The sequence below is a fragment of the Gymnodraco acuticeps genome, unplaced genomic scaffold (assembly GCF_902827175.1).
Source record: "Gymnodraco acuticeps unplaced genomic scaffold, fGymAcu1.1, whole genome shotgun sequence".
NCBI lineage: Eukaryota > Metazoa > Chordata > Actinopteri > Perciformes > Bathydraconidae > Gymnodraco > Gymnodraco acuticeps.
This window is the reverse complement of record NW_022990277.1, coordinates 141,491-194,185: the sequence shown is the minus strand read 5'-3', so window position 1 is coordinate 194,185 and position 52,695 is coordinate 141,491. Positions and strand designations below refer to the sequence as shown.

Genomic DNA, 52,695 nt, shown 5'->3' with positions numbered 1-52,695 from the left:
GGATTTGGATGATCATTGCCCTGCGTAAGATCCGCTAACTTGTGCCTCAGCGGCTGTATTATTTTAAGTTAATTATCTGTTTTATTTCTATATGATTTTGGCCGCTACAGGGAGACTGCAAGGTTTCTTATATTAAACTTTGCCAATAAAAATCTAATAAATCTTCAAACTAAATGTTTATTTTATGTGTGATAATGTCAACCTGATCTCACCAGAATGCGTGACTCCACCACGACTCCTTAACACCGCATTCTGTTGGGTCATTCGTCTGTATCCCATTTGAGAGTGAAATCATAGACCATGCAGTCCAGATACTAATCAGAGTTCTCTTCAGTTTGCAGAGAAGATTTGACTGGGGGAGGCAATTGAGTTTGAAACCTCCCAGAAGGCAGTGCACGAGCTGAGGCTGGACATTGCTACTTCTCTCCTCAGAGAATCTGGTTTGTTACCTTTTCTCAACATTGTCAATGACTTCATGTAGATACTTTTATGAATTGTATCTCATAAGTATGCATCAATAACCTAGTATATGAATAATGTGCCATGCAAATTGTTGTATTGTATCACTGCTTGGACCATTGGTACTGTTGGGTTAATGTTGACCAGGGACATTATCAGGGTTTTAAAAGCAACACAGTGGCTTAAGATTAGGGTAAATAGTCACTACATACAGTATATTGTGTATCTCAATTCCAAACAGATAACATATGAAGCATCACAGGCAGGCATCTTGAACTGCAATTTCATATAGGCTACACACGTCACACTCTAACACACCCTTTCAATTCTGCGGTTTATTTAAGATGTGAGATTTCCCCATCTTCCTCCTTTCAATGTGCTCATTGGTGTGTATTACTTTCAACTGATATCCTCAGTTAATTTGTACCTTGAACTTATTATAATCAAAGCTGTAAAGCTAATGTGATGAACAACAAAAGAACCATGAGAACCAAACTTAAATTGATGCGTACAGTGCAAAATAAGTTTTTGGATGTTTTGTAATGACATTGTGCAGGTTTCCATTCTACAGCGGGTAAGGAGAGAGTGAAAGAAGGAGCAGATGGCTCATCTGTGCTCAGATTTAATCATTTAGAAAATCTATGTGTGTGTTTTGCCTTTTCTTCAGACAAAATAATAAAAGACCACAACAAATGTGTCCTTATATAATTGACCTTTTAGTCAAAAATTGGAATGGGTCACCTTGACCCCAAATCTGCAATGTGGTTTATCTGAAGATATTGATTACTTTTTGTCAACAGATGATCTAAGCAGGCTTTGCTGTTACTGCAGGATGGAGTAAAAGATGTTTCTATGAATCCCACCGTCAAGCATTGTTCAGGGTATGGTTCTAGCAGACCCGGCGCCAGAACAAATCTAAAGGGAGGGCATATGATTTTCATGGGAGGGCACACAAAACCGTCACGTGCTGCGGGCCTGCGGCATAATATATATATCAAACAGCAAGGCCAACGGCATTGCGCAAAGACGCACACTTATCGCAAATACATACACAAATAAAGGGCAACATAGAAAGCACTTTGAAACATTGTGCGCGTGGCAGCACAGACACTGGTAAATCACGAGCAAGGCACACTAGTTAAGGATGGCAGCTTCCTCATCGTTGCACTCGGAGAGAAATAGACGGAGACGATGAACTGCTGTTAGGTCTATTGTGGCATGTTGCATGTCGTGAGAGGTGTATGTTGCTGTCTGGGGAATGCTGTACATTATTTTGGCCAACTCTGCATCTTTCGGAGGAGGAGGAGGAACTATTTCGTTTTAATAAATCCTTAGACCTTTTAAGCCAATTTCTGATGTCCATTTTGTAATTCAAACAGAAATGGGAGTCTACAGAATGCACAATAAACAATAAACAAATCAAGAATCCAGAGTGTGACGCTGTGATTGGTCTAAATGGGGACGAATCACAAATCACAGACACATGAATTTATTTGACGTAGCCTGGATTTTTTTTTTTAGTTACTATCTGACATCACATACATCGTAGCATAACAGTTCAGAGTTTATTTATTATTAAAAAAATGTAAACATTTTTTTTAATAAATAATAAAAATCGTGTTTATTGGGGGAGGGCAGGAATGTCAAATGGGAGGGCCTGGCCCTCCCACGGCGCCGGGCATGGGTTCTAGGACTGGTACCAATAAATGGAGCAAGTTTCATGAATGTGACACTTTTATTTTGTACGCATAGCGTATATATAATAATATGCTGACAAAGACTATGTAACATTTGTAAACATATATTTTGATTATTAGATGACAACTATGTAAAATTAAACAATACATTTTAAAGCACGTTTATACAGACAGGACGTAACAATAATGATTAAAAAAAACTGAAAAGGAAGTGACGAATGAATTTCGACACCTCAAATACGGAGCGAAAAGTGAAACCAGAATAATCAAGACTATGAGCTACCACTAAACAACTCACAGTCTGAAAATTACCATTAATAAAAACCCTGAACGTTTACTTTTCGTTTTAAACATCGTTTTAAGGTGTAAACGTGTCATTTAGAAATGCGCGTTCCCGTGACAAGGGGGGCATTTCATGACGGGGGGGCATAATGTGACACAACACCGGTAGCGCATCCGCCGCCGCAAACACCCGCCGTTGTGAGTCTCCGGCTTTAACAGTCCACTACCGCCCGCGATGACCATAGACTGTATATATAAATGGACGTAGGGTCCGTGACGTCACCCATAGGATTCTGCAGAGTTGCCGAGAAGCCCTTAGTAGGCGGAGTCGGCCACTAACGGCTCGACAGTGACGTCAGAGTTCAACTCCCGCCTGCTCCAAATAAGGGCAAAGAGGCGGAGCCGAGGCGGGACCTGCTGCCACCGAGCTGGAAGTTACAGAGCTAGCTGAAGCTACCAAGCTAAGCTAACATGCTCCCCATCTGCACGCTGCCGTCGCATTTTACGTTTCTAAGGTAAGCGGACATGAAACTATTCAGCAAAACTATAAATAATAATCTAAGTTATTGAGTTTTTAGCATAATACTTCAGAATCTTAAAATCCCTTAACGTTTGTATGCAATTGTGCTAAATTCAACACTGGAATCAAGCAAATATTAATAGGTTTGCATGACATTAGTTATTTATATTTTTGATATCACTTAATTATACGTTTAATACATTTAAGTCAAGCTAAAGTACATGTGATGGTAGCTAGTTAGTGCTCTTACCTGTGAGGCCTCCTCCAAACAGCATAATAACCAGACTGTATCATTCAAACTAAGTACCAGTTCTAGATCCTTGACTTTAGACAAACAATTCAAAAGACAAAATGTATTTAAAGACCAATCTTTATTTGAATGTGCCTCTTAACCTGAGATATTAGTTATACAGTAATAGTATTGACAATCTAAAAAAACTGAGCAACTCAACAGTCAACTTTATATTTCTTATTGTCTGAAGAATTTATTATTTTAATTTCCCCCTCTCATATTCAGTGTGGACGGATTGAGACAGCGTGGTGTCCAGAGAGCTGCAGAGACTTCAGGGAGAAACCTCCGTGTGATGGACGTCCTGTCTGTTGGTTTGGAGAGGACTGAGGGTCTTTCCTCTGCGAGGAGGACCAGGGCTGATGGAGGAGCCCATGCTGGGCAAAGCTGATACCAACTGCACAGGCCTAGTCGGTCACTTTATTTGACTAAATGTGTTTAATACATTTAATAGGTTTACACCTTCTGTCCATATGTGCTTTTTATTTACAACATTTGATAAAGTTTTGATTCACATTTCAATAAATTGTATTTGTATTTGCACTCCTTTTGTCCATTATTCTTACTGAAAATGTTAGATTACACATTCACATCTGACTGAAGATTGGCCCCATTTATTTGTGACGTTGCAAACTCTGCGGTACAAGGCACAAGTGATGTGAAGCTCATAAAGTGAGGCACATAGAAATAATCAGCTGATGGAGTATAGATGTGGAAATAGCTGCATTCGATCAGCTGACTGTGTTTTCACAATAAAAGTAGTTTCTTAGTGTACTGGTCTTAAAATCTCATAACATCAGCTTTTAATGTTCCTCTTGGATGTTCTTCTTGACCCTCAGAGAAGGAGAATATGTTGTGTCTTTCAGGCATGTCCTTTCCTAACAAAAATGACAGGAAACATAAAACATATTATTGCAGAACAAGTGTGTTATTTATGAAAGCGGTGTGTTTGTGTGTTTAGGGGCTGTAGATATCATTATTTTGTAATTGTAATGTTTTTTTTTTATTTCAACAGAGCTACAAAGACAATCAGATTATGAATGAACAGTATGAAGTTCATCAACATTGAAATATATGTTATTATCAAAATAATATTGAACTGTTACAAAACGTAGTGCAACTGTAGAAGCTTGCTCTGTTGTCTCACTGAAATAATCACTTTTACCACGTTTTTTACAGACAATATTGAGAGATAAATAGTAGCAGTTCTCACTATGTGTTAAATATCTTTGCCTTCAATACATTACATTAGAAAGCTGACAAAGTCATATTGCTAAATATCTAAAATGTAACTTTTTGCATGGAAAAAACCCTCAACTTAACTGATGTGTAGGTGATCTAGTATTTAGTATTGTTTAATGGAATGTATATCAGTGTATTAAAGTCAATACTTCATTCATTTAAACCAATATCTTTCTTGATTATTTGTACAGTATGAAAAAAAGAGTCTTTGTACCTGAGCTGAAGTTCACTGCTGTGAGGAGTCCAGTTCTGTCTCTCACTCTCTGGTCCAGCCTGTCTGCATCACCTGGACACCTTAAACAAACAGATATATGTAAAGTACCATGTGTTCAAACAATATAACTGATTATCTTCTGTTGAACATGTTGGATTGTGTATTGTCCGAGTCAGGGTCCTTTTTATTTTACTGTAACTTTGGAAGTTGTGTTACCAATGCTTACTGTTGATTTGATACCCATTTGGTAATGCAATTAATAAAAACAACAAGGTTTGGGTTCGTTCTTCAGATGACTGTGACGTTAACGTGTAAGCTCAATAATGAACTCCAGCTCAACCAACCATATTGTAATATCTAAGTAATCATCTTGAAATATGACATTAATAATTGTAATATACACACATCTTATTGTGAGGTTGATTTCACGTACACTACTTCGACATTAGCTTGTCTACATACTTGAGCATAGCCAATTTAAATTAACCTTAGATGCATACAGTTCTACCTACATAATAAAATATCTCTACGTTATAAGGATGACCTTATTTTATAACCTCAAACAGAAGCCGTTTGTTCAACAGTATTATCCCACTTAACGCTTAACACTTGTCTATTTCGTTTTAACCTTTATATATACAGTCTATGATTTTAACTTGGAGGCTACGATTAGCATCGTTAGCACCGATGTAGCTACCACTCGCTTACACACTAAACCAAGCCTTAACATTCATTACGTAGCCGATTAAAATCATTAATCATAAATAAGTACTCGATTTTCACTTACCGCAAAACCGCATGCATGCACCGTCTGTTTTAACCGCAGAGCGAGTCACAATAGTCCGATATATAAGCATGAAGAACAAACAACCACGGCCGGCTTCAAGTTGTGTTTGCTGGATGAGCTGAGCAGGCAGAGTCCCTGTAGCTTCACGGAGCAGCTAGCAGAGAGACGAGAAGCTAGCAGCAGCAGTCACTTGACAGAGCCGTCACTCAATGTGACCACGCCCTAATTTATGCAAAAACTTGAAGACCTAATATAAATAAAAGGGTCGTGTTAGAAAACAATTCACTCACAGATCCATAATCATGAAGGTGGAACCTAACTATATTCATAATAATATTTATTGCAGCCAGGGGTAGAAACATGTTTTTTTCTGCTGTAAAGTTTGGCATTTTAACATGGGGGTCTATGGAAATTGCTCCTTTCTGCAGCCAGTCCCTATCGGCCAATATATGAACTGCAGTGTGTGGCACTTCCGTATTGGCATCCCGGCTCTTCCCCAGAGTTTGCCGCTTGGCGATGACACAGGTTTGATTCCGGCCTGAGGTCCAAAAAATGTAATAAAAAATAATAATATTCTCCCGTTCATCGCGTCCATTCGCGACCCACCTATCACATCTCTGCGCCCCACACTTTGAGAAACGCTGGCCTAAACTAACCTGTAGCTGCTCCGTCCAAAACTCATACAGAAATAAAGCTAACAGCTGATGTTTTGGTTTTCTGGTTCTACGTCAGTGACGGCAGGCTGAGATCCTCACCACTGATTGGCTACCACGAGATCGCGTCACACAAATGTAATGCTCGATTTGAAAGAATTGAAGTGTGTCGGAGTGAATTGGTGAAGATTTTTTTTATTGAAGTTAAATGCATCAATCTGGTGCACTTTGAGCACAAAATGAATTTATGGTTACAGCTCTCAACACTCAGATGAAAGGGAGCTGTATTACATTACATTACATTACATTGCATTTAGCTGACGCTTTTATCCAAAGCGACTTACAATAAGTACATTCGACCAGGAAGACACAACCTTGAAGAAAACAGAATCATATAAGTACATCAGGTATGTATACTTTTCAATAATCCAAACATCTTTAGAATATGATCACAACCAATAGCAAATAATTTAAACTTGTTTATTCTTATATTAAGATTGTTCCGCTTGTATTTATTAGCATCCAAAGTTCGTATAGATTGGACGAGCTGTAAAAAAAAAGAAGCTAAACCTGCACCAACAAATAAGGTTTTGGATTGAGTGTTGATAGGCTGAAAGAGGTACATGGGTTCAAGTTTTATAACTGGGGTTACATACTGTAACCCAGTTTCTATGAGATAGGCGCAGCCCTCTAAGGCTATCGCTATTGGGTAATCCCACTGCACGTGTGCAGCACTTACAGACTTAATCCACGCCCACCTATGACGTGGGTAGTAGGCCCGACAATCCACTCCCACACAAACAGCTTTTCTTCAGCTATTCGCGGAGCCAGTGTGGCCGAACCTTCGAGGGCTGCGCCTATACTCATAGAAGCTGGGTTACGTAACCCCAGTTCTATATCGTATAAGGCTTCGCCCTCTAAGGCTATCGCTATTGGGTTAAGGGTGAAGCAGGATGTAGTCTACGCCCCACTGGTCCGTCCGTTATTAGAAGTACAAAAACACACCTACTCAGTTAATAACCCATGTCCATTGCGCCATGCGTAATGGAGCATCACAGTCCCTGGAAATGTAGCATTTAAAAATGAATATTCTCCATGAGGGAATGAAGGTGAATACCTGTCGTTTATAAAAAGTAGAGACCAAAGTCTCACTTGTTAAAACGATCAAAGGGGGAAAAGGGCAGCTCTCTGAGTGCCGACAGGCAGGAGAGAGGGAACGCAGTTGAGTCCCCGACATTACTCACTCTGACAGGACACTCAGTACTGAGTGTGTCAGACAGGAATGGGAGACATCCCTCAAATAAAAATGAATAAAAGAACAGGGGGAAGACCAAGATACAGCCGTGCAAATGTCTTCCACTGTCTTCCAATTGTGCAAATAAACTTTTCTGAAGCGTTTTTGTGAGTTTAACTTTGATTGGTTCAAGCTAATTTTTCTTTGTACAAATGATATGCTTTGAAAACATGATCCAGACAGAATCAGATGTTTCCATCAAGCCCCTTTTAGTGACATCTCTAACTCGTTATCTGTTCATTGACTGGTTGTGATGACTTGTTTGGCTTCTGTTGATGTTGTGAGACTCCAGGGGCCTGTACTACGAAGCTGGTTCTGTTACGGTTATCTGAGAGAACCCAAACGCAGGACACGGCAGTGTGTTACAAAGGTTTTATTTGGAGGAGATAATCCGGCTGGAGAGTATCCACTGGAGCGTAATCCATTGAAGAGTATCCTCCGGAGTTTTAATCCACTGGAACGTAATCCACTGAAGCGTAATCCTGGAGCACAAGAAGAACAGGTAAGAATATATTCAGGTGTAGCGAAAATAGTCACTATACTTTAAGAAGGCTGAGAAGGCTAAGAGTTTTACCACTGGGGTTTAACAACGATCTGGCACTGACAGGTTGTGGAGCCTCCGCTGATATACCATCCGTAATGGCTGATGGGAATCAGGTGTGTCACAGAGGAGAGTGCTCAACTGTTTGCAGCTGGTGGAGATTTGAGCCGGGAGCCAGGAGTGACAGGCACCACGCCCACACAGACAGGGAAAGGGAAAACACACACACAAGGAAGGTGGCTGGAGAATGCAACCACTAGTGATGGCAGTTTGACACTGAAGCTTCGAACGGAGCTTCAACCCTGGACTTCCTATTCCATAGAAGTAGTGCTTCGAAGCTTGCTTCAAATCACGTGACATGTGACGTCCGAAGCAGCAACTGCTTCAAATCACGTGACATGTGACGTCCGAAGCAGCAACTGCTTCATTTCCTGAATGAATCACTTGACTGGTTCACGGTCCATTCACGCGATTCAATGCACTGCCTCGTCTCGATTCTGACAGGTGACAGGTTGAAACAGTTTCAAACTTGAGTGCTTCAACACTTTATGACCGCTCTAAACAATGCACAATGTGTGGGTTGTTGTCGTAGTTTGCGTTGTTGCTGTTGAGTTGTTGTTGTTATTGCATTTGATATCATTATAGAGCAAGCCAGGAAGAAAGATAGGTCGTTCTGGCTCGGGAAACACTTCGAAATGTGGAGAAGTTGTGAACAAAAAGACAATTATCAGTAATATAAAAAGAGTTAATTATTTTAAGGAATAGATAGCCCAGTGGGTACAGCTGGCGGCCCGAATGCGGCGATGTCCTCCGCGCAGCTGGTTCAAATCCCGGAATGGACGTATTTTAATCATTGATTTTCAACTTTAATAACTGATAAAAGGCCCTCTCCGCCCAAAAACATGTCTAGCACTCTCTAGTTTCTTCTCAATAACCCAATACACACAATTATCAATCTTTAATTGCAAATAGAACATGATATTCAGTCTTAGTGTGTGTGTGCATCGAATATTTTTCAAGGCAAAGATACGTTAAATCCACTGCAGCCTTGCACTTCGCCAGGAGAGGTCGCTGTAACTGAAGCTTCGAGAAATTAACCTATTTCCGACACAATTGTCCAAGTGGTTCGACGCTTCATTCAAAGCTTAATTTTGCCATCACTAGCAACCACCACAGGTTCAACCTAACCTGGATATGTTTGAGTTAGCCGGTTGGCCTAATCCAAAACATACGCGCTCTCGCTAAACGGTACTACGACGCGGGTTATCAAGTGGATCGCTCAAGCCAGCCGTGTCCTATCTAGTTAGGTGCGCGTTCACATGAAAGGGGTGGTAATTGGAGCATTCGACCAATCACAAACATAGAGAAGCGCACTGACAGCGCAGCGTCATACTTCCTGAATGAAAAGTAAACTATAATATTAGACATATGAAGAAGTTAAACTTTAAACATCCATGACTTAAACACTTGATCCAGGATCAAAGCCACAGAGCTGCACCTGCAAGGTGAATACAGCTGGTAACAGAAAAAGTGTTTGAATGCGTACATTAACAGGTTTTTGATATCACTGCCCGTCTAAGACACGATCTGACTTTCATTACATTTGACTCGAGTGTTTCGTCAACTTAATGTGTTGCTTAAAATAATACTTCTGCATATGTGACACTGTGAGTGTTGCACGGCCAGATACGGCTCAGCTGATTCAGATAAGGAAAGATATATATAAGATACATTATGAAGTGATATGCCGCGGACTGTACTTAATGTTACTCTGATCCGGTTACTTATGTTGTGGCAGATATTTAAGTAAGCTTTCTTAACGCTAATGTTATAATAGTCAGATTGCTCTGAAGATGGAGGTGATATTCTATTCATGTTCACGTTCACACAGTCAGGGATTTTTGCCGGCCGTCTTTCCTGCGACGGCAGTTTTTCTGTATTTCCTTTCTCCTGTAATATGACTTGATCGCTTTAAACTCTGCACACTGAGCTCTGATTGGTCAGCAGGCAGTGCTTTCACTGAGTTGAGCTCTTAGCCTGCAACCTAACCTGGGTTGCGTTCCAATAGTCCATTTAGCTTAGGAACCTTCCTAACGGAGTGAAATGACCCGGAAGTCCCTCAGTGGCAGCCATGATAAGTGCCGTTGTCACTGGCTGCTTCTCAGGTCGATTAAATGAAATCCTTGCTTCCCTCACTTGCGTCGTTTCCCTGCGTTTAGTCCCTCCCACCAGGGAAGCATGGAGGGACGCAAGGAAACCACGAGAAGCAGAGAAATGAGTTTTAAGAGCAATGGGACGTCCTTTCCTCCGGAGCGTCACGTGAAGCGACGTCCGTTTGTGATGACGCTGCACAGCTGTTCGTCTGGCATTAGCTCTGTCCCCGTTATTTCCACAAACACCCCCGCCTCTTGTTAGTGCACATTTACTGACATAAACATTAGTATCATCTGTTGTAGATCCAAATACATGAAATAAAATAAGAAGTCATTCTCAAACAAGATAAACGCCATTCTTAAAATGTATTTAAACGAACAATAGTTTGATTAATATTGATTAGAGTGCACAATAGGAATACAATTATTTAGAGAACAAAAAAAGATATGTTATCTATCAAAACCCAGTTAGATTAACATTCATTGGACTGCACACTTTGTTTGTTTGTGTGGAGCAAATTAACATTTTAAATAGGACTTAATGACTGCGGTTTGGCAGCTGAATTAAAAGCTAAGCAGGTCAGTGAAAAACTACAAGCTGAAACCCATTAGGGTAATTTAGGAAGAAGGTTCCAATATACATGTTGGATAGAAAGAGGTTTAACCTTTCCAAACACAACATGTCTGATGCCATGGCGTGCATTGCAGTAGGCCTTGATGTATATAATGCGCAGTCCAGGCGCCGTCGGGCACGATTACAACAGGCTATTGGTTTCATGGAGGTAAGCATCACTAGTCTGTTGCAGTATGAATGGTTTCACCAACAACAGCAATTTCATGTAAGATCAATTAATTGTCAGTTTAATAAAAGCTAGGTGCTGAAGGTAACATGTATCTTTATTTTGCAGACGGATGTCGATCCCATAGCCATTTTAAACCCTCATGTGCCAGTCCTTGCGGCGTTCTTTGATGGCCAGAAGGACATCATGCAGGACTACAGACTGGGGCGCCAGTCTCTGGAGGCCCTGCTGAGGATCCTGCCATCAAAGAACACACAAGACTGGTTACATGAGGTCAATATTTTAATTACCCTTTATTGGTTGGCACACGGCTTGTCATACAGTGTGGTGTCCCGAGCCTTTGATGTCCCCAAGTCGACCGTCTGCAGACTGGTGCACACTGGAGTACAAAAAATTGCAGCCCTTCGCCAGGAGGTCATCAAACTGCCCCCCCCTGGAGAACTGGAGGAGGTTGGCCAAGACTTTGCAAGGCTGGCCAACAGCCCAGTATTCTCCAGGTGTGTGGGGGCCATTGATGGCTGCCATGTCCGCATAAAGACCCCACCAGGACCTCTGGGCCAGGATTACCTCAACAGAAAGCTCTTCCCATCCATACAATTGCAGGCAGTGTGTGATGGGAAGGGCATCTTTCTCAACACCTTTGTTGGGTATCCTGGCTCAGTCCATGACACCAGAGTCCTGAAGAACAGCGCAATTTACAAACAGGCTCTGTATTCTCCCTCAGGTGACACCAAATATTCTTGTTAATACATCAAAATCCATCAATGACTTTTAGTATACTAAATATGTTCTCTCTCTTTTTAGGATTCTTCCTTTTGGGTGATGGTGGCTACCCCTGCATAGAAGGACCTGTGGCCCTCATCACCCCATATAGAGAACCACTGCAAGGGAGGGTGCAGAGCCGCTTCAACCAGCATCATGCCAGGGCTCGCTCCATCATAGAGCGGGCCTTTGGCAGGATGAAAAGCAGGTGGAGATCGCTGTTCTTCAAGGCTCTGGAGGTCCACCACACCTTTGTCCCCTCAGTCATCACCGCCTGTGCAGTGCTCCATAACATCTGCCTCACAGCGGGGGACATCCTGGAGCCTGAAGAGGATGTTGGGGACATTGGTGTGGTTCCACCACGTCTGGTGAGGGGGGATCGAGGCGGACATGGCCAGCGAGACCGACTGGCAGGGCTGCTCTCTGCTCCATGTGTGCAACCAGTTGAACTACAAGAACATGATTATTTGTAGGACTTGGGGACACGAAGGCCTTGGACACCACACTGTGTGAAAAGCTGTGTGCCTTCATTTGCGGTTTATTGCGTTGTGATGTTTATAATTTAACAAATAAAGGAACAATGTTTTGACAAACAAAGTGTATCTCAATGGAACAATAACAACGTTGCAAAAACATAGAAACAAAATCATTTATTTACCAATTTCTCAAATAAATCCAAAAATCTTTTTGTGTTAGCCTGATTGGCCTCAAAGCGTTCCTGCTCTCGTTGGGCCTCCTCTTTCAGAAACTCTAATAGGGCCCCCCTACTTGCCCTTTTCTTCTTGGCAGGCGGGGGACTGAGAGAGGTGGATGGCTCTTCCTCCAGTGTAGTGGTGCTGCTACTTGTGCCAGGCTGCCCAGGATCCTCCTCTTCCTCCATTGCCTGGCCACAAGGAGCAGCCCCAGCTCCACTGGATGAAGAGCCAATCCCACTGGGGCCACGTCAGCCGAGTCCATCAGGACTGGAGGCTCCATGGAGGGCCGACTCCCAATGGCTTCATGCATCAGGGAAAACCACGACCATGTGGCTGCCGTGGCCTCCCCCGCATCTGTCCCCGTCCCTGTAGGGGGGGTTTTCAGCTCCTGAGGGAGAACAAGGAATGTATGAGTCAGATGAAGACACAATAGAAATAGCTGCATTGTATGCATCTAGAAATACAATATCTCACCTTATATTTTCTTTTCAGGTTGTCCCACTGTTTTGCCAGTTGGGTGGGAGTGAGCAACTCCTCCAACTCCATCTTCTGCAGAACCTCTCTGTGGAGTAAACCATTTCTTAAATTATAGCATCCAGGCATGCAAAGTCTGATTACTTCTGACAATATGCTTCATGCATAATAATTCCATGACACACTCAGGTTCACTGTGGTTCATTCACAGTAGTGGTTACATTGATTATCATACCATGCACCAAAACAACATTGTCAAACAACTCATGTAGAACTGTAGCTCACCCCCAGGCCTTCTTGGCTGTGAAGCTCTTTCCTGTAAACAGGTGCTCATTGTCAGTCCTCTGTAGAATGAGGGCTCTGGTTTGGGCCTCCGTCCCTGTTTAAGGAGAATTATGTTATACATACATCAGCAAAAGGAAACCTTAAGCCATTAACATTTCACTCACATAATGCTGCATATAAATGACAGCTTAATTATTGAATTGAGCCGATTTGAATGTATTGAATTATTTATTACAAATACATTGTGACTGCCAGCCAAATGAATGATGGTACCTTAGTTACGTCTGTATGTGGCAGGTAGTTAAATGAAGAAACAAGTGGTTTCCAACCGAAATATGTCCGATAAATAACGAATGCTGCGTGTGTATACGCACGTTATGTAGCCTATTGCAAATCTTGCCTTTAGTTGGGCATTTCACATGAACATTGTTGAGAAAATATAAAGCGTTCAATAACAGAAATATATGAGTTGTGGGTTAAATACATGTGAACAGATGTTGCATTATCGTAACGGTATCGTTGTAGGCATACAAATAACATGAAGTAATAGGTACTTACACTTGTGTAGTTTTTCTGCCGCCATGTCTTTCAAATGTGCCAGCTGCATGCTGGAGGCAGGGCTTTTAAACCGAGTGAAATCAAGGATTCATGCCTCAGCTGTGATTGAATGGAAATGACAATAAATGAAACTGTAAAACGAAATAAGCGATCATGAAAATGTTTCCAATAATGATTTTTGACCACTTTTGTTCAGATCACATATTTGTAACTAAATGATACATGAATTGAAACAAAACACAGTATAAACTGAGGAGTGAGTCCCGTGAGGTTCATGTGTTTTCTTCACTCCGCTGGGGTATTGTTCTCATGTCAAGAAGCATCAGATCAGTGCATGCACTGCCTCGTCCAATCAGTGAGCGATACACAGTAAGGGGGCGGGGTGAGTATCTGAGTATTTCATCGGAGGATGGTCTGGTGGTTCCTCGGTTATCGCTCCTCCATGATCGCTCCTCGCTCCTCGAGTCCCCTCCGGCCAGAAATAAGAGCCGACTTTCAACGCTTCGTCCATTCATTTGAATGGGGTGACGTAGGATATTTTCAAACTTCGCCGAACTGCATTGTGGGTAGCATGGCAAGGCGTTGCAAGCATCGCGAACGTCTATCGGCGTCAAAAGTTGAACAATGTTCAACTTTAGAGGCTCGATGCTTGCTCGAAGCTGGCGTCAGCCAATCAAATCCCGTTTTTGCAATTCCCGCCAGTACAAGCGCTAGCCAATCAAACCGCGTGCAAGCTGGGAGAGCCAGACCGCAGTTCATTTCCTCATATTCCAAACGAGAAATTACGGTAGCAAATCACCCGGTTCTTTCCGACCAGAACTATTTACCGGGATACAAACCGGAGGAACCAGGCATGGAGGGAGGTGGCAGAGGCAAAGTTGAACATTGTTCAACTTTTGACGCCGATAGACGTTCGCGATGCTTGCAACGCCTTGCATGCTACCCACAATGCAGTTCGGCGAAGTTTGAAAATATCCTACGTCACCCCATTCAAATGAATGGGCGAAGCGTTGAAAGCATTTTTTGACGCCTGTAGTGTAGACAGGCTTCTCAATACTCAAATGTCCCCTCCTCGACTCCCCTCCTCGGTTCCCCTCCTCGAGACTTAGACCCGCCCACAGGAGATGCGAGCGGAGGACCGAGGAGAGAGGAGGGGAAGCAGCAGACGTTTAAAGAAATGAGAACTCCTCTCCTCTGAGCGGTCATTTTAAAGAGACGTCCGTTCATTATTACGTGGCAACAGCTGCATCAGCTGTCGAGTGTTTTGTCATAGCGCTGTATCTCTGTTAGATCAGCTGAACATTATTCCCCCACATATTTACTTTGAATTCATTGAGAGTGCGGTATAATGAGACAATAACAGGCTACAGATGCGGACACACACACACAAATATATTTATATAAATATATACAATTTAAAGTATGAGAGCACTCTCATAATAACGTAACACAATCAGAGACTGAATATATCCCCCCCTCTCTCTGGTCGCTGAAATGGGGAATTGAAATTACGGGCCAAAAGTTGTATTTACAAGTAGGCCTATTAAAAGTAAGCAGAGGACACCAAACCAACTGAGACCCGTCTGTCCGCCGCATTTACGCACTGTACAACACACAGGGCCGCCCCTGGCCAACTTGGGGCCCCAAGCGACATTGTGAGATGAGGCCCCCCCCAACCGACAGGAGTGAAAAAAATTGTTTGGAAACAAAGTAGGCTACTTTGCAAATATAATTCCTGTTTATTATTATTATCAACGGTTACTTTTTTATACAGTGAGGTAAATGGTAAATGTTCGTTCAGTATGGGTTTACAGGTGAATTTTGCATTTCCTGCCAAATACTAGCCTCAAAAAGATAAAAACATAATTAATGCAAATAAACTACTTCTACTAATAATCATAATCATAATCAATTCAATAATAAAAATACTATATTGTTTTATTATAATATAGTTGTATAGTCAAGACAAAACATGCTTATGACATGCTCAAAAACTGATATTTCTTCAATCTGTATTCTAGTTCCCTCTGTCAGCAATGTATCAACAACTACACACACATTTCTATCAGTATTTCTCTGTGTTGTGGTTGACATGATGATGACTGTTAGGAGTTAAGGGGAGAGGCTGAGCATCACCATGAAATGTGCAAATTGACATAAAAATGAATAAAAGGGGAAAAAATGCTCCATGTTTTTTAGGCTGTAAACTTGAACTGTTATGTAAGCCAACTAGACAGACAGTGTATCACTCTTCCTCCTGTACATTAGCAGATAAAAGGCATAACATAATGAATGAATGGTAAATAAAGATTGCTGGAAATAACTGCATCTCCATTAGCCTACAGCAGAGGTGCCCAGTACGTCGACCGCGGGCGACCGGTCGCCCGCGGGGGCAATGCTGGTAGATCACGAGTCATTCTTAAAAAAAAAATCCAGCTCCGTTAAAATAGACAAAACAGGTTTTGATCCCTCCTCCCTTGGCCTCCCTGCCACTTAATTCAGGAGTTTACTTGATTGACAGAAAAAGCGACCTATCGCTTTCCAGTCTGTTAACCCAGAATGCAAAGCGATACAAAATCAGTCAAGTGCCGGGAAAACTCAAATTAAGTTAAAGATACTAACAAGAGACAAACAACCAAATGAGTGCGGGACCGAGCAAGAAGCTAAAGACAAACCACTTCCACACAGAATGGGAGGAAGAGTATTTGTTTGTGATGTCACATTCAAAGGTTATTTGCCTTATTTGTAAAGCAAGCGTCGCTCTGCCAAAGAAAGGTAACGTGGAGAGGCATTATCGGAGTGTTCACAAGGCATATGACAGCGACTTCCCTCCGAGTAGCGAGTTGAGAAAGAGAAAGGTCATGTATTATTGCTACACAAATATTATCTCGCAGTCTTAGTGTCGCCAACTCGTTTCTAACATGCAAAAAGACAAACAAATGCGTCTATGGTCGGTGTATTTTCGACCTTTCCGATCCAGACGAGATCTCTCTCCCCCGTCTGTGCGCGAGGGGGCGGGGCAGTTTACACACTCGGCTGCTAGATGCAGAAACACACGGAGGGGATGGCGGAAAGAAGCGCTCCAAGGTGTGGTTAAATGTTACCCGTCTTGAAGTGGACAATGCTCGTTGCCAAGAGAGTTTAGCATGTGAGGGCGGGAACACGAGCAATGTGTCTAAACATTTATCAAAAGTGCACCACATTCAGACGGAGAAATGCACCGGGTTCGACTGTCTTTCTAGCAGCTCTGTAGCCCCCCCATCCACGAAACGTTTCCACGTCAGGTGTTATGCTAGCAGCACCACACGGAGTTAACACCATGATACAAACACGGGTAATGATTAGAGGTAACTGAGTTACTCTTTATTTTGTTAAAGTTTCAGCTATTCTGTTCACAGTGTCATCAGATTATTTAATAGGATTTGTTAAAACATTGTTGTTTCTTTTGATGCGAAATATTATTTATTTTATTTAAATAAAAAGCAATGTTAATTTTGTAAACAATTTGTTAATTTAATAATATATGTATTTTTGAATCAAGTATTCATCTTTATTGTCTTCATTGTTAGTTTCCACATGCCTAAAACAACCTCAAGCTAAATCTAAAAGTTGATGGCTAAATAAGAGCGTTTGAGAAATTGTGCAAGGCATACAGTAATAGTCTGAATAGTCGATTAGTCGTTTCATTAATCGATAGATTAATCGATTATCAAATTAGTCGTTGCAGCCCTATTATCCCATGTATAAATAAAACGTGTTATTCAGCAACCCTTGCAATTTGGGATTTTATTTTTGGTTGGTAGACCTCGGTGAGCTGGTCATTTCAAAAGTAGCTCACCAGCCCAAAAAGTGTGGGCACCCCTGGCCTACAGTATATGCTCTGCAGAGACTGCCTTCTTCATGTCGTGAATAGCAGCTGATGTTTTAAGATGGCAATTGGCAATTTGACTTATACAACATTCGCAAGTTGTACATTTGACTCATACAATAACCCACCTTCGAGTGATGCGCTAGTTTCTTCATGTTTTGTTTTTTGCGCCGGACTGAAACTGTCTTTTCACCGACATCTCTTCACCTGCACTAGTGGCCGTATCAAAGCCGTGATTGGTCAGATGTCGATTCATTGCAACGGTGTCGGGTTACAAACGTGCTCCTCTTGTCACCTCTCACGGCCCGTCCACACAGCGGCGTGCGCCGCACTCTCACTCTCGCGGGGGAACTGAGCGGAGAACTGCGCACAGCAGCTGAGGCCCTCTGGGCGGGGCCCCCTGCGCAAGGCGGGGCCCCATGCAGCCTGCGTGATTGGCCTGTAGGGAGGGGCGGCCCTGACAACACACACACTGTACCACACACACTACACACTGTACCACACACACCTACAGCTCCTAAAGCATAAGCCGTTGTGTATTTTATTATGTGAAGCAATGGTCTTAGAAAAATATCGACTCTTTGTTTGTAGATATCGACTAAACTAAAGCAAATAAAGAGAGTAGGCCTGTTATACTGAGTGATATATATTATACACTGCTCTGCTTTCTACATGGACCTTACAGCTGTTCTCTCTGGAAAGATCGCGACGCGATGAAAGCAGTTTCTAAAATAATATCCAGGGGATGCATGCAGAGCTGTGATTGGCTGAGATAAGTCCGGCCGTGCGTCACGCCTCCACCGTTCCCGGAAATGCATCCGTGGAGGAGCCGTGGAGGAACCATCAGTGTATCCTCGGTTAGAGCTCCTCCAGAGAGCCTCCTCGACGCTCGATCCTCGGTCCTCGGTGTGCATTTAGAGAAATTAGATGTCCTTCAAAATGGCGCGCTGAAATTCATTTCCGGGTCACTACCGGAGGACCGAGGAGGGGACATTTGAGTATTGAGAAGCCTCTAGGGAGAATGAAAAAACATGGATAAAAATCAAAGAAAACGAAAATAAAAAGGTGGGGCCGAGAAGGCAAGAAAAAAAAGGTGAAGTCACTCGCAGGTGAAGCATATAAATGTCGCAAATTGACAGACCTTGTTGGCAGTAGCGCTGCTACAAGCACTATCAGCAGCAGCTTAGAACAAGTGCAAGATGATGAAGAGAATGAGGCGCGGTTGAGGGGGGATGGCATCCCCCCTGAAATAAAAACGGTCAAAATCATCCCCCTTCTAAAACTGCCATTCCCCCTTTCCATCCCTTATGTAATTTTATCAATGAACATGGCACTGGTATTACTGCTATTTCAACATTCATTTGGCGCATTTTGAGTAAAATACTGTGAGCGAGGGAGCACGCACACACGAAATGACATGTTTACCAAGTCGCTGACGCTAACTATGCGAGTGCCCTAGAGGGCGCCAGAGCGCCGTGATGCGCCTGTTTGATCGATGCCAGAAGCGCAGGTAACGGTCATCACAATGGCCAAGCGACCAGGAGGACAACACGATCTGAGAGACTTCATATTTAAAAATACTAAAAAAAACATTTCAGGTAAGTCAAGAGTCAGTCATCTAGTCACTTTTGTTCCCACTTTCCCTGGTGGTAGAAACTCAAGCCAGACATCCCTGGAATCGTCTCAGAGAGTAGATGATCAGTGGGGCCTTGTTTTTACTGAATGATGTGTGTTTTTTTATGGGGAATTCAAATATGAGCTTATTTTTAGGATTTTCGGAGACTTTGCACACGTTTTCACAAACATTTTCACTCTAGGAGTATGGGAGTACTTCCATTCGCTTCGTCTTGATCTGTAGATGTGATTTTGATGTGTCGTGTGTCTCCCAACTCCTCTCCCAAAGTTCAGATACTATATCAAAAATATTAAAAGGTAAATAAAACATTAAACATAATGACAAAATAACAACCTGAAAGATATGTAGGCCTATTCTATCTACACATTTCGTAATTATCTAATCTAGTGGCCTTATAAAAGTGTTGGCTAAAGTAACGCAGAATATATATATTTTTTTAATTGTAAATAATTAGAAACATTATTTATGTGCACAAGTACATGGGACCCCACCATAGCACCCCACACATAACAAGCTGTCCCGAGTTCCTCCGGCTGCAGTTCCGCAGACGGCCGGTGTGTGGCAGCAGAGGGAGGTGAGTATATGACGGATATGACGGATGACGGATGCGACGGAAATACACCCGAACACATCTGGTACTGACACCGTTCCAATTCTCTAAATGAAAGGAAAGGAGGTTTCAAACTTCCTTTATAACCTCCTTTAGCTTAGGAACCACTGGACCTAATGCCCCTACACACGGCGGCGTGCGTTACCGCTTGGCGGTGGGCGTGTCTGAAGCTTGGGGATTTTTTACGAACGCGACCAACAACCAATCACATGAATGTCCCGCACCGGACAAACAAAGCAAAGCATTCATGCTACATCCATGCTGGCTAAATATACTGTCTATGCTTGCTAGCTGTCCATTCAAACGAAGTACACTGGATATAAACTCCCCAAACAGGCGAAAACCTACCAGTTTCACCCACTGTCTCTGCCACCTCCCCCCATGCCTGGCTCCTCCGGTTTGTATCCCTGTATGTAAAGAGGGACTGGTCATATAGTACCGCCACGATCATTTTCTCCTCCATTTTTTGACATGGGAAATAACTGCGGTCTGGCTCTCCCAACATACACGCGGTTTGATTGGCTAGCGCTTGTAATGTCAGATTTGCATACGCGGGATTTGATTGGCTGACGCCTCCGTCGAGGTGGCAAAAGTAGAACATTGCTCTACTTTTGCAGCGAGCACCGCGAGAGAAGCTACGCTTTGCTCCCACAATGCAGTTCGGCGAATTGTGACGTCACCCCATTCAAAGTGAATGGGCAGAAGCGTTGAAGCGGCAACGCACGCCGCCGGGTGTATGCTCCGTACCGAAAGGAGAGGAGAAAATGCTGCCCCACAATGCATTGCAGCCGCAGCATTTGCCGTCACTCAACAGTCTGCCGTTCACGGAAACAAACGATTATGACGGAGAAATTATATCATGAAAGTTACGGTGCTTATTAAGCATTTTAAAACGTATGTGGTAAGTTGCCAAAGTGCTTTGTTTTGAACGTTCATCAGTATTATAATCAAAGAGAGAAATATGAACGTTAGTTTTTACTGAAATGATCAAATAAAGTCAACATCTCACAGTCTTTACTGAGCTGTGGGGTTTGTTCAACTTTTAAAAGATGTCTGAATGGTGATATACACAGAGATAGATGTTAAGGACTAACGTTTATAATAAATACATCTGTATTGATTTATCTTTTCATCAATCATACGTATTGGGATCATTTGTATTAATGTGGACCGGAGGGAGAGGGGGACGAGCAGAAGTTTCACTTTCCTTTTTATTTCAATTCCAGCTTTGGTCCTGAAGAATCTGTTTCTCTGTTGTCCCCGTTCATAAAGCATAAAGCAGCAGCATCAGAGCACAGAGTCTCTAGATGAGTTCACAGGAGTCCCTCGTTCTTATTGAACATCCATGTTGTAGTCCGCTGTATAGAGAACTGTAGTCTCCATAGTTTCCCCACAGCAGCAGACGCTCATTCAGGACGTCCGCTGGAGCATCAGAAACACGTCGGATAGTGAAAGTGCAGTCGATTCTCTAAAGTACCGCGGTCTCTTCTCCTAAGTCCTTTTGAATTCTCCTATCCACTATCCCTTAACCCCGTGACGTTTCACTCAGAGGTCAAGGAATAGGAGATAGGGTTAGAATTTAGGAGCTGATTTTTGGATTATCAGAACGCAACCCTGGTCCCGACCAGGTTAGCCGCACAGCATAAGTTACCATGGAGATCTAGCCTGCTAAAAAGAGAACCAGCTTCGTAGGACCGGAAACCCCGAGTTTCCCCTGAAGTTAGCCGGCTAAGCGAAAATCCTGCTTCGTAGTATACCCCCCTGTTTAACCAATATAACATGAAAAGCTTTCTACATATTGTGATGGAAATTCTTGAAATAAACTAGTCAAAGAGTTGTCCTTCTGAGTCTTTAATCATGTTTTGCAAAAGAGGCGCACAGCATACTGAGAGCAATGTCTCCACAGCAGAGTGCAACTACTCAGACTGAAGAGGGCTTTCATACAGTTACAATGAATACGCTTATTCATGAGATAACTGACCCCTGACCCTATCAAAGTGCAATAGAGCCATGATCACTGGTCACCCCCTGTGTGATCACATGACTGATCATTTACCTGGGTGATGAGACACACAATGTTATTATTTATATGTTATGTAACGATCACAAAGGGAGTCGGAAACAGGCTGCTAGTTATTAGGCTTTAATAACTCTTCTTCTTTACAGATGATCACAAGTTCAGGAACAGCTTGTGGGTTCAACCTCCACTCCACTCACACTAACACTAACTTCTACACATACCCATATATATAACAGTGTCTACGTCACAACTTCCCGCCCTCCCCCGTCTGCTCCCCCAACCACAGGCCCGCACCTCAACCAGCATCACTGTGCAGCTCTATGATTGGCAGAGAGACGGGGGATGCCTGAGTGACACCCTCAGCATCCTATACAGGGTCGCTACACTACCCCCCCACTACAAAGTTCCTCGCCCACGAGGAACAAATAAAACTCAGCACAAACACTACCCCCACCCTCTCCAGTACTCTGCAGGGACCAACCCACTGACTGTCCAGTTTTGGGCACCGGCCTTTCTTCCGTTGTGGGCTGTAGACCCAGACCAGCTCCACGGCCCGAAAATGCTGCCCTCTTGTCCTGGTGTCATAGTTCCGCTTCTGTCCACCTCGTCCAGTCTCAGCTCCATCTCCTTCAGTTCGCCTCCGAGTCTGAACCTCACAGAGTCCAGGGTCTGCTCCACCTCTGCCTTCATCGAGGCCTCTCTGTGTTGGGCGTTCTGCTCCATGGTACTCCTCTCCGCTATAGCTACGCTTGCCTGCTTCTGGGACTCATCCAGCTGAGATTTACAGGTATCCAACTCTGCTTCTGTCCTTTTCAGGACTTCTAGAGTTTTCAAAGTCTCCAGTTGGGATTGTCCTAGCTTATTCTGGAGCTCGTTGTAACCTTGCTGCAGCGCCTTAGCGTCTCTACCCATCTCGCTGATCCTCTCCTGGTACTTGATGCAGTCCCTCTGCAGCTGCCGGACCTCCAGCTGCTTCTCCCTCAGCAGCTCCTCCTGCTTACCAGACTCTGCTTCTGCTTCTGCTCTCTCTCTCTGTGCTTGCCTCATGTCCTCCTCCAGCCTGGCGGCCCGGTCGTTCTCACTCTGCGCCTCAGCCTCCAACTCGGCCCGCTCCCTCGCCAACCGCTCCACCTCCCGCTGCAGCTCGGCCAAGTGCTCCCGGTTGTCCGCCGCCTCCTGCTGGTAGTCTGCGATGCTCAGTGGTGTAGTGGGGATTTTTTTACTGGGGGGACGCTATTTTAATTAGGTCATCCCAAACAATGCCACACAAGTGCGCAGTGCATTCACAAAACGGGCAGACAGGTCCACAGAAACTACCGGTATGCTTAGTCCTACTTTAGTTACTGTACTGCAAAAAGCAGACGTCGCTGCGCTCAACACACACACAGACTCAACACCATGGACACACTGGCACATAAACAATGTATAGGCCTAAATTGCATAAGCTACAGTATTGCAGCAGACAGCGCTGCTTCTCTCTCTCCCTCTATCTCCACTTTCAAAATCTATTTAAACTCATAACAAACAAACAAAATTCCCAAAGTTGTCCTGAAATTAACTTATTAAATAAACAAAACCAAAAATATAGCCTACTTATGCAAACAACATTGAATCTGGACTTGACATTATTCTGATTAGGCCCAGCTTACATTGCAAATAAGCGGACAGCGCTGCTTCACACACACACCTTGCGTTTTGAAGACTGATACATCCGAAATGGATGAACACACTTTGCAGCCCAGTTTCCCAGCTTTGCAGTGTATCCACGGGTGTTCCTCTTGTTTCCTCCGCCACATCTCCTCTGTCCATACCTCTGGGAAAGGTGAGCTTGAGATAGCCAGGGCAACGTTGCTAGCATAGCTAACATTAACGTTAGTGCTAGCATTATCCACGTCTTTAGGCGGCTCTTCTGGTGATGTAGGAGGCAACTAGTAGCAGCTTCACTTGTAGCTTCGGTGCTGCTAGCCTCTTTCTTTTTGTGAATGATATTCTTTTTAGAAAATAAGTCAAGTATAGAATGTTTGCCTGCCATTCTCGTTAGCGTTCCTGAGGGAAAGAGCTGCCGCCAAATCACTGACACACCCCCAGCTCGCCGCGGGGTCACGAGCGTGATGACGAATCATCATTTTTTAAGGAAATCGTTTTTATTTTTTATTATAATTACTGTGAAATGTATTATGTTTTTGTCATTATTACAACAAATGCACACTTACAACTGATAACACTGGCAATGATTTTATATTTATTAGACTATTAAAAAAAATATCATGCTCCAAATAAGTGGGGGTACGGCGTACCCCCGCGTCCAACGCCCACTACACCACTGGCGATGCTGCCATTGAGCTGGGACAGCTGGTTCGTCAGACGCTCCTCCAGGTTGTCCTTCTCGGCTTCCAGGCTCCTGAGCAGCTCTTTGAACTGCACCTCCCTCTTGGCACCCTCCTCCACCAGGCTCCTTTCTCTCTCTTTGCCCTCTTGGAGGCACTTCTCCAGAGAGTCCACAAGGCTCTCCTTCTCTTTACTCTCCTGGAGATCTCGCTCAAGAGAGGCCAGCTCCGCTTTGAGTCTAGCCTCCTGTGCTGCCGCAGTTCCCTCTCTGCATTGACAGCTGCTTCCATCTCCCTCATTTTCTCCTCTAATAAAACTTGGACACTTTCAGTCATTTCGGTAACCCATACAGGCTTCTCCTCCACTCTGCAGTTCCTCACAGCCGGTGGTACCGGCCTTCCGTTGCTCCTCGCCGCTACACTCCACACAATCTCTCTCTCCACAGCCATCTCTAAGGCCGCCTGCAAGGACTGTGGATGCTGCAGCTGTACCCCAACCCTCAAGTCCGCAGGGAGGAGAGCCCTGATGAATTGATCACGTGCCAGCTCACTCTGCACTCCGGGTGGCATGTGTGCATATGCCCGCCGCGTCAGGCTCTCCACGTCGTTAGCCAACGCACGCAGCGTCTCTCTAGACTTCCTACAGCGGTTACTCAATTCGTTCCGAAGCAGCTCTGGTGGGAAACACTGTCCAAACCGCCTCTTCAAAGCCCCCGCTAACGCTTCATAGCTGTGTCGGTCCTCAAGGCTAAGTAGTAGCAGACATGAAAGAGCCTCGTCTGTGAGGCACAAAGCTAGCTGTAGTGCTTTAGTCTCTATCGACCACCCCCCCGGCATGTGCAAGTAGTTCAAATTGGGCATGGAAAGCCTCCCAGTCTGCCTTACCCGAGTATTTGGGTGTTTTCACGGACGCGGCGGCGGCTGCTACTGGTTGATGGGCGCCGCCATTGTTGTTTACATCCAGCTTGGAAATGGCGCGAAATGGCGCTGAAGACGGCGACATTCCCGCGTCTCTAGCCATCTTCACCGCCGACTCTCTCAGGCGCTCTCTCGCCTCCCATGCACTCCTGAACTCCCCACTCATGTCCTTCGACCACCCGCATGCTCCCTCTTCCTCTCCACCACTACTTTCCTGCTTCACTCCCATCTTGCTGAACTTTTCCATCTCCGCTAGCTTACCGGCTAGCTCCGTGACGCAGTTACGAACTCCCGTCAGGATAGACGTCCTCCGTTCGAAAAGTCACTTCTGACACCAATGTAACGATCACAAAGGGAGTCGGAAACAGGCTGCTAGTTATTAGGCTTTAATAACTCTTCTTCTTTACAGATGATCACAAGTTCAGGAACAGCTTGTGGGTTCAACCTCACACTCCACTCACACTAACACTAACATCTACACATACCCATATATATATATATATAACAGTGTCTACGTCACAACTTCCCGCCCTCCCCCGTCTGCTCCCCCAACCACAGGCCCGCACCTCAACCAGCATCACTATGCAGCTCTATGATTGGCAGAGAGACGGGGGATGCCTGAGTGACACCCTCAGCATCCTATACAGGGTCGCTACAGTTATATATGTAACGTCATAGTATTCAATTCTCTGATAATCATAATTTCCATTACAATATAAAATAGGCCTTGACAACAGTCTAACAAATCCAAACTATGATGCAAAACTCAAATAAAAGAATAAACAACTTCTTTCTTTAACGTTGCATTATATAACTAACGGTTATAATCTCTGTCTTGTCTGTCTCTTAAAAGGCAGGTACCGTGTGAAATGTAATCTTTTAAAGTCTCTCGACTACAGAACTCACCATTAGGGGTGACAGTATTTTCCCTTTTTCTACTAAAGCCTGGCTGTAGCATTAGTCACTTCATAAAGTTGTGGCATCCCAGTGTAAATCACTATTGTATTAATTAACAAAAATAATACACAAATTCAAAGGAGCTTTAATGGCATCACCATATCAAACAACTTCTTCAGAATCAAGATGAAATAAGAGTTTGAGAAATAAATAAAAACTCAGTTATGCAAAAAAAGAATGTGTCGACGTGATACATCAACAACATTAAAAGAAATAAACAACAATAAAAGAAAGAAGTAAGAAAGACCAGTGTTCCTGAACGCAGCACACAGAACGAGATTTGGTCACGTGAACACAGAGTTTCCACGATATTTAAGGAGGAGGAGCACAGGGTATATTTCACACACACAGCCGGAGCAGGAGCACTGCAATCAGCATGGAGGAGGACAGCAAGACCCCCGGAGAACAAGCAGCAGCCTCGGACTCTCAGGTGAGTGTTCAACGCTTCCTCCGGGGACAAAGAACTTTGAAACAACTAAAAACACGAGGAGAGGAAACAGGAAATACGAGAAGCGTTTTATTTCGAAAGTCAAAGAAACGTTCCTCTGTTTGCTTCGGGTCTACTGGTCTGAATTGTGAGCATGATTTATTTAAAGATAAATGTGAAACCTTCTTTTAAAATAATGACAGTAATTGTGCATTGTGAGCACGTGCCTGTGTAGTATATTTGAAATGAAGTCACGTGTGTACACCGAAAAAGACACAGCTACATTCAACCAAAACAAGGTAAACATTTACCTTTTATATAATATTTATAACAATGCATCAAATACTGAGGTGGGAGAAGTACTCATATCTTGTACTTGAGTAAAAGTAGAAGTACTCAGACCTTGTACTTGAGTGAAAGTAGAAGTACCAGAGTGTAGGAATACTCTGTCACAGTATTAGTCCTGCATTAAAAATGTTCCTCAAGTGAAAGTAGAAAGTATTCTCATCAAAATATAGTGAAAGTAGCGACAGTAAAAGTAGTCGTTGTGCAGATTGGTCCATTTAAGAATAATATATATGATACGTTTTATAATAATTGATCATTAAAGTTTTATCAAAGCACTGCGGTGCATTTAGTTTTAGGTTGGATATTCGACGGACATTCGCGGACCCGCCAGCAGCGTCAGTTTCCCCTGCTGCTGGATGTATTAGACGGGGAGATCTTCTCCGCGAAACGAGGCTTTCACTTAGGGACCATCAACAAATGACTTTTCAATTACACAAGAACATTTTTCTTTTTAATAAATCGACAGCTTCCCGATCGAGTGAATGTGAAGCAAATCCACGCTAGAGCATGCATTTGTTGAACACACCTCTTTTATTGCATTTTAATACTTTAAATACGTTTTATTAATATTGTATGGAAACATTTGCATATTTCTTCAATAACTTCTAGATCATGTGACCTAATGACTCACAATAAGTGCTGGATAAAATAACTAAACTTGCTGCATAGGACACACGTCTTTTTATTGCATTTTAATACTTAAGATATTTTTATATTAATATTTTAATGCGAAAATTAGCATATTGCTTCAATACCTTCCAGGTCATGTGACCTAATCACTCAAAAATAAATGTTGGGTCAAAGAGCAATAAAAAGAGGTGTTTCCTATTCAGTGTAGTTCTTTGACCCAGCATTTATTTTTGAGTGAATCGGTCACATGACCTGGAAGGTATTGAAGCAATAAGCTCATTTTTCTATCAAAAATATTAATATAAAAATATTAAAATGCAATAAAAAGAGGTGTGTTCAATAAATGATCTAGAGTGAATTTGCTTCACATTCACACGATCGAGAAACTCTCGATTTATTAAAAAGAATATTTTTGTCTAATTGTAAAAGTCATTTGTTGATGGTCCCTAAGTGAATGCCTCGTTTCGCGGAGAAGATCTCCCCGTTAAACTGACGCTGCTGGCGGGTCCGCGAATGTCCGTTGAATATCCAACCTAAAACTAAATTCACCGCGGTTATCAAAGCTGGTAAAGGTGCAGCTAGTCTGAATGACTTTGTATACTGCAGGGTAGCTGGTGGATTTACTCCAGGTGGAACTAAAGTCTGATTTAACACTTGATTATATTTCACATCATTCATCCACATCTGTGAAGTAACTAAAGGTATTAAATACATGTAGTGGAATAAAAGTACACCATTTACCTCTGAACTGTAGTGGAGTAGAAGTACAGAGTAGCATAAACTGGAAATACTCAAGTGAAGTACAAGTACCTCAGAATTGTACTTAAGTACAGTACCTGAGTACATTCAATTTCACCTAAATCAGGTTTCACTTTAAACCAATCACAGCCCTGATTTTACCTACATATGGAAATAACAATATAGTACATATAAAAGAGACATCACGCCTCTGTGCCATGTTCTCAAAGCCCATGAGTGTCTTTACCCCTTTGTCTGCACTGATGAGTTGTTGGCAACATGTTCCCTCTATACATGGACAACAATGGTTACAAAATAGCTTATCCAAACAGGTTTAATCAACATAAAACTGGTTTACTGTCAGCAGTGTAAAATGTGTTGTTTTTTAATGTTATGTGATTTACACACGCCTATATGGTTCCAGAATTGGCCATTCTGACGAATGGGTTTTACTTCTCTACTATTTCTACTGGTGGAATTTAACGAATAGAACAAATACTAATAAAATGGTGAGGAATAGTTTCTGTTTTACTGAAATAAGACCGTCTTTTCATATATTCTGGCAAGAAGGTTAAAAACATCACAGGCTGTCTGCAGAGGATCTTAAAGAAACATTTTGGACTAGATTGCCAAGAAAACTACATTTTAATTTAAATCCAGCAGCATCGCCCTGGTTTCCTCAATTAAAAGCCAATTGGATTTTTCCGTTGGATTATTGCAGAAAATAATCATGTTAAGCAAATATTTAAAGAGCAACTTGCAGGTTTTTTTTTTTTACTTGATTTATGCTTAACCTTGCCTGAAAATTACAATTAAAAAGTTAATGCAGGATTTGATATGTTTTACAAGACATAAGGGCAGGAATTCAGAGGGAAAGGAGACGTTTTGAGCTCTGCTACTAAAAACTGCTTTTTTTTAACGTCATACAGTACGTCAAACGCGTCATATTACGTCACATGGGGGAGCAACTTTCTCGGACTCCTTCTCTGCCCAATCCGCGGTAGTAGTTTGTAGTTGGTTTGAGCGGTTGTGATTTGGGAGCTGGTATTTTTTCGGTAATTTTACATTGCATTTCACCATCTGTAATCATGGTGAGCTGGAGTTTGTGCAGGTTGCACAAACTCCAGCCTGTCAGGACATCGAGTCCACAGTTTCCCCTAACAGGAAAAGGACCGGAGCTAGCTTTTGTTCCTTTGTGCGAGGTGCATCCACCTCCCTGCAGCACATACTCTCCACAGCTGAAGCCTATCAAACAAAACGTTTATCAGGAAACCGTATTACATCTCTCTCCCCCCCCTTCGCTCCTCTCACCCCTCCGGTGCACGGCACCGTAAGACGTAGTGTGGAGTTGCATTAGGTAACGCTGTGGTGGCTGTACTCCTCCAGCCGTCTCCTTTGTGTTTGTTTGTTTGTTTGTTTTCCCCTGTCTGTGTTGTTTGTGTGGGCGTGGTGGCTGTCACTCCTGGCTCCCGGTTCAACCTCCACTCACCTGCTGCCAGAGATGGAGTACTCGAGTCCCGGACTGTGCCGATTTTCGGGATTCGTGACTCGACTCGGACTCGCGCACTGATTGACGCGACTCGGACTTGGACTCGTGAATTATCGCGTACGCTGACTTGGACTCGAGCAAGTTTTCTCTGGAGTCTGATGTCCTCTATCCTGGCGTGTGCACTTGCGATGCGAGTTCACGTAGGCTACTGGGCCCCGCTATTCCAGTCTAAAGCTGTCTAGAGACACACCCCGCATCGTGCTGTATGCTTTCACATATTCTGCTTCCACATTGGAAAAGAGCAAAATGCTCGTTGTGTGGAAACAATATTGAAGAGAAGGCTCCGTAACACATTACTCTAAGGATCGAGTTCAGACATAGGCTGTCTTGAACACTATAATCAGAGTAATGTGATCTAATCAATAAATAAAGATTCAGCTGATAACACGAAAGCAAATGGCTACTTAACATGCATGATGAAGTCATTTTGCATGCTAAGTAGCCATGTGCTTTCTGGGGCTAAATCTTTATCAGTAAACCAATTTAACCGGTAAAAGTTCCTTCAAAATAAGAGTCCCGATCTTATTACTATCAAAATAAAAGTGCAAAACGAAAACATTACCATAGGAAAATATTGGCATACAAATATTATCACTTCTCTAAAAGGTAACTCATTTTAAATATAGTTTATATAATAATAATATTAGTAATAAACTTTGTATTTGTATAGCACTTATTACAAGAATTGTAGCCAAACTGGCTTCACAGCAGTTCAATAGACAGATTAGTATAACATGACAGGATAAAAGCAATGTAGAGGAGCAGCTACATTTCAACACATATATCCACGAAGGTTAATACATGAAGACTTGTGACTTGACTTGGACTCTTCTTAGGTGACTCGGACTTGGACTCGAACATAGGTAATGATGACTTGGACTCGGACTTGAAGAGTGGTGACTCGTGAGTGACTTGGACTCGTGAATTGGTGACTTGACAACACTGCCTGCTGCAATCAGCTGTGCACCCTCCCCGACTACACACCTATTTTCCATCAAGCCATTTACAACGGCATATCAACGGAGGCTCCACAACCTTTCTCTGCCAGATCGTTGTAAAACCAAAGTGGTATAACTTCAAGGCTACTTAGCATTATAGCTATTTTCTCATACCTGGATGTTTTAGCGTCTAACGTGTTTTCTTCTTGTGCTCCAGGATCATTCTCCGACCGCCGTGTTGCCGTCACCAGCGGCCACGTCCTCGCCACTCCAGCCGGATTCTACTCCCCGCACCTCGTCCACTAATGGCGCATTTCCACTGCAGCGGGTAGCCCCGTTTAAGCGTCCTTAATCGTCCTCAAGCGGCCAGGCCAGTTTTTGGTGGCTTTCCATGTAGCCTAGCACCGGCTAGCGGGTACTTTTTCCCTATTTTTCCAGCCCCATAAAATCGTGGTTCTATCAGGCCAGGGCTGAACTAGTGACGTCGACACTCTCGACTGCTGATATATATATATATATGAGAGAGAGAGAGATCGAGATCGATCGATCGAGGGAGATCGATCGAGGGAGAGGTCGAGGACGTTCCTACATCTCATTGGGGATGATAACATCCAGCCGGAGCTCGACGGGAGCCCCGCCTACACTGCGGTGCTACCCCAGGTCCTAAACTGTAATGGCAATGCGCCACGGCCAGCGAGGACGCTTAAACGGGGTTACCACGCTACAGTGGAACTGTGCCATAATAAACCCTTTTTCAACACTCTGCCGTGTCCTGCGTTTGGGTCCTCTCAGATACCGTAACAAAGGCGAGCTACGGCTGATACTTGCGCATTAGTTTCTGTTATGGATCAGTATCAACAGTCCTGCCAGTAACGTTACTATATTATCAATACTACTTTAGTTATAGCCTGATTGCTAACTTTACAATGTTGTGATGTGACCGACGTTAGCTAACATTAACTGTAGCTAACGCCGGTCACTCAACAAGACAGCTGCCCTGTTCTCCACTGGTTCTCCTCACACCACAGCTCCATTTCTCTCCGGTGGCCGTTATTTCTTCTAATCCTTGGCTGCTCCTGGTCTCTTGGACGCCTAGCAGGCTCATAATTATATGGTTGTGGTCCGTCATATGCATTCAAACATTTATTTTCAACCTCTTCTCTGTCAAAACTAGCATTGTGATCCATATTTATTACTACGTTAGACCGGCCGCTCTCCCCCATGTGACGTCACATGCGGGAGGTCACATGGGGAGGCTTTTTTTAATGCGGAAGTAAACATATCAGATGTCACTGTAGTGTATATTTTTTGGAAATTAATTTCCCTACACATTTATTCACTGGTGTGTCTAACCTGCAAGTTGCTCTTTAAGATACTTACACATTTTGTTAATCAGAATTATCTCCACATTTCCCTTTCAGGAGAAACTGAAGCTCTTTCAAGAAGTTAAAGTGGAGTTTGATCAAACAGCAGGACACATGAAGGTCCAGGCTCAAAACAAAGAGACGCAGATTAAGGAGCAGTTCAAGAAGCTTCAACAGTTTCTAGAAGAGGAAGAGGAGGCCATGATGGCTGCACTGAGGGAGGAAGAGGAGCAGAAGAGGAGGATGATGGAGGAGAAGATGGAGGCTGTGAGCAGAGAGATAGCAGCTCTTTCACACATAGTCAGAGCCACAGAGGAGGAGCTGAGAGATGAAGACGTCTCCTTCCTGCACAACTACAAGGCTGCAGTGGAGAGGCTGCAGCGCCCCCTGCTGGAGGATCCACAGCTGCCCTCAGGTGCTCTGATAGACCAGGCCAAACACCTGGACAACCTCAGCTTCAACATCTGGAGCAAGATGAAGGACATGGTGTCCTACTCTCCTCTCATTCTGTACCAAAACACTGCTCATCCAGACCTCGTCCTGTCTGAAGATCTGACCAGAGTGAGACGAGGAGCGGAACAGAAGCTTCCTGATAATCCAGAGAGGTTTGATAATTACGGGTTTGTCCTGGGCTCTGAGGGCTCTCAGCCTGCAGAATGAGCTCCAGAGGGTCAGAGTGAATCTGGACTAGAACGGAGGAAAGTTGTCGTTCTCTGATCCTGACACTAACACACATACACACACACTTTCACTGAGAAGATGTTTCCATACATTAACACTGTGGAGGAAGTGAAGATATTACCACTGAAGGTTTGTGTGACAGTGGATCAGAGCAGGTAGAGATAGAGAGGATCATTAACTCCATATTTCTTATCTCTTAAAGGGAAAATAAACTGCATGTAACCTCTGCAGCTGCACCTCCTGCTGGCTCATTATAACAAACATGTGTTTATCTTTGTCATATTTCCGTTTATCAGAATCAGATTGTGTGTGTGTGTGTGTGAGAAAAAAAAGTGCAAATAAACGTTACTTAAGCGTTTTTGTTAGTTTAACTTTTATTGGTTCAAACTAATTTCTTTGTACAAATGATATGCTTTGAAAACGTGATCCAGACAGAATCAGATGTTTCCATCAAGCTGCTTTTAGTGACATCTCTAACTCGTTATCTGTTCGTTGACTTGTTGTGATGACTTGTTTGGCTTCTGTTGATGTTGTGAGACTCGTGTTTAACCAATATAAAATGAAAAGCTTTCTACATATTGTGATCGAAATTCTTGAAATAAACTAGTCAAAGAGTTGTCCTTCTGAGTCTTTAATCATGTTTTGCAAAAGAGGCGCACAGCATACTGAGAGCAATGTCTCCACAGCAGAGTGCAACTACTCAGACTGAAGAGAGGGCTTTCATACAGTTACAATGAATACGCTTATTCATGCGATAACTGACCCCTGACCCTATCAAAGTGCAATAGAGCCATGATCACTGGTCACCCCCTGTGTGATCACATGACTGATCATTTACCTGGGTGATGAGACACACAATGTTATTATTTATATGTTATATATGTCACGTCATAGTATTCAATTCTCTGATAATCATAATTTCCATTACAATATAAAATAGGCCTTGACAACAGTCTAACAAATCCAAACTATGATGCAAAACTCAAATAAAAGAATAAACAACTTCTTTCTTTAACGTTGCATTATATAACTAACGGTTATAATCTCTGTCTTGTCTGTCTCTTAAAAGGCAGGTACCGTGTGAAATGTAGTCTTTTAAAGTCTCTCGACTACAGAACTCACCATTAGGGGTGACAGTATTTTCCCTTTTTCTACTAAAGCCTGGCTGTAGCATTAGTCACTTCATACAGTTGTGGCATCCCAGTGTAAATCACTATTGTATTAATTAACAAAAAGAATACACAAATTCAAAGGAGCTTTAATGGCATCACCATATCAAACAACTTCTTCAGAATCAAGATGAAATAAGAGTTTGAGAAATAAATAAAAACTCAGTTATGCAAAAAAAGAATGTGTCGACGTGATACATCAACAACATTAAAAGAAAGAAGTAAGAAAGACCAGTGTTCCTGAACGCAGCACACAGAACGAGATTTGGTCACGTGAACACAGAGTTTCCACGATATTTAAGGAGGAGGAGCACAGGGTATATTTCACACACACAGCCGGAGCAGGAGCACTGCAATCAGCATGGAGGAGGACAGCAAGACCCCCGGAGAACAAGCAGCAGCCTCGGACTCTCAGGTGAGTGTTCAACGCTTCATCCGGGGACAAAGAACTTTGAAACAACTAAAAACACGAGGAGAGGAAACAGGAAATACGAGAAGCGTTTTATTTCGAAAGTCAAATAAGCGTTCCTCTGGACCGCGGTGAAGTTAGTTTTAGGTTTGATATTCGACAGACATTCGCGGACCCGCCAGCAGCGTCAGTTTCCCCTGCTGCTGGCTGTATTCTTTCACACACAGTGACCTCACAATCTACCCACAATGCAACGCGCGCCATATATATATACAGTGGCGTTTCTATGTGTACAAAACTGGGGGGCAGAGAGAGGTGGGGGGGAGAGAGAGAGAGGGGGGGGCAGAGAGAGAGGGGGGAGAGAGAGGGGGAGTGTCAAATTACATACTGAAGACCACACGGAGCAACACTGTGAGCTCATACATTTACGTACTGTTATGGGAATCGTTACACGGAATAATGTTGTTTAAGCAGAGCGGTAAACACTGGCCGAATGCCATTAACAGCTTCACGTTTCAATGGGTACTGGGGCTGATTTGGACGGAACGTAGTTTTAGGAGTGATCACTACCGGCTCCGCTGAGCGAATCAATCCCACATCATATTTGTGTGCTGCCCACAGTGTCTGCTGCACTGTTTTTAGCGCGTCAGGGAGCTCAGAAATATGACTGAAACATGAGAGCTCCGGGTCAAATGGGCCAGTAACGGGGTTAACATAGTCATCACTGCCTGTGAGAGTCATAGAACGCAGCGCATGAACTGGGCAGTCAATGCTATACTTAACCACGTTCTGTGATGGGGAAAACTGAATCAACGGGTCGTCTGTGTTTGTCCAATCAGTGCTAGATTCCCAATCTTTAACGATTGGACCCAAATCCCTCCATTTCTCAGTGGGCCCCCTAGCTAGTGAAATGTGCGGGACCGCCCCTGGGATTTGATACAGTTTGTGTTGTGCTGGTGTGAGTGTGACAGAAATAGCACTACACACTGAATTCCAATACATGGTTTTCAGCATGATCTCATCATTCACACATTCCAACAGGAAAGCCTCATCATAGTATTTACACGGATCATTAACCACATTAGCCGTACAATGCAACTGAGGCGTTTCCATGAACACAGCAGGTGGAAAGACACATTGACGAGTCAAACGCAACAATTCCTGAGAATCAGGACATGTCATTGGTACACACTCAACAGTTCTTTATCATCAAATGTGGGATTCTGAAACAGCGAAGGGGATGGTCGTCGGACCTTGAGACCCTCATCTGTAGAAATGAGGTCCAGGCCGAGCCGGAGAATCAGATCTCTCCCCAGTAAATTTATGGGGCAGACAGATGATACAAGAAAACTGTGTTTGACTGAGGTGGGAAATGGGTGACTGTCATCACCGTTATCTTTACACTGCAGCGGTACGGAAAACCTCTCCTTTACAGTTACCCCAGCCGCTCCTATTGAGTGAATAAATCTACCACTAAATTTGCAATCTGGCAAATCTGCTTTCTTCACTACAGAATGGGTAGCCCCAGAATCAACCAGAAATGTGACATCGATACCCATTATAGCCAAAGTCAGTGTGGGAAATTTCTTAAATGCCTTTTCAGTGTCATATTTCAAATATGTGCCATTTCCCTCTACAGACATTCTCTCTAAATCTTCCAATGTTTCAATTGCTTGTATGATGTGTGTGTGTGTGTGACTTCCCTGGTCTGATGCTGTCGGCAGTGGTTCCGTCTCCTCCACCCGAATTCCTTCTTCCCCCGCTCCCTCCATCACCTCATGTCAGTTTGAAGAATTGTCTTTGTTACGGTCCACTTGTTTTGTTTGAAAGTTATTCTCCCTCTTTTCGTGTGGGCAGTCATCTCTCCAATGAGTCTTCTCTCCGCAGTTGAAACATTGATCATCGCCGTATCGGTTTGGTCGGCGGCCTCGTCCTCTCCCTTTTCCTTTTCCTCCTCGACCCCGGTAACCTTCTCGTCCTCCTTGTTTCCCTCTGTCCTGGTCATCACTTTGGCCCGGATTGGTTTGATTGGCTTGATTGGACCAGGCGGTTGTGACAGCCTGGACCATGGTTAGTTGGGCTTTTTCTTTGCGGTTGCGGCGTTTCTTTTCCTCACTGGCCCTCTCTTCTAACAGGTGTTTTTCAGCATGCACGGCATGTCGGCGAATTTCTTCCAGCCGGGCGCCGTCCATAACGCCAATGCAGGAGCTCCGCACCGATGCAGAAATAGCCGGGGATAGGCCGTTGAGGAAAGCGTTGCTGAGGTGGGTCTCCCAGACCCCCAAAGCGAGTGGCAGTCCTCCTTCTTGTTTGATCAGGCCGCTGTTCTCGACGAACACCTGTTCTAGGCGGTGGAAATAGTCATTTACTGTCTCATCGGCATTCTGTTTGCATGCGTAGATTCTTGACATGTCGACCTTGGCGGGAAACTTTTCTGTTATTGTTGCCTGAAGGGTGGTTAACGCATCGCGGTAGGCAGCGTTATCGTTATGCTCCCACTCGGTCTCTGCCATGCGCTGCTGGCCCCCCAGTAGCTGGGTGAAATGGCTGACGTGTGTTGGACCCATCTTTAAAGTCAACAGTTTCTTTATCTCTGGCATGGTGGGGGAGAATTGTCTGCAGAACATCTCGAGTGCTGTGGAGAATTTTGCACCTCCCAACTCAACATTTGGGAGGTGATCTTTGGATATCTCTTTCATCTCTGATATGGTCCATGGTCGGTAGACGAATAAAGGACCACGGGGTCCAGCCACCTGGATCATGGGACAATGGGTTTGAATATCTTCGAGGTTTAGGTCGTCTTCGTTGAGTTCCTGTCTGCGTGGATGTGCTTCTTTGTAGAGTGCAGCTTTCTCCACTCCGTCTTTCCTCTTTAATTCTTTGTTATGGATCTTTGTCAGTCTTTCCTCTTCTTCTTCGTCTTCCTTTATTCGCTTCTCTTCGACCCGTCTCAGTCTTGCCTCTTCCTCCTCATCTTTTTGTCTTTGTTTCTCTTGTCTTCTGCTCTCTCTCTGTCGGTCCCCATCTGTATCTGCTGCGTTGGGGAGGTTTGGGGCTGGTAGGCTGATGTCCTGGCTAGCAGCACCCATCGCATCCTGCTGTAGAACGGGGGAGGGGGGAACGACAACGCCAATTGTTACAGAAATCCATGGTCGAGGAGAGGGTCCCCCACGCCTGTGAGAAACGGATACATAGAAGCGGTGTGTGGGTTATATGGAGGAGGAAACACAGGGGGGAACAGGAAACCTTTTTTCTCTTTCCTATCCCCCTCATCCCCGGCCTGTATGTTTCGTATGGCCGCGGCCAATTGCCTTCTTTCACGGCACTCTGCTTCCTTCTCCCAATATTTTAAACACTTCCTATGAATGTCCAGCTCCGCTAGATCCTTCACTGTAATTGTGTCCTTACTCTTCATTCCCTCCTCATGTATTTGTAATTTATCCCTTAGATCTTTGATCTTTATCTTGCTAAAGGAACCCCCTTTTGGAAATCCGAACATTTCCGTCCAGATACTTAATTTAGAGAGGCTGTCTTCACCATGTTTTGCCCTCATGACATCTATAATCGGACCCCCGGGAGGGTGAATCAGCCCCCCAGTCTGCTTTGATCCTATGGCAAAGCTACTTAAGTGTTTACTCTAAACACCCCGTGTTATAAAAACACTACTTTTTCACCCGTCGGTGATTGTGATTTTCTTCTTCAGTGAATCACAAAAACTGATCGTAAACCCAGGCTACGACGGATAATCCCTGATATCCTTACTTTGAGCAATCCTTCTTATAAATGTCATGGGGTTTTTAATTTACGTTTTAACTTTAAACAATTTAGACACTGTACATCTCACCGAGTATTTGAAAGGCCGTCTGAGTTCGTTTGGATTTCGTGAAGTCAATCGGTTTCACCCCGGCGCTGGTCCTCTCGTCCCGTACGTTTTCTGTCGAGGTAGAGGAGAATCCGAGGATCCCGGTGCGACCACCAGCGACCGCAGGTGTCCCCAATCGACAAATCAGAAATCCTGTTCGTGACGCCAATTGTTATGGAAATCTGAGACCTAATCAATACCGTGGAGATACAAGTCAGAAATATCAAGCAATAAATGGTGAAAACAGACAGAGTTGTCTTTCCGGTTATTTATTTGAATATATTCAAAGACACAGGTCTCACAGAACACAGAGTATCCTTAGAGAGTGCGCGCAGAGTAGAAAATGCATACAGGTTATATAGGATTTTGGTCAGTTCAACAACATCCCGTCACTCATTAGGAGGGGCCCTGGCAGGAGAGATAAGCTTTCCAAAGGAACTGAAACTGTCAATCACTAATAGATCGAACCAGGGGCCTGTTCAGCAAGAGGGAAGTGAGGAAACTTGTCAGCAACAGATGGAGGGCTAAGAAATGGGGAACTTGATTATAAGACAGGGAAACTAAACAGGAACTTGCCCATTGCCCTGCGCTTGGTACCCAGCCCCCTCATCAAGTTCAGACCTCAGGCGACCTTAAATGTCACTTTCCAGGGAGACAGAGGACATGAACTAAAACACATCACCCAGACCTTACTTCGACATTTTTAAAGGTCATGAGTGTCAATACATCATTACAGACACACTTGCAAAATGCTGACAGAGGTCCTAAGCAGAAATATATTATTATAGAAATTGCTGAAAGTGCTAGTAAAGGTTACAAGCAGAACACATCATTCTAGGAACTGCAGTGGATGTGTCCATGTATGGTCTTATAGAAAGTCTGCACTATAAGAAACCTTAAACTACATATATACAAAGTTTGCCATTACAGTACACAGCGCGGGGATGTCATAGTAATGCAGGTCGTCGCACGCATCTCTGCTTGTCTAGCTGACATCTCTCAGTGGATGTTTGATCATCACCTCAAGCTCAACCTTGACAAGACTGAGCTGCTCTTCCTTCCGGGAAAAGATTGTCCCACTCTTGACCTAACAATCAACATCGGCACCTCAGTTGTTTCCCCGACTCAGACTGCAAGGAATCTGGGTGTGACCCTAGATAACAACCTGTCCTTCACTGCAAACATAGCTGCTACAACCCGTTGCTGCAGATACACGCTTTACAACATCAGGAAGATACGTCCCCAGCTGACCCAGAAAGCCACGCAGGTTCTGGTCCAGGCTCTCGTCATCTCACGCCTAGACTACTGCAACTCCCTCCTGGCTGGTCTACCTGCATGTGCCATCCGACCTCTGCAGCTCATCCAGAATGCAGCGGCTCGTCTGGTCTTCAACCTTCCTACATTTTCCCACACCACTCCGCTCCTCCGCTCCCTCCACTGGCTTCCGGTAACTGCTAGAATCCACTTCAAGATACTGGTACTTGCGTACCATGCTGCGAATGGATCTGGCCCTTCCTACATCCAGGACATGGTTAAACCGTACACCCCAGCGCGTGCACTCCGCTCTGCATCAGCCAAACGACTCGCTGCACCCTCGCTGCGAAGGGGACCCAAGTTCCCATCAGCAACAGGACAGCAGATAGCTTACACACCTTCCGGCGCAGACTGAAAACTCATCTCTTTCGACTCCACTTCAAGCGATAGAACTATTAACAAAGCACTTATATACTAATAAAGGGCTGGCTTATCTAAAGCCAGTTGAGTAGCACTTGAAATGTTTTTGCTCTATGAAACCTGATGTACTTATATCATTCTGTTTTCTTCAAGTTTGTATTTTGTTGGTCGAACGCACTTATTGTAAGTCGCTTTGGATAAAAGCGTCAGCTAAATGCAATGTAATGTACCTTAATACATGGAGTAAAGGGCACCATCACAAAGCAATTCTTAACAATAACAACAACCGTAATGCTTTAGCATTAAAACACCATAGACTGTAAATATAAGGAAAACACAGACACTCATCATCGAGGTCACAATATCAATCGATCCAGCAGAGGCAAAACACAGAAGATCAACAAAATATATGACATAAATGAACTTACCAAAGCTGAAGGCTCACTTGAAAAGAAAAGCGGCACGGCGGTCCTTCCTCTGACAGAATGTGTCTATCACTTTGGGGATGAAGTCCTGTAGTTGCTGGATCAACTGGCTTTCAATTGAAAGCATGGCCAATGCGTTAAGTCGCGGCTGTCCCATGGTGTTGCAAGTGAAAGTCTTTATCCTTTTGAGGGTGGAAAAGTTCCTCTCTGACTCGGATGTCGTCATCGGAGTTGTTACTATTATTTTGACCAAAATAACAGTCTCGGCAAACGTATCCTCCAAGTTGTTCTCGTGAATAGATTTCAACAGAGACAGGGCAGTGTTTCCAGTATGAAGCTCACTGTAGCGGTAGAGCGTGGTCAGCTCAGACTTCAACTTCTCCTTGTTTCCCAACGCAGGCCAGTTTCACGGCGCAGTCAAGCTCAGGTGTAGGAAATGACAGGACATGCTGTGGGAAGAATGAGCTGTCAACAAGCTTTGCAGCGATCAAATGGTCACTCTGTGAGAACCTCTGTTCCACCTGTGAGATGACTGTGTCACAAGCCTCCTTCATCACCGGCGCTGTGCTGCTGACTCGTCGGCCTGGCTCGTCTGTTCCATCATGAGCAGTGGCGGCCAATGCATCAGTTTGCTGCCTCATTTTCTGGACATGTTCCTTGAAACGGCAGAGCGCGCTGTTGATCCCAGGTGCATCGATGCTTCGTTTTTGCAGAGTGTTGTATAAAACATCCACTTCTGGCATAAGCAACGAAAAAAACTCCAGGAGCTGCATAAATGCTCGGTCCCGTAGTTTCTTTGACAGGCCGTATGCCTCACTTATGGTGACCGCATCCCATCCTGGTTGTGCGCGTATATGCTCCATACACTGAAGTAGTGCATCTCGGGTCTCCCAAACCGCGTTCACAGTTCTGCTTTTAAAGTTCCATCTCACAGCCGGTGGCCGTGGGATGCGTCTCTGTGTTGCCTCTGCAAGAGCTGCAACACGTTTTGGAGCACCGGATAAAAAAGTGGAAAAAGCAGTTAGATCTGCAAAAAACCCCTTCAGGATGCTCATCCTTGCTGAACACAGTTGCTGCAGGGTCAGGTTCAGTTGGTGGGCGTAGCAGTGAACAAACTGAGCGTTTGGGTACGTCTCCTTCATCACCGTCTGTACCCCGCGCACGTTACCGCTCATGACGGCCGCCCCGTCATAGGTCTGAGCGATTAGCTTTTCTTTCAGCTTCAGGGGTTCCAGAACAGCCTTGATGCTGTCAGAGAGACCTACACCAGTTTTGTCCTTTACTTCCACAAACTCCAAAAAACGCTCTGTAACTGTGAGGTCAGGCATAATGTATCGCAGCACAATCACCATTTGCGATTTACAGGAGACATCGGTTGTCTCGTCGGCCTGAACGGCAACAAATGATGTGTTGTCCACTTGCTTGGCTATTTCCTCCCTGTACACATCATACATGCAGTCTAAGAGTTCATTCTGTATGGTGCTTGATGTCCCTTTGAAAACGGGCTGAGCTTCGTAGTGCCGTCGAAGCCTGGAATCGCCCTCACACATTGTCTCGAAAATTGACCTGAATATCCCTGGATTCAGAGAGTCCGCCGACTCGTTGTGGCCCCGCAGTGCTGTCTCACATTTCCCACACAGTTTAATACAGGTGATGATCCGACCAAGCACGTACCTGTTTTCTTCCACCTTCCTATTATGATCATCAATCGTCTGTAGGCGCTGTCAATCTGAGCTGCAACATTCACCCTTCCAAGTAATCCCAATTTTACGGCATTTTCCAAATGACTGTTGCTGCTCTCATGCTTCATTGTCCTCTTCGAAAGATGCTTTAAGTCCTTGTAACCTGTCCTCGACCAAGTACCTTGATCTTCACCAAAAAGCAGGCAAGGAAAGCAAAAGAGGGAATTCTTCTGGATGCTCGCCGTTAGCCATTTCTTTTTAGCAAACCACTCACAGTTAAACCCACGTTTAACTTTGCCCGCAGTCTGGACCATTTGGAAATCCGGTGGATGGTGGGCACCGAGGCGCTTTACCTCCAGTTTCTCTCCGAGACTAAGTGTCTCAAATGTGTGCTCCAGTAAATGATCAACTTCATTCATTTTCTTTCAGTTTTGTACTTCTTTTAATCGCTGGTGATGTTAGCTATATGCTGCTCTCTCGTCTCCTCTTCAAACTACACGTGACGTTTCGCAGCACTGCACACGTGACGTACTTACAGCCAATCAATTCTGAATTATGTGAGATGACGTATGGTGGGGATGGCAGCACTATGCCCCTATGGTCATAATTTTTTTGCCACACACATTAAATAGAAAAATACTCTGAGCATGCGCAGTGTCGTTTTTACAGTCACCGTTCACTTGGACTGTGAGAGGGAGGGGCAGGATCGGGTTTTGTCCCACATGGCTCTAAACAGCTCAAAACGGCACTGTAGACACTAATTAGAAGAACACAGACTAAAACAGAAATGTACAGACGAATCAGATGATTAAACATGATCTTAAAATATATTTTATATTTATTTTTATTTTTTTGTAATCATTATTTGTAATACTTTCTGCTGACACTAGGTGGGGCTGTGCCCCACCTGCCCCTAATGACCCGTCGCCACTGTATATATATATATATATAAATACGCCATTTTCATGGAGGTGCAAATATCCTGGAAGTGCAAATATAAACAGCTAGCTAACGTAGCAAAGCAGAGCGCACTAGGTTTTTTTTCTGAATTAACGACCGAATAAATCGCTAAACCCTTGGCCTGCTTGCACCTCGCGTAAAATGGTGGATACCGGAAGTACGGTGTCGCCCTCGGCCCAATACCCGTATGTGTGTGTGAAAGAATTGCGACGGGGAGATCTTCTTCGCGAAACGAGGCTTTCACTTCGGGACCATCAACAAATTACTTATACAATTACACAAGAAAAATGTTATTTTTAATAAATCGACAGCTTCTCGATCGTGTGAATGTGAAGCAAATTCACTCTAGAGCAGTGGTTCTCAACTGGTGGTTCGCGACCCAAAAATGGGTCGCGGACCCGTTCCGTGTGTCCCAGATGTGTGAGTGAAGAAAACATTTGTTTTTTGGGGAAAACGTCAAACTTTTATTTTGAAGGCCCGATTTTCCAACGCTGTGCATTCAGTAGGCGTTGGACTGGAAGTACCAGAGACCATAAACGGTTTTGAAAACTTCTGTCACGTAGTTTCATCTTCTCAATAAAACCTCTTTGCTGATTTGTTTGAGTCTTCTGGCCAATCAAGATTGTTGCTGGAAGTCCCCACGGAAAATAACTTTGATGTAGAACTACTCTTTATACATCCATGGGTACAACTTCAGATATAAATTAACACCTAATGAAATATGACCCCCAGTTTGATGATTGACAGGTCAAAGAACAATGGGGGCTATCTACCCTACCCACAATTTAAAGTAATTCACACAGACTATCTCCTCGTTGCTCTTCTCTCTGTGAGGAGCAGCAAGCTGTCAGAACAAAGTGAAAAACAAACAATGGCATAACATATTATTAATATGTCGGGTAGTAATAGATTTATTTATTTTCTTCTCAGAGTGTACCATAATGCGTAGTTTATATGTTAGTATTTCTAAAAAGCTCACTTTAATTAATATTGTATGCTGAAAAGCGTATAATTACTGCACGATTTTTTTTGTTGAATAGATTTGAGTGGTTCAAAAGGCCTGACCGGTTGAGAACCACTGCTCTAGAGCATACATTTATTGAACACACCTTTTTATTGCATTTTAATACTTTAAATAAGTTTTATTAATATTTTGATGGAACCATTTGCATATTTCTTCAATAACTGCTAGGTCATGTGACCTAATCACTCAAAATCAATGCTGGATCAAATAACTACACTGGCTGCATAGGACACACCTCTTTCTATGGCATTTTAAAACTTTACATATTTTTATATTAATATTTTTGATGGGAAAATGAGAATATGGGTTGAAAAGATGATGTTGATGCACAACTGTGCATCATGCACAGTTGATACCAGTTAAAACGTAAGAGATAACTAAACTGAATGAATTATCAGTGGATAACTAAATCAGTAGGGATAAAGATCCACTGAACTCAATCCCAGTAAAGATTAGAGAACAAAACACCTGCAGTTTATTTAAATCTACCTTAAAAACATGGTTAGTGGAAAGTCAGCTATGTCAACACTGACACAATCTGTACATTACAACGCTCTGTTTGTACATATGCCTTGACCTGTATCTGTCTGCTTTGTGAATATGTATTTTAGTTTAGTTTTTATATATGCTTTTATCATAATATAAGTATCTCTGTTGAATGTTGTTTTACTGATTGTATTTACCTGTTATTTGAAGTGCATTTTTGTTTTTAGGATGACTTTTAACATCTGTCCAGGGACTACAGACGAAAAATAGCCTGTTGGCTACTCTGGCGCATTTACAGAAATGTCAATCAATGGGCACTGTCCCTGTCAAATAAATATATAAATAAATAAGATAACTAGTGGATCTAGTTATTAGCTTTAATTTATTATTAGCTTTAGAGTTCGAAAGACTTCAAACTCTACATTTCGAAGAACTTGATACAGTTGAAAAGATGCACAACCCTCCTATGGGTGGTGCAGCATGTGGCTGGTCTGAATTGTGAGCATGATTTATTTAAAGTTGAATGTGAAAACTTCTTTTAGAAAATAATCACAGTAATAATTGTGCATTGTGAGCACGTGCCTGTGTACATTTGAAATTAAGATAAGGTAAACATTTTACTTTATATAATATAACAATGCATCAAATACTGAGGTGGGAGAAGTACTCAGATCTTGTACTTGAGTAAAAGTAGAAGTACAAGAGGAATACTCTGTTACAGTAAAAATCCTGAAATCAAAATGTTCCTCAAGTGAAAGTAGAAAAGTATTCTCATCAAAATATAGTGAAAGACAGTAAAAGTAGTCGTTGTGCAGATTGGTCCATTTCAGAATAATATATATGATATGTTTTCTAATGATTGATCATGAAAGTGTTCTCAAAGCTGGTGAAGGTGCAGCTAGTTTGAATGACTTTGTATACTGCAGGGTAGCTGGTAGATTTACGTGTAGTGGAGTAGAAGTACACCATTCACCTCTGAACTCTAGTGGAGTGCAAGTACAGAGTAGCAAATAACTGAAATACTCAAGTGAAGTAGAAGTACCATAAACTTGTACTTAAGTACAGTACCTGAGTACATTCATCCATCCATCTTCTCCCGCTTATCCGTGGTCGGGTCTTGGGGGTAGCAGTTCCAGCACAAACTTTTTTTCCCTGGCGACATCAACCAGCCAGGGCCAGGCCAGCGAAGAGATATAATCCCTCCACCTGGTCCTAGGTCTATCCCTTGGTCTCTTCCCAGCTGGACGTGCCTGGAACACCTCCCTAGGGAGGCGCCCAGGTGGCATCCTAACTAGGTGCCCGAACCACCTCAACTGGCTCCTTTCGACCCGAAGGAGGAGCGGCTCAACTCTGAGTCCCTCCCGGATGACCGAACTTCGATCAGAATTATCTCCACATATTAAAACCACGTTATGATTTCTGATGTAAAAGTTGGGCTATAAAGGAACTACAGCACGGTCACATGACTTCACGTCACCACCGCTAAGCTAAAAGAAGCTAATGTTGGGCTATAAAGTCTACCTGCATGTGCCATCCGACCTCTGCAGCTCACCCAGAATGCAGCGGCTCGTTTGGTCTTCAACCTTCCTAAATTTTCACACACCACTCCGCTCCCTTCACTGGCTTCCGGTAACTGCTAGAATCCACTTCAAGACACTGGTACTTGCGTACCATGCTCCGAATGGATCTGGCCCTTCCTACATCCAGGACATGGTTAAACCGTACACCCCAGCGCGTGCACTACGCTCTGCATCAGCCAAACGACTCGCTGCACCCGCACTGCGAGGGGGACCCAAGTTCCCATCAGCAAAAACACGTGGGTTTGCTATCCTGGCTCCAAAATGGTGGAATGAGCTCCCATTGACATCAGGACAGCAGATAGCTTACACACCTTCCGGCGCAGACTGAAAACTCATCTCTTTCGACTCCACCTCGAGCGATAGAATTATTAACAAAGCACTTATATACTAATAAAGGACTGGCTTATCTATAGCCAGTTGAGTAGCACTTGAAATGTTTGGCTCTATGAAACCTGATGTACTTATATGATTCTGTTTTCTTCAAGGTTGTGTCTTCCTGGTCGAATGTACTTATTGTAAGTCGCTTTGGATAAAAGCGTCAGCTAAATGTAATGTAATGTAATAAAGTAACTACAGCACAGTCACATGACTTCACGTCACCACCGCTAAGCTAAAGGTGGCTAATGTTGGGCTATAAAGGAACTACAGCACGGTCACATGACTTCACGTTGCCACCGCTGAGCTAAAGGTGGCTAATGTTGGGCTATAAAGGAACTACAGCACGGTCACATGACTTCACGTCACCACCGCTAAGCTAAAGGAGGCTAATGTTGGGCTATAAAGGAACTACAGCACGGTCACATGACTTCACGTCACCACCGCTAAGCTAAAGGTGGCTAATGTTGGGCTAAAAAGGAACTACAGCACGGTTCGCTTATGCAAATATTGATAGTCGCTGGTACTACAACACTTTTATAGCGCTTATTTGAATCATTAGGTTAATCAAATGTTTTTAGAGCTGAATCCAAATGTATCTTCTCTCCATTCATTCTACTGGGTGGGAGATCGGGGGCGGGGCTTACGGGGAAACTCAACTGCGCATGCTCTCGAGAGCAAGGCATGATGGGTAATTTGTGACGATTTGCTCTCGAGAACGTCAGGCCATTTTGGCTTACTGCATCAATGAGCAACTCTCATAGGATCGAATGAGCTTTTTCCAGTTCTTATTATACATCCATGCTTATTACACTGACATTTTCTAAATGTTATTTCTGGCACCTAACTGAGTCTCTCTCTGTCTGTTTTCTTTAGAAACCGAGAACAAGAGAGGGTCCCCGAAGTCACAGCTGTCAGCACTGTGACAAGTCCTTTGCAACGTCTAGATATCTATTGATTCACCAGAGAGTTCACAGCGGAGAGAAACCCTACAGCTGTGACCAATGTGGGAAAGCTTTCAAACAGAAGTGTCACCTCAACAGACATAACATATCCCACACTGGAGAAAAACCACACATCTGTGGCCAATTTGGGAAAGCTTTTTCATTAGCTAATGATTTAAGAGCCCATTATGGCATTCATACTGGAGAGAAACCATATAGCTGCGACCAATGTGGGGCGGCTTTCTCCAAAAAATTTCATTTGAAAACTCACAATTACATTCACACTGGAGAGAAACCATTCAGCTGTGACCAATGTGAGAAATCTTTCACCACCAGTAGTGACCTGAAGAAACACAGACGTATTCATTCTGGAGAGAAACCACACAGCTGCAACCAATGTGGAAAAGCTTTCCCAAGGCTATGTACACTATATCGTCACCAGCGTACTCACACTGGAGAGAAACAGTACTGGTGTGACCTTTGTGGGAAGACCTTTGCACGGGCCTACATCCTACAGGTCCACCGACGCCTTCACACCGGAGAGAAACCCTACTGGTGTGAGCAGTGTGAGAAAACCTTTATTACGAGTGGTGCGCTGAGTGCCCACCAACGCATTCACACTGAGTCCATCTAAATAGCTTGTTGTTATGTTAATGTGCTGCTATTAAAGGTACTATTATTACACTGTTTTCCATCAATATATTATTGGTCTCACATATATACAGAACATGTCTCTGGAGTGTTTGTCTGAAATACCAAACAGATCATTGCAGCATCCCATAATCCCCTCTGTTTCAAAAGTGCTGATTCTCTGTCTGTTACTTTAGATGAAAATAAGGAGCCACTCCCCACGCCCCTCTGAGAGATATTTGGTTAAAAATAACTCAATGGTACTCTAGGAGGAGATTCAGGGTAGGGGGGTTACCTTGGTTGGTGATTGGCTAATGGTTACTCAAGCGGCCAAAATCTGATCAACTGATTTTCAGACAGGTTTTTATATAAATGGATCGGGACAAAAAGAGAGAGAATCTTTGTTCCTGAAACTTTCAGAGTCTCTTTCCACAGAGGGGACACATGTTGATGTAGAAGAGACATGGAGAAGAGGATTATGCACAATAGGTCCCCTTTAAGTCATGTGGTTACTACTGAGAACATCAAAGTGCTACCTTTGAAAGCAAAGAGATGATTTTAAAGATGGTGCCCGCTGAAGTGAAGATGTGTCAGCTTTTTTCTTCATCAATTAACAGAGAGTAAACGTAAAAACCGTGAAAACCGAGGGGAGAAATGGAGTCCTTGTCAAAACTGAAATCAAAGTTTGACATATTTTGTATTTACTTTGAGACACGTCATGTCAGTGAGGAAATAAACATGAATAGAATGAGGAAAAGAAGCAACTTGTTTTCAGTCTGAAGAATCCTCTGTTCTTGTGGAACTAATTTAATCAGAAAGTTAGTTTATTATTTGACAGCATTGTAACATCTGTTTGCTCTTTTCTCATTACATGTGATTGTTGCTGCTTTAATAATCTGAGTGATATCATTATTAATATTAATGCACAACTCTATTGTAACCAGAGGTTGCGCTAGACTTTTTCGCTGCCCGTCATTTTGACGGGCAGGATCGTAACATTTCCGTCAAAATCCATTATTACCCGTCGGTCGGCCTGTACAAAACTCTGCCGGGGGGGGGGGCACGCTCGTGAACTGTCAACAGGGGACTGTTAGCGCCGTGTAATGCATGTCCACTGCACCTCGCGGGAGCGTGCACAGCGTAAAGCAAATACTCCCAGACATTTCACTTATCTGTTCGGCAAAGTTCGGTTTGGAAACGGTATAATTTCCTTTTGGGCGGGCATGCATAAGACGGCATAACACCGGAGCCTCGCTGCGGGGAAACTGTGGCGCTGGTCTGAGTTTGTTCTAATCCGTCAAAATGACGGACGACATTCAGATTTTTCCGTCATTGTTAAAAAATCCGTCATAGACGGAAAATATTCGGTTAACGCAAACCCTGATTGTAACATACATGTTTTTATATATTCATGTAGTGCACACATTACTTTATCTTCTCCATTACATATTTGACCTTACTATATATTATTATTTTGTATTAAACATCTTGAATACTAAATTCTGATTGGTCAAATTAGAACTGATTTTCAGACAGGTTTTTATATAAATGGATCGGGACAAAAAGAGAGAGAATCTTTGTTCCTGAAACTTTCAGAGTCTCTTTCCACAGAGGGGACACATGTTGATGAAGAAGAGACATGAAGAAGAGGGGACACATGTTGATGAAGAAGAGACATGAAGAAGAGGGGACACATGTTGATGTAGAAGAGACATGAAGAAGAGGGGACACATGTTGATGAAGAAGAGACATGAAGAAGAGGGGACACATGTTGATGAAGAAGAGACATGCACAATAGGTCCCCTTTAAGTCATGTGGTTACTGGGGACAGTAAAGTGCTACCTTTGAAAGCAAAGAGATGATTTTGAAGATGGTGCCCGCTGAAGTGAAGATGTGTCAGCTTTTTTCTTCATCAATTAACGTAAACGTAAAAACCGTGAAAACCGAGGGGAGAAATGGAGTCCTTGTCAAAACTGAAATCAAAGTTTGACATATTTTTGTATTTACTTTGAGACACGTCATGTCAGTGAGGAAATAAACATGAATAGAATGAGGGGGGGGGGGGGGGTGGTTATATTGTATTAAACATCTTAGCTGAATACTAAATTCTGATTAGTCAAATTAGAAGTTTAAGAGGTTGTTAAGACTCGATAACACACCGCTGCCAATAAATCAGTATTTTAGATTGAGATTAAATCCTTTAGAGTTTATAAACGTGTGCATTTGATAATCCACGCTGAACAGCAATGGGTCGTCCTCTCTGTTTAGGCTTCTCCTGGGAAAACTGTGTTTAACATTTACTCTGTATTTAAATACTTAGAAATCTCTTTAAAACATGTATTTTATTCCCTGACGAAGAGGTCTCTCAGGGAGTTAATTTAAACCCAGTAACTCTGTATTTTTCATATGATTATACAAGTTTAAAATGTAAAATTGCATGTAATAAAACTTTGATTTAAACGTTTAAAAACAATATTGTCTGGACTAGTCCGGATGCTGCGGTACCGCCTGCCAGACGGCAGCAGACAGAACAGTTTGTGGCTGGGGTGATGGGGGTCTTTTATAATCCTGAGGGCTTTCTTTAAGGTTAACCTGGTATTTGTACTCCACTACATTTATTTTAGTTACTCTAGAGATTTGGATTAATGATGTGAAATATAAACAACCCTTAAATCAGACTTTAGTTACACCTGAGTACAATTCAGTGAAGGTGATTGTCAAGTGCCAACAATCAGGAGAGATATTTGATAGTTGGTGATAATTTTCTAAGGTTTATTGACATATCATATACACAACTACGGTGTAGTTATGCAATGAGTGAACAACTTGGGTCACATGTTCCTCAACAGTGACATCTACACAAGACATCTATTAATATGTGTGTATACCACCATTAAACTGTCATATTCTGCACATGTATTATTCTATCTACATACATCTTATAAGAGTATAATAAATATGTATAATATCGGTTAAAATAAATGCTTCAACATAGTTAACATTGCAGGAAAGTTGATTGTCAAGTTCCAAAACAAACCATGCAATATATTAGACGTTAAGTACTTTGTCAGGCTTATGTATCTGTAGATAGATACCCCCAAAGCTTTTTTCTTATTGAAAAGAAGACCTTAACCTAAAGTATTCTTTAATGTTTAAATAAAGCCTTATTAGTTTGTCTGTTTTGCACATCCTCCTATCAGGCACTAAACTGTTTTATTGTAGATATTATTTACAGTATCTTCTTGATATTTTCTATTCTATATTTATATAATTGACCTTCTACTTTCCCACTATTTTGTATATACTCTTAATATTGAAATGTTTTCATCAAATATAACACATTCAAAAGTGCTTTACAAAAATGAAAGACATTAAGAAAAAGGCATTTTAAAACAGTCATTAAAAAGCAACATAACCTACATGCATTGCAATTACTCTAAACGTGTAATAACGTGCTTTAACCAGTAGGAGGTGCGGGTTAAAAAGCTGTCAAGTTTACAGCGTTAACAAAATAAAATATACTGCTGTTTCTGGTTTAGTTTACGACGGATATATTTTGTTATTGTTTTGATATTTGTAACAATGCACTATTTTTTGAGAACAAAAACTCGTAACTAATGTAATTTTTACATTCTGACGAAAAATCAAAAATATTATGAATACAAATAAAATAAAAGAAGCCTCCCGTGAGACAAGCTATAAAGTAGATTTAAAAAACGTTTTATAGAATAAAAGCTCACTGCGGGACGTTGTCGAAATGCGTGTGTGCACCACGACAAAAGAGCCTCATTCACATTACATTGGGTTTTTTTGGTGCCGACACGTAAATGTAGCAGAATGCGTGACTCCACCACGCAATGCGGTGTTAAGGAGTCGTGGTGGAGTCACGCATTCTGGTGGGATCAGGTTGATTCAGACTGCTGCAATAAGTACGTTAATTAACTGTCTCGTCAATGTTTGTCTAAATGAATATGATACTATTAACAATCATTTTATTCCTATCAGCTGTCAATCACTGTTATGATTCACATATTCAGTGTTATTATTAAATAAATATATTTTTTGGAGGAGTTAATGATGAATGTTCCACAAGATGCTTGCTCACCCTCCTTCAAATTTGAAAGACAAGTAATTATATCATATATCAACAGAATCAAAGGAACAGTTCAGCGCCCCACAACTTCATTGCAAACAGTTACAACCTTGACTTTACATCAGAAAGAACAAACATTAAAGAAGTGACTAACTGCATCAGTTAGGGTTAAAAAAACGTGTATTCAGCTAAAACATCGCTGCAGTTATTATCCAGTGGAAAGTCCTTACCTACTGGCCTAGTTAAATCAAAGTGGTTACTTTTTTTTGGCTGGGCAGTGTAGTTGTACGTCTTATTTGACTTTCTCAGGACTTAAAACTGTTTTTTGGGGGCAGACCCCCACAAAGAAAAAAATATATTTACACACGTAAGGTCATCGTCTTAACAGTTTATTATGCTCATCGAGTCATCCGTGAGCAGAGCATCAAGTTGGCATGCCTATAACAGCTGAATGCGGCGATTACCATCTTGTTCAGCAAAACGCCTCACAAACTTATTAAGATTTAAAGCTATGGTGCGTTTTGATTCAATGCTGAGTACAGCCTGAAGAACATATCGAGGATTACAAAACTAATGTCACAACAGGACTTAGAAAAGCTTGTCCATGCTTTTATCATTAGTAGACTCGACTACTGCAATAGTGTATTCACAGGGCTGACAAAACAA

The 52,695-nt window shown here is 43.0% G+C and overlaps 3 protein-coding genes across 4 annotated transcripts; all 3 read left to right on the top strand.

Moving 5' to 3' along the window:
- The first annotated feature begins 10,907 nt into the window (after positions 1-10,907).
- Positions 10,908-12,166, top strand: LOC117549636 (protein ALP1-like). The gene is made up of 3 exons (XM_034221690.1): positions 10,908-10,913; positions 11,040-11,655; positions 11,736-12,166. Exons 1-3 carry the CDS (start codon positions 10,908-10,910, stop codon positions 12,164-12,166), a joined length of 1,053 nt encoding a protein of 350 aa, XP_034077581.1.
- Positions 12,167-26,347: 14,181 nt separating this feature from the next.
- Positions 26,348-33,336, top strand: LOC117549633 (tripartite motif-containing protein 35-like). 2 transcript variants are annotated; one of them, XM_034221686.1, is made up of 3 exons: positions 26,358-26,471; positions 30,889-30,999; positions 32,093-33,336. In XM_034221686.1, exons 1-3 carry the CDS (start codon positions 26,418-26,420, stop codon positions 32,693-32,695), a joined length of 768 nt encoding a protein of 255 aa, XP_034077577.1. In that variant the 5' UTR covers positions 26,358-26,417; the 3' UTR covers positions 32,696-33,336. The 2 variants fall into 2 exon arrangements, with proteins under 2 accessions (XP_034077578.1, XP_034077577.1); XM_034221687.1 differs by lacking the exon at positions 30,889-30,999 and having other exon boundaries at positions 26,348-26,471.
- An 840-nt stretch (positions 33,337-34,176) lies between these two features.
- Positions 34,177-47,995, top strand: LOC117549634 (gastrula zinc finger protein XlCGF49.1-like). The gene is made up of 2 exons (XM_034221689.1): positions 34,177-34,300; positions 47,239-47,995. The coding sequence occupies exons 1-2, from the start codon at positions 34,247-34,249 to the stop codon at positions 47,938-47,940; spliced, it is 756 nt and encodes a 251-aa protein (XP_034077580.1). The 5' UTR covers positions 34,177-34,246; the 3' UTR covers positions 47,941-47,995.
- The last annotated feature ends 4,700 nt before the right edge of the window (positions 47,996-52,695 follow it).

Bases quoted from the DNA above. Each gene is read 5' to 3' on its own strand.
- LOC117549636 (XM_034221690.1), top strand. The intron at 11,656-11,735 runs GTGACACCAAAT...CTCTCTTTTTAG, and splicing joins GGCTCTGTATTCTCCCTCAG to GATTCTTCCTTTTGGGTGAT.
- LOC117549633 (XM_034221686.1), top strand. From the start codon at position 26,418: ATGGAGGAGGACAGCAAGACCCCCGGAGAACAAGCAGCAGCCTCGGAC. The intron at 26,472-30,888 runs GTGAGTGTTCAA...CTTGTGCTCCAG, and splicing joins CAGCAGCCTCGGACTCTCAG to GATCATTCTCCGACCGCCGT. The intron at 31,000-32,092 runs GTAGCCCCGTTT...TTTCCCTTTCAG, and splicing joins GCGCATTTCCACTGCAGCGG to GAGAAACTGAAGCTCTTTCA.
- LOC117549634 (XM_034221689.1), top strand. From the start codon at position 34,247: ATGGAGGAGGACAGCAAGACCCCCGGAGAACAAGCAGCAGCCTCGGAC. The intron at 34,301-47,238 runs GTGAGTGTTCAA...TGTTTTCTTTAG, and splicing joins CAGCAGCCTCGGACTCTCAG to AAACCGAGAACAAGAGAGGG.